At 38.1% G+C, this 72,089-nt stretch overlaps 5 protein-coding genes across 5 annotated transcripts in view; 2 read left to right on the top strand and 3 right to left on the bottom strand.

The window, feature by feature from the left end:
- The first annotated feature begins 12,540 nt into the window (after positions 1-12,540).
- Positions 12,541-13,445, top strand: LOC121327137 (claudin-23-like). The gene has a single exon (XM_041270951.1). It carries the CDS (start codon positions 12,648-12,650, stop codon positions 13,443-13,445), a length of 798 nt encoding a protein of 265 aa, XP_041126885.1. The 5' UTR covers positions 12,541-12,647.
- A 2,595-nt stretch (positions 13,446-16,040) lies between these two features.
- LOC121327142 (claudin-23-like) lies at positions 16,041-16,845 on the top strand. The gene has a single exon (XM_041270966.1). It carries the CDS (start codon positions 16,060-16,062, stop codon positions 16,843-16,845), a length of 786 nt encoding a protein of 261 aa, XP_041126900.1. The 5' UTR covers positions 16,041-16,059.
- Positions 16,846-20,695: 3,850 nt separating this feature from the next.
- Positions 20,696-23,212, bottom strand: LOC121328539 (zonadhesin-like). The gene is made up of 4 exons (XM_041273249.1): positions 23,136-23,212; positions 21,789-22,179; positions 21,059-21,161; positions 20,696-20,779 (listed from the first exon to the last, which is right to left on the bottom strand). Exons 2-4 carry the CDS (start codon positions 22,052-22,054, stop codon positions 20,753-20,755), a joined length of 396 nt encoding a protein of 131 aa, XP_041129183.1. The 5' UTR covers positions 22,055-22,179; positions 23,136-23,212; the 3' UTR covers positions 20,696-20,752.
- A 1,949-nt stretch (positions 23,213-25,161) lies between these two features.
- Positions 25,162-58,704, bottom strand: LOC121327143 (low-density lipoprotein receptor-related protein 2-like). The gene is made up of 32 exons (XM_041270982.1): positions 58,701-58,704; positions 58,339-58,452; positions 56,917-57,147; positions 56,422-56,535; positions 55,836-55,958; positions 55,190-55,315; positions 54,477-54,668; positions 53,708-53,852; positions 53,079-53,247; positions 52,274-52,499; positions 50,249-50,473; positions 49,551-49,859; positions 48,668-48,883; positions 48,068-48,273; positions 47,502-47,717; positions 47,023-47,128; positions 45,994-46,212; positions 45,700-45,861; positions 40,295-40,510; positions 38,380-38,606; positions 37,482-37,611; positions 36,701-36,885; positions 35,664-35,847; positions 34,598-34,813; positions 32,889-33,072; positions 31,167-31,368; positions 30,055-30,219; positions 29,385-29,585; positions 28,094-28,640; positions 27,574-27,696; positions 26,302-26,538; positions 25,162-25,355 (listed from the first exon to the last, which is right to left on the bottom strand). Exons 1-32 carry the CDS (start codon positions 58,702-58,704, stop codon positions 25,162-25,164), a joined length of 6,114 nt encoding a protein of 2,037 aa, XP_041126916.1.
- A 4,658-nt stretch (positions 58,705-63,362) lies between these two features.
- The window catches only part of LOC121328545 (coiled-coil domain-containing protein 17-like), a 14,232-nt gene continuing 5,505 nt past the window's right edge, over positions 63,363-72,089 (bottom strand). Inside the window, exons 6-13 of the mRNA XM_041273260.1 lie at positions 71,245-71,387; positions 70,502-70,642; positions 69,124-69,305; positions 68,605-68,690; positions 66,493-66,708; positions 65,328-65,550; positions 64,787-64,897; positions 63,363-64,159 (exon numbers count right to left, since the gene is read on the bottom strand). Of these exons, the coding sequence (XP_041129194.1) occupies positions 64,007-64,159; positions 64,787-64,897; positions 65,328-65,550; positions 66,493-66,708; positions 68,605-68,690; positions 69,124-69,305; positions 70,502-70,642; positions 71,245-71,387 (1,255 nt within the window). The 3' untranslated portion in view covers positions 63,363-64,006. The remainder of the gene's footprint in view (positions 64,160-64,786; positions 64,898-65,327; positions 65,551-66,492; positions 66,709-68,604; positions 68,691-69,123; positions 69,306-70,501; positions 70,643-71,244; positions 71,388-72,089) is intronic.

Consider the following 72,089-nt stretch of genomic DNA (forward strand, 5'->3'; position numbering starts at 1 on the left):
TTTATTTTTTGATATTTGATACTAATGCCAGATCTGAAATAGAACCAGGTAGAAACAATGAGGTAAATGGGGAAGTGTGCCTAAGGGCCTAGTGTAACTAAAGAAGTTAGAAAGAATTCAGAACATGATGGAAAGTATACAAAGTCCAGTTGATTCCTTCGAGTTTTGGTAAATTACTGTGTGGGTTTTCGAAATAGCACCTTTGAAAAATAGTGCTCACAATGTCAATGTGCCCCATTTCATTCAAAATGCTGTTTAATGCTGCCATTTCCAAGTGAAATAAATAACTTGACCTTGACCTCGCTCTGTATGGGGACCAGGCTTCACTGGTAGTGCATGTGCTCAAAGAATAACCATTCTGCAGTCTTAAAAAGATAAAGGATGTCCAAGTAGAGTGTATTTTAATGTTTGGGAATTAGAGATCTACCAGGGAGCAGAGAGTTTAGAAAACTAATTCACAGACTGTTGGTTCCCCATTGTATAACCAGCAAGATAAATGTGAGAATGTTGTTAATAGGAATGCATTTCTTGAAACCAAATACTCCCAAGTTGTCAATCCTCCTAATCTCATTCAAAGCCACCTTAGGTGAAACTGATATGGACACTGGCTAAAATAAATATTAATAATAAAACCAATAAAAGGAAAGAGAAGCACTAAACTCCATGGGGAAAAAAAGACAAGAAATGGTGGGCTACTGGCAAACTTTCTCATTTTCAGGCATAGAAAATATCCTGTCAGGGTTATTATAACATGACCGGGACATATGTTAAATAAGATAAACCCACACTGCTGTGCCATCAACGATGCTTAAGAGATTTAAAACTGTCTGTTGATTCCCTGGCCTAGGCTGGTTCAACATAGAAGCAAGCCTAAAACTATGGGGCTAGTTCAGCTTCTTTGTAAACAAAGACACAGTTTATATTTTAATGTTAACATCAAGGGTCCTTTTTTGAAGGAAGGAATATAGCATTATAAAATGAGTAAGGCACAACTCTACCTATTTTCACACTGGTAGAATTATTGCATTACTTTGCTAAATTAGGGGAGCATGTTTTTTTAATACAAACTTACTGGTACAAACTAACAACAAAACAACAAAAAGTAGCACAGTAATATACATTACAATCACTAAATGTACATCCCATTGCAGAATTAGGAAATGGTTCATTATTGGCAAATAATCAACAACATTTCACTTGATTCATTTTTTTATTTTATTTCAGACATTCACAGTACCTTAGTACCTTTAAAATGAAAACATGTTCTCTGTCTAAATTGTATCCTGTGGTCATAAACATTTTCTGCAAGCTGTAAGTCTAGCCCATGCATCTTATCTGTCAATCCTGTTCAGTTGTGGTTTAACTCATGTGGTTTAACGCACACACACGTCACAAGCCTTTAGACTATTCTCACCTCCAGTGTAAATTCACTGAGGCAGTGCTTTTTAAAAGTGGCAAAAGGGGCAGAAATCTTTTCTCTCTGAAAATTAAGTGACAACCAAAGAAAACATGTAGATGTTTCAAAATTAAGAATTAAGTTCTGTGCTCACTTTGTGTTCTAAGTGATACGTAGGAAGCAGTAAATACTTTTTTGTGAATAACAAATATTTTTTGTGATACAGTGCTTTTTGATAAATAATAATAATAGTGTTTAATCTGCAAGAGATTTGTTTTCTCACCTGGTTATAATAAATCAATGACAATCTGTCACAGATAAAACAAATGTGTAACTGTTTAAACTACTGTCAACAAAAAAACAATGCTTGACAAACATCTGAAGGTTGAGGACTACTTTTGATTTCCTAACTAAGAAACTGCTAAATCATTGAACACAACCCAGCTAAGTGCCTTATAGGTGTATCTTAAAAACAATGATTATCTGAAATGAAAAATGATTTACAAGTACTATTTATATTCATGCAGCAAATGGTTGCACTGTTGCATAGCAATAATCCTCGATGAACAAGCATCTGAGCGTGTGCATGAATCTACTATCTTCATCTCTTGGTCCAAGCTTGACCGGCACCTCGACTAATTCTTAGACAGCCAGGGCCAACACTGCTGTATCAGAATGTACTGCCTTTTGCCCTGTTTTGAATTGGATCCCAGATCCCAGATGTCACAAGCAGGCCAGTAAGCTACTACCCACCACTATTCACTATACTTGCAAACTCTGCATTGGTGGGATGAAGAGGTAAGGTGTAACATCCGTTTACAAATTGAAAAACTGTGTTAATGGGACAGCTTAGTCACCAGGCAAGACTTGGTATGCATGTCAGGTAGATCACCCTCATTGAATCTAATGTTTTTGAACTTTGATATGTCCATGACTGAGTTGATTTAGTATCGTCACCTGTTTGCTTTCACATACAAAACATTATTTGCATTGCTTTCATCATGGCATGTTTAACTATGCATTTGTTGGTGCGCTGAATTAGTTAATTCATTTATGGGTTCACTCACTGAATGCCCAAAACTAGTTGACCCAAAAGTAAATGGTTGTCATGACCAAACAAGTATTGGGAAATCACCACCAAAAGACAACCTCACAAAAAGAAGTAATTTACAAACCGCTAACCAAGATCATGCAGCAGTCTCTTGACACAGGGGTGGTACCGACAGACTGGAAAATTGCAAACGTAATACCGATCCACAAAAAGGGAAACAAAACTGAACCAGGTAACTACAGACCAGTAAGCCTGACTTCTATTATATGCAAACTTATGGAAACTATAATAAGATCCAAAATGGAAAATTACCTATATGGTAACAGGGTACTGGGAGACAGTCAACATGGTTTTAGGAAAGGGAGATCGTGCCTAACTAACTTGCTTGATTTTTTTGAGGATGCAACATCGATAATGGATAATTGCAAAGCATATGACATGGTTTATTTAGATTTCCAGAAAGCTTTTGACAAAGTCCCGCACAAAAGATTAATTCTCAAACTGAACGCAGTTGGGATTCAAGGAAACACATGTACATGGATTAGGGAGTGGTTTACATGTAGAAAACAGAAAGTACTGATTAGAGGAAAAACCTCAGAATGGAGTGTGGTAACCAGCGGTGTACCACAGGGATCAATATTAGGTCCTCTGCTATTCCTAATCTACATTAATGATTTAGATTCTGTTATAGTAAGCAAACTTGTTAAATTTGCAGACGACACAAAAGTAGGAGGAGTGGCAAACACTGTTGCAGCAGCAAAGGTCATTCAAAATGATCTAGACAAGATTCAGAACTGGGCAGACACATGGCAAATGACATTTAATAGAGAAAAGTGTAAGGTACTGCACGCAGGAAATAAAAATGTACATTATAAATATCATATGGGAGATATTGAAATTGGAGAAGGAATCTATGAAAAAGACCTAGGAGTTTTTGTTGACTCAGAAATGTCTTCATCTAGGCAATGTGGGGAAGCTATAAAAAAGGCTAACAAGATGCTCGGATACATTGTGAAAAGTGTTGAATTTAAATCAAGGGAAGTAATGTTAAAACTGTACAATGCACTTGTAAGACCTCATCTTGAATATTGTGTGCAGTTCTGGTCACCTCGCTATAAAAAAGATATTGCTGCTCTAGAAAGAGTGCAAAGAAGAGCGACCAGAATTATTCCGGGCTTAAAAGGCATGTCATATGCAGACAGGCTAAAAGAATTGAATCTGTTCAGTCTTGAACAAAGAAGACTACGTTGCGACCTAATTCAAGCATTCAAAATTCTAAAAGGTATTGACAGTGTCGACCCAAGGGACTTTTTCAGCCTGAAAAAAGAAACAAGGACCAGGGGTCACAAATGGAGTTTAGAAAAAGGGGCATTCAGAACAGAAAATAGGAGACACTTTTTTACACAGAGAATTGTGAGGGTCTGGAATCAACTCCCCAGTAATGTTGTTGAAGCTGACACCCTGGGATCCTTCAAGAAGCTGCTTGATGAGATTTTGGGATCAATAAGCTACTAACAACCAAACGAGCAAGATGGGCCGAATGGCCTCCTCTCGTTTGTAAACTTTCTTATGTTCTTATGTTCTTATGTTCTTAAAAGGGATATTTCTGTGGTGCTTGTTTTTGAATGTTGAATTTCAGAAACGTAGCATCACAAATGCAGGATTAATCAGTTGTACTTTCCAACCCATCTTTGGCTTTTGCCTTGTCAGAGGACTCTTCACACTCATGCAGAAAGCCGTATAGAAGCTCTTATAGGTTCTTTAAGTATCTTCCGGCTTCCCTTTTAGCAACTTGCATACGTTATTTTGATGACCTTGCTTTCTTAAACAATGGCACAACTTCCCTCAGGAAGAATGCTTTCAAGTCAGCACTAATGAGCACTTCCAGTTGGCACCATCCTGTATGTGCATGTCCTTTGCTAGAAATCAGACTCAAGGTAGCAGTGCAAAGTGTCAGTGCACAGTACAGCACCTGACATGTTCAACATTTGCATGGCTTACTGTAATCAAACCAGCTCAAAGCATCCTGCCTTGCCTAGAGATTACAAAGCAAATACTCTCTATAAAGCTTTCAATGCTACTTTAAAAAAAGCATAATATTGAATCTTGGCGGCACGGTGTCGTGGTGGTTAGCGCTGCTGCCTCACAGCCCCAGGGTCCAGGGTTTGATTCCGTCCCAGGGGTCTGTCTGTGCGGAGTTTGCATGTTCTCCCCATATCTGCATGGGTTTTCTCTGGGTACTCCGGTTTACTCCCACAGTCCAAAGACATGCTGTTGAGGTTGATTGGTCATTCTAAATTGCTATTTGTGTGTGTTGTGCCCTGCAATGGACTGGCGTCCCGTTCAGGGTGTAGTCCTGCCTTGTCAAGTCAGGTTAGGCTCTGGCTCACCGCGACCCTGTAAAGGATTAAGTGGTTAATGATAATGGATAATATTGAATCTATAAGTGAACTGATAATGGACATAAAATATGTGCCTCTTAGCAAGGGACAGTGGAAATAACTGAGATCTCAATCATGATGTTGTTTGAAAGTAAACCTTCTAGCTTCTTACTGATCACAATGCACAGGTGTTTGTTCTGCTTTGTTGGACCATAAAAGGAGGCACTTGTGGTACTTCAACTGAACCTGTCTTTTGCAACAACAAAAAAGCATGCACACACACACACACACACACACACACACACACACACACTACAGCAAAAGCCTGCTTCGGCTGATCAAAATAATGCATAAAACAATCTATTCAGGTTGACAATTCTGCACTAATGATGCAAGAGACCACCACAAAGATGACAACACCATTCTGTACTGTGGATGAAAAGACGCTGGTACGATGTTCGTAAGTTGGCTCACGGCACTGAAACTGACCTCCCTATTTCATCAGAGCTTGAAGGTCAAGAACAGCATTCCAGGAATGTGATTTTTCACTCTTCTTTTCAGTAGCAATTTTAATAAATAACTGATTATATTTGTTTGATGTGTGCGACAGAAGCTTTTAAGGAAGAACAATTATATAGCTAGGTTATTTTTGGGCATATCCATCTTCTACATTAAGCTAAGATATTAAGGCTGGCATTCGTAAGAAACAGTTCATATATTTCCATATTCCTACCCCTCCTACATGCTTTCTGAGTTCACGACACCGGCTGGTTGAATGCAACCTGTTCAATCATAAACATTAATTGGCTTCTGACTCCTCTGACAAAGTTCAGCATTTTGATTTGTTTATCTGTGCCATGTACATCAGGTTTAGAGGTGATGGGAACAGGTTTATGAATATGCATGTGTAGCAGGGCAGAGGGCCCTGCATGTAATTACAGGGGACAGGGCAAAGCCCTGCTTGTAAATAAATGTACTGTTTATGTTTATTTAAACAGGTGAATTTATGGGTGTACTGAATGATTGAAAAAGTATTGTCTGGGGTTAAAAACATGGGTGAATGTATTATAATTTAAATGTATTATTGTACAGTTAAATGTGGTCTGGCAGAGGAAATTGTTAGCAGCTCGACTCTGCTAGACATCTTGTGAAAATGCGGCAACTGGCGATTATTGATAAAAACTCTCGTGTTGAATGTGACCGTCTCCAGATTTATTAATTTATTGGTAATCCGAAAATGGTCACATGTCTAAAAACCCGCAGCTTGGGCTGGTCGGGGTGGGGTGTGTTGGAAAGAGGAACGAGAGACACAGGACAAATTGAAAGAAAAAGAAAGAAATTGCTACTCGTGCAGGGCAGACCAGCACGGTATTTGTTTGGTATTGTATGCGAAATTCTGTTTTTGTTCAAACCTTTTGTTTTGCTCTGTGAGCAGTGTTTTTGTCTATACTATTTACGAATAAAACAGTGCACCAGCACTTTCAACCTGCAAGCACCTGTGTGTTTCTCTATCAACTTCCTGGTCTGGGAACATCACGACAGCTGTCCTGCCAAAGCATGACAAGCCCATACAATCACAACATCGGATTTACAGACCCTGAAGAGGTGAGAGGTACAGGGGGCATACCTCCAACCATATGAATATTTATGTTTGTGCTCAAAATGTGCAAAAGACATGGTCACTGAGAACACTTTACAACCTGCTGTCCATCTAAACGCTGTTGTGTTGCTTAGCATGTAGAGTTATCGTTTAAGGTTTTATTACTGGTTTTATTCCAAATTTACCTGAACCCCATCTTTTTTCACTGTAACTATCAAATGTATTATAACAAAATTAGAACATAAGTCATTCATCTGTGATAATAATGGTTCTCCAATATTATAACAGAATTAAACCTTTGCATAAACAAGTTCAATATCTGTAAATCACTGCATTCGTATCAGAACCCTGCTGAGGCCTGAACTCACAGTGCTGGAGCCTACAGGTCTTCCAGAATGAAGGTACTTGGAACCACATTGTACTGGTACTGTTACCCGTTTATGTAATTGCTGCACCTGAGAGCATTAGTCTGAAATAAGAGAAATGGGTGTGCCATCCTGCTTTAACAAAGCCATGCGCTAGGAAAATGACATAATACCTTGCTTCCATCTACTACTGGGGCAGGGTTATATAGCAGCAGACCAAGATCAAACTGTTTTGAATTGGGACTCTTATTTTGGAGGTAGGTGAAGGTACTTGCAAATGGTAATTATATAAAAAGCTACATTTTAGCTAACTGACCATGGTTTAACTGGTTGCAGACTGAAGCCAACAGCAATTACAAATAGGTACTTAAGTGGGAATATAGATTAAATACTTTCTTCTAAAAAGGGACAAAGGGCATTGCACCACTCTGACACCTGAAAACATGGAGGAAATGGCTGCTTTCAATCAATCATGAAACACAACTGTATTGCCTTTCTGTCTCCAGAGACACTCATTATAAATTTTGACAAAAGGGCAGAAATGATATTCCGAGGTGGGTTAAACATGATATTAAGCTCTTCTTTTATCTCCAGTGAGAAATACAATGATGGACGCAGCCAGAGCCTTTGAAGAAAGGTGACATGTGTGGCTCTCTTTGGTGTCGGGTGTTAGTAAATAAAACATGAAGTGGATGCAAAGGCCAGCTGCAGAGATAAAAAGCTCCCCTCTAGTTCATTATCGAAGTGGCTCCCCTCAACAGGCAGCCCTTTGCAGAGCTCTAGAGATTAAAAACATTAACCACACAAACCTTCCCCATCTGGATTTTTATAAAATATGGGTCATTATATAGTTAAAGACCATAATTATAATGCCCTGTGGTGACACCCAGCAGTCATGCAGAATGTTAGGCAGTATGCGACCAGAAACAACCTATAGAAAAAAAGGAATTAGTCATACAGCATAAAGATGTATGTGGGCACTGACAATGAAAAAGAAGACCAAGTTATCATTAGGTAATTCAACATAAGTGCTAATCAGGGTTGTGAAACCATCTGCTATTGTTATAGTAAATCTCTTTGGTTACAAAGAAAAGAAGGGACATAGAAAAACTATTGTCTTTCCTTTAGTGTGCCCGTGTTTAAACAGTTACTTCCTTGTAATTCTGTAAAGTCATAATCAATTCTATTAAATTACTGAATTGAATATGATTTTATCAAACGAATAAAATGAAATCAAAAAAGCAAAATGACTGAACTCATTTAACCCTCTTGTAAATAACAACATATGTAAGAAATAAAACAAATCCAGTTGCATTTTGGTTACATAAACATTGTTTAACACTCTTCTTAATCCCAAAGTGCCCTGCCACAATCCCCCTGAAGCACATGTTCAATGCACCTTGGAGGGGGACTACCAGGGGCACTTCAGCATTACAAAGCAACAGCCTTTGGTCTTCCATTTGTCATGTACTGATTTGTATATTTCCTAGTATAAATACATTGGTATCTTACTGCAGAAGACACAACAAGAATGTTACTATTGGCATGTTCCAAACATCCTTTCTAGGCAATGGACAGATTTTATTTTGAAAGATGACATGTGGATATTGAACAGATAGATACCAGAATTGGACATAATAGAAAAGCTTGCCATGATAGAATGAACATGACGAATCTGTATTATAACATTGCTGTGGAAATATGTGACTTAATCACAGTCTCTATTAATCCGGGAACCACAAATACAGGTTTACTGCACATAGAATAAAATTCTAAGGCAAACCCAATGGTGGTTGTACAACCAAGCATTCCTTGTTGCAGTATACGATAACAACGCTGACAATGGGTCAGAACACTCAGTTTTGAAAATAAACGGCAGCCGTAATTTACATAACTGCATTTAGAGAGACCTACCTGATAAGACACACAAGTGCAGCCAGCTGTTTTTTTCTATCATCTTCATGTTGTTGTTTTTTTTATAATTATTAATTATTTTGCAAAATTAGCAGTAGCTCGCAGTACTTTCTCTGTACACCAGACTAACTAAAAAAAAAACAAAAAAAAAAACATACAATTTTACCAAAGCACTGCGTATATGATTATAACTCCACTTTTTGTTTGTAGTCAAAAGTTATTCGGCTTGTTTGCTTTGTTTCATCCATTTGTTTAATGTTAAGAACATTTTTATTTAATTGTAATGAATGCTAGTTGCCTTTTTTATAGGGCAATATAGCAACATTGTAAATAAGGAACTCTATTTAAAGGTTGTTTTATACAGTGTACATGAGTTTGATGATAATATTGTTTTTTATTAACAGAAATTGTACAGATTTGCCCTGGAGATAAAGCTTAGCAAAAGAGGTCATGCTATGTCAATTGCAACTCTCCTCCATAAACAAACATACTAATACATAAAAAAATAAACACAAATAAAAAAAAAAATACACAGTGTATAATATTGGTGTTCTCTTTGGAAATTGTCTAAACATGTCTATTCTATGCTTTCCTTGTGAGATTTAGATCCTAAAAATCAGTACCCTAAACCAATATTTATTTGCACAATACTTTATTAATATACACTCATTTATTAATATAAACTCACATGAACTTAAGTTAACAAAGCTGGTTCTAGGGGAAGGTTTATTCTTACACTGTTTTTTATCCTTAAGAGTCGCCAGAAACAGATACACCTTACACATTTTGGTTAATAAAGGTAGTTATTAAGGATGTGGTGTTATTTTGGATTCTAATTTTAATTAACAGGGTGTCTCAGTCTTTCCATTTTCCTAGAATTTTTTTATTTTTTATTGTGTGAAGCCATCTGGTGGTGAAATGTTGTAATTGCTGCACTATTGATTTATCAAGAGATTTTCTGTTTCCTAAAATATAATTTAATATTCATAACTCCCATAACTACAGCCATACAGGCACTCTATTTTTTCTTCAGTTTGTATATATGTGTACACTTGTTGGGGTACACATTATATATATATATATATATATATATACACACACACACATACATATACACACACACACACACACACACACACACACACACACACACACACACACACACTACCCATCAAAAGTACACTTGCTGGAAACTAGATTTTTTTTCATAATTGACAATGTTTTACGTCGTATACGTTTCTGTAAATACTTGAAAACAAAAACACATGTTACAATATACAAAACAAAACATAAGGTGTATGTTCAAGAAAATTGAAAATTGTCTCTAAATCTTGGATTCCTCAAAATAGCCACCCTTTGCCTTAATAACAGCCTCACAAACACGAGGCATGCGGTTAACACGTTTCAGCAGGAAATCACCCGACATGTCTTCCCAGCTCTTCTGCAGCAATTCCCAGAGATGTAGGGCACTTGTGGGTAGCTTTGCTTTGACTCTTCTGTCCAGTTCGTCCCATACAAGTTCTATGGGATTGAGGTCTGTAGACTGGGCAGGCCAGGTCATTAGATTGGGTTGTCCTTCACTTTCCTTCTTCACCAGATAGTTCTTGCACAACTTTGAGGTGTGTTTTGGGTTATTATCTTGCAGAAGAATGAAGACAAGCGTTGCGTTGACAACAGAACTGGCAGAAGGCACAGGTGTCATTGTCCATCAAATCAACAGTACGAAGTTCACTCTTGAAATCAGGACTTAATGGACGTGTTGCTGTACGAATGCCTTTGTTAAGAAAGGGGAACAAGACTAAAAGGCTAAAATATGCACAAGAACACAGAAATTGGACTATTGAACAATGGTCAAAGGTGCTTTGGACTGTTGATGGATGGCCAACGACACCTGTGCCTTTTGCCAGTTCTGTTGTCAATGCAATGCTTGACTTCTTTCTATTCCTTAAGGATATTATCTTCAAGTATTGCTCATCCTTGTTAGACAGCTTTTGGGGTCTTCCAGCCCTGGGTTTGTCAATTACAGATGCTGTTTCTCTGTACTTGTTGAATGCTTTGGATACCACACCTTGAAAATCAAGTGATGCAAGCTATTTCACTCAATATTTTTCCTTCTTTATGCAAGTCAAGTTTGTTATAACAATAGAAAACACTAGTGGAGGCTTTGAATACATTGTTGTTGCTCATAAAGCATGAGTAGAAAAATGCAACATGCCTAAGACTTTTGCACAGCAGTGTATAAGTGTATATAAGAGGCCACTGTGCATTAATAACATAATATATAGTACACCCAGATATTGAAGTGATCCAGCCATCTGGATTTCTTTGCATCAGATAGTTTGTATCACATGGCTTGTATCAGATTGAAGTGATGTCACATTAAGACACCACTTAACTATTCCTATTTAGCTACCATATATACAATATAATTTTTTTTATTTCATTAATTCCAGATAATGTCAAACCACCCAGCCATACTCTGTCCTACACCCTGGTGAATGTATCTGTTTATAATGTTAGCCCCATGTTAGTAAGTCCATTTACAACTGCAGGTTTGATTCATCATTTTAAAATAGATGTTTAAAAAGGTGTGTGGGACAGATTTACTAAGATACTGTACAGTGCTACGATTTCACTACTTTAAAATTAAACAAACAAAACAATTTAAGCCCCATCAGCATTTGTTTTACCTAGTGGCTTCAATATCACACAAGAGTCATGGGAAACAAATGAAGCACCATTCAAAATGTTTTGCTCCAAAGTTGAAATTGCATGTACTAATGAAAGAGAAACACTTGCCAATGGGCCTGTGACAGGCTGGCGAGTGGAAAGAGGCCCAGAGACAGACTGCAGTTCAAAAAAATAACTATTTTATTATAAATAAACACAAAAATGAAAGGGCACAAGGGCCAAAACAAAGCAATTTAAACACAAAGAAAGACAAAAAGCAAAACTTACAAAAAAATAACAATTTCCAGGCTGGGCAATGCCTTCACTGGATTCAAACTTTCCAAACACCCCCCCTGCCGCTATCCCTGCAGGTGGTTTTTAAAGTCACAAATTCAAAACAAACAGCAATCAAACCACTGTGATAAACGTACAGCTCCTGGCACGACATGCTGCATATCACTGCATAGCTCTGCATAGCTGCACACACAATCAGGACAGTGACTCCACAGTAAATGTCATTTGAAGTTAGGTCAAGCTGACACGTTTTGGTATGTTGGAAATAAACCTATTGCAAAGTAAGTGTAATGAATCTCCACCTAGCGGCTGATGAGTTAATAATAGTGCGTCCTTACCTCTCGACCACAGAACTTACTCTTCGGTTGAATGGTGAAACTTGCCTTTGAACCGCATTGTTTGGGGTCCAGCCCTTGCCTTTCGATTCAATTCAATGGGCCGAAAAGCCAATTCATCATATAAGTATAGCCGATAAACTAGAAAATCAGCATTACAAAGCGACAGTATCTGGCTCAGTATCGTTTCAAAGAGACGTACTATAATTACGCTACATATCATTGCTTGCATGACATTCCCTTCTTAAATTTTAGTTTTGAGCAGGAAAATAAAAATAAAAATGCACAAAAACATACAAAACAAAGCAAACACTTTGAAGCTCTTAATCTCAGATCAAGCCACTAATATATATATATATATATATATATATATATATATATATATATATATATATATATATATATATATATATATATATAATAACAAGTAGGCCTACATTGTGGGACCGGCGAATGTATGTGACAACTGGTTATTCCAGAATAAGAGAACCAGTACCAGTGGAGCCAGACCCCACCTCAAAAGTGCCTGTCAGGTTATTTTACCAGTTTGACCAGAAGACGTTGATGCATAGCTCAGACAAATAGTTAAACTTGTGCAAATTCATTTAAATCTGAAAAGCACGGCGCGATTGCATACCACCATGCGTACGCCAGCAGTCATGATTATCGGGATCGTTCTGGCCTCCTGCGGGTTGGTATTGGATCTCGTCTCTACTGTAGCCCCGAAGTGGAGGGAGGTGAGGAACATTCTGGGTGCAGCACAAGATGAGGTGCTACAACAGGGAATCTGGGATATCTGTCAAGCGTTTGATGCTTCCCGTACTCTCAGATGTGGCCAAACAGATGAAAACTACTTTAAGGAACAAGTCGTTACCTCAGCCAAGGGTCTAATGATTGCCTCTTTAATCGTAACCATGGCAGGGATTGTGGTAGCGTCCCTAGGGATCAGGTGTTGGGAAGAAACGCCGAACCTGTTGGTGGCTGGATTGGGAGGGATCTTGATCATCATTTCAGGTATCTTGTGTATTATTCCAGTCGCTTGGTACACAAGCCTTCTGAACTCAATAAAAGCGTCGGGCTCTGATATTCGTGTGGGGTACTGCATAGTCCTGGGATATATCGGCAGCTGTTTCATGTTCGTCGGTGGCGGAGCCTTGACTGTCTGTTTGTTCCAGCTGTGTCTCCGTAAAAAAGAGATGCCACCTAACAGCTACTTAAACAAACATTATAATTACCCAACTTCACCCAGGTCCTTCATAAATACCGTTGATGTGCATGATTTTATCAGGCACCAGCAGCCTGCTCACTTCCCATCAGCTAGTGCGCCCAGAATATCGACCGATGTTTGCGATTTTACTGGGCGACACGCACAGGTTGCAACCCAACAAACAATTGCTACCGACTTCAGCACAAATCAACTATTTTATGCAGATTTCTAAACTACAAAAAAGTCACTGTGCGATTGAAAAGGGATTTTTTTTTTCGGTTTTTGAAAAAGATTAATATTTCTTTGTGAAATTAAAAAAAAAAAACAACAACAACAAAAACAACCCTAGATATTTCTGTTAATCGAAATGGTTTACAACAGAGAATGGACCCAAGATGTATTATACCGTCTGAAGAAAGCACAAGATAGTTTCGTGTAAGGGTAACAAGAGTTGAACAACTACATGATCCTAATTAAAAAAGAAAGAAAGAAAGACAAACGCTACTCATGTCAAAGTCTTTGATAAAGTCAACCAATAATTAATAAAATGGTTATGTTAGGGGTTTATAAAATTAGGTGAACACTGTCACGGTGCTGTGAACAAAATCGACCAACTGCTTAAACCAAAAGTGCTAGTGGGAGGCACCTAATAAGCCAAATAATGAGATGGCGACTGGCTGGTTTGGAGGGTGTGGTTATGATTATATGTCAGTGAATATATGCAATATGTAATAAACACGTGTAAGCTTTATTTTTTGTTTCATAGCATTCATTTCTAGGTAAGAAGTGGTAGCTCATCTGTTGTTTTCCATGTGAAGCAATATAAGAGCGAAGACAGTCTTAACCTATTTGACAAGTTTTACAACTGTGCTTCGCCCTATTTGGAACTGTGGTATTAGAACTAACACAAACTCATTTCAGCACTGTTTTCTGAAATGTACAACGCACCAGTTATTAGGAATAATAAACAGACATATTTAAAAATTAATTTTAAACTGTGGTGTCCCACAGTCATGATTCTTTGGTGCCAATTGTTTTTTAACCTTCTAAGAAGTCTGTGACTGCTAATTTCCTAGTTCCCAGGGTAGTTTCACACACAGGCTCATAAAGCCCAGCTACAAGCTGCAGGAGCAGGAAACTATGCTGTATAAAAAATGAAAAGGACCGTTTTCCAAATCGGGTTAAAAAGAACAATTAAGTATTTTCAGTTGCGTTTTCCTATTTAGTGTTAGCACTTGTAACATTATTGCAGATGGTCTCATTTTTCTTTATATGTGGGTTATGTTTGTTTTTATACCTGAATTTAGTATTTGCACATATTTCAAACACAGCTAACTAAAAGTTGCTGTTGCTGCCTCACCTAACCCCCATCTGTCAATTTCTGTTCAATGCTGTCACGCCAGACAGAACACAGGGCACAGCACAGGGAGTGAATAGGTAACAGCAAGCAATAGAAGACTTTGTTTTATGTGTAATGCTATTAATGAAACATCTGTATATCCCAAACAAAATTATTACAAAAAAAAACCAAGATATGCAATTGATTATTATTCAGAATAGGTGTTCATTTCAGAAAAGTGTGGTACAGTTAATCTAGTAGGCCTGCCATGATTCAACTAGTGGTAATCCTGTGTGTTTCCTTTCTTTTTTAAACAAAGGACAATAGCCCTAGATCAAACCAAGAGATTTCTGATACCCAGTTTTGGGTGTCAATCTGCTTACATTCTTTCCTCTTGATAGAAGTGAAACTTTACACGTTCACAGCACTCGTCAAATCAGCCCTGCTGGATGCCAGACGTGTTTCTTACAAAGTACAAATTTTTACGAGGGGAGCGGGGGGGGGGGGCGGGGGGGGCGGGGGGGGGGGGGGGGGGGGGGGGGGGGTCCCATCAAACCAATGAACTGGTTTCCAATGGTTTGGAAGTTCAGTAAACATCTGGCCTTTGTTGAATTACCAGTATCATTTTTATAAACTAGCATTTCCGCTAGAGGCAATTGTTTTTACATTGTTCTTTTGTATTTTCATGAATACAAATATTTTCTTCTGTGCAGTCATTCATTTTGTTGGGGTGTTTTTAAAGTTCTGGTGGCCCTCTGGTTTGAATTGGTTTCTAATTTGACCGAGTGGTTGGTGATTATCATATATAAAACTGTGCCTGCACTTGTTACCTGTAAAACAACTACTCTCAAAATACCACAAAAAGTGCTTTCAATACAGTAAAGTATGGGACTGTAGTTACTTTTTAGTTCTGTTAAGTTGCATTTGGACTAAATTCGTTGTAGTTATTTTCCCAATTAAATACAGTACATTAAGCTTCCTAATAGGAAAAGAAAGTAAAGAAAAAAAACAGTTTATAGTAAATAGTTTGTTGGCCTGTTCTACTAACCATGTTTCTACTAGCAAGTCAATGCGTCCTGGGCAAATATCAGGAACATGGAGACTTAAAACATAAAAGCTACACCTGGCAATCCCTACCTAGATTCCAGATAGTCTGATATTCTGGTATACAAGTATCAGGTAAAAGTTCAATATTTTATGGAAATTCACATCGAGGAAACATAAAACAAACACATATAAAAGTTTTTCACTGGCACTTTCCATATCCTATTTCTTTTTATTCTCCCACATCTCATAATAAAAGGCAGGGCCATTGTTGCTGGCAGCGTAATGCGACACCTGTTACTGCAGCTACAGAATACCAACCCACAGAAAGATCTCACAAAACTAGTGCAGCCTAGGTACCACCCACTGCCAGTTTCAGCAGAACGCAGCACTACAGAGAGCGCAGTCAAACTTACAAACTAATCAGGCTCATACTGAGTCGACTGGAAGAGCACACACCACCATGCGTACCCCAGCGGTCATGATTATCGGGATTGTTCTGGCCCCTTGCGGGTTGGTATTCGATCTCGTTTCTACTCTGGCCCCGAACTGGAGGGAGGTGAGGAACATTAAGGGCAGGGCACAAGATGAGGTGCTCCAGCAGGGAATCTGGGATATCTGTCAAGCGTTTGATACTTCCCGTACTCTCAAATGTGGACAAAAAGATGAAAACTACTTTAAGGAACAAGTCGTTACCTCAGCCAAGGGTCTAATGATTGCCTCGTTAATCGCAACCATGGCAGGGATTGTGGTAGCGTCCCTAGGGATCCGGTGTTGGGAAGAAACGCCGAACCTGTTGGTGGCTGGATTGGGAGGGATCTTGATCTTCATTTCAGGTATCTTGTGTATTATTCCAGTCGCTTGGTACACCAACCTTCTGAACTCAATCAAAGCGTCGGGCTCGGATATTCGTGTGGGGTACTGCATCGTCCTGGGATATATCGGCAGCTGTTTCATGGTCATTGGTGGCGGGGCCTTGATTATGTGTTTGTTCCAGTTGTGCTTTAAAAAAAAGGGGCAACTGACCAACAGCCACTCCAACAAATACTACCACAATAACCCAAGTTCATCCAGGTCCATTATAAAGACAGTTGATGGGCGTGAGTTTACCATGCCCCAGCAACCTACATCCTTGAGTAGACCGATTGAGGTCGACGATTTTACTGTTCCCCTGGGAAAGCCTGCACCCAAAAAAACATTTAACATCACCGACTTCACCACGAATGAACCGTGCGATTCAGATTTTTAACCTAACTCATTTTCATGTGGAATTTTTTTTTTTTTTTCTATGAAGGTACATGTATGTTCAGAGAAATGATTCGCTGTAACACTGAACTAACAAGCGCCTTCGGTTCAACCAACTAATGGAGGAGAGTAGACTGTTTCTTTTTTTGTAGAAAATCTTCCTAATTGATGTAAAGTGTACCTTGATTTGTACAAATGCACTTTCTTTTATAACACAATCAAAAGAGCCCTCTGAAACAGTGGATCCGTGTTGCGAATTTGTAACCATGCAGACACTATGGTTCTTGGACTGAAAAGCGATAGATAGATAGATAATATGACGTTCAAACTAAGGATTTTAGTACTACCTGCATTTACTGAAAAGTGGATCTATTAGTAGAAACACTGTGCACACGTACACAGAGGATTATTATAATCCAGCACTACTGCTCTCATGTTTTGAACACTCTACAGAATAGATTTTGACCACGTATGGGTTAGAAATGGCACACATTTACTTATATTTTGTTTTTAATCTTTAAAACACCAATTCCTTTACAATGGAAATTATAAAATACCTTATTTCAGAACGATTTGATTTTCAAAGAGCTATAACATGCATAAACTAAAATAAATTATACATTTTCAAATTGCATGTTATTTACAGAACAATGTGTGATATGATTAACACATAATATAATTCTTTAACCCAAAAAATCCAAGACAATCGGAACCTCTGCTTGGGCAGACACATGTGAAAGTTCTGTTTTACAGTGACCCGACTTGTCTTCGTTTCATGATTTAGCTGGGGGTTTTTGATATCAGGATTTAAATACTTTTATATTTTGAACACTTTTTAGAGAATTAGCATTTTGTTGTCCTCTGGTACACCTTAGATAAGTTAGTGTACTTGCATTATTCCCAATTACAATAAATCATACATTGAGGTAAAACTAATTTTTGCCATTATCTTAAAGCATCAGCTGGAAGATGTGTCTCTTTTGGAGTAAGTTGGCATTTTTTGTGAAGGAATGTTCATTATTGTTGTTTTTCTTATTCCTGTAAGTAAACGTGACGCTGTCTTTATTAGTATAATTTTAAAGCTGGGTTCTTTGACTGTAGGGCGAGATGTCAAAGACACTAGATTCCTTGGATAAGGAAGACAACAGCACCAGCATTAGAAACAATTAAAGGGGAACAGAGCAATAAAACAGAGAATCACTTGCTGACTGCACCCATGCTGCTGAAATATGAAAATGCTTCCCTACTTAAAAATGAAAAGGTTACTGCAAAACATGAACTGTAAAATACATTTGGCCTACAGTGAATATGTAAAAATGTGTTCGTTAAATGTTTGATCTTATTTTTATGTGCTGAAATATGAACTGAGAGGTGATCGAGACATATAATAAATGAGCAGTACATTTTGTACATAAGATTCATCAGGGAAGCAAAAATTGATAGTTTACGCAGTTCTTATCCTTTCTTTGATCATTGAATCACCACAAACATGGACACATTTAAATATTTATAGAAAATGTGTTGTATAAAGGTTCCAGCTTACCTATGGACGTTATTATAGGGCCCCTATGATACAGGGTGCCTGACCGGCATATCAATGACTAGTAAGGCGACATTGCAACCAACCATCCTAATATATTCTCCATTCTAAACAGTCACCCATATAGTAAAAAATTACTTTGAAGCCTGTAGCCTGGTGAGCAAGTCTGAGGGCGGACTAGAGGCTGGCAGGGGGAGTGTGTAGCTTGAACAGGGGTAGGGGTCAGGGCTGGTAGGTGACACAATCAAACATGAAGACATAAGCCCGATCCCAGTTCCTGTAAGGCTCTTTTGTACAGCGGTATCGGCGCTATGCTTCTGAGCAAAACGACCCGGGTTCACGTCCCACTTTAAACCCACCCCACCTAATTTGTGGCAACAAATTCCTACATTTGTAATGGAGAACTGTACACACCTGCAGGATTTAAAACAAGATTACAATTTAATACAAAGCCTTGTTCTTACTCTCGAGATTTAAAGTTATATTAGTTTGATAGGGAGTATTTATACCGTTGTGGAATTTAAAACAAAAGTGCAAATTGTGGCAAAATCTAAAAAATAAAATGCCTGAACCCCCCCCCCCCCCCCCCCCCCAGAATATATATAACAAAGAAATATGCATTTTTGCATATTTAAATATATGCAAATTTAAAAAATATATTTCCTGTCATCTGCTTTCTTAAAAACATTAACTATTTAATAAATGAAATGTTTTATGTGTTGCATCAAGTCCATGTTAACAAATACTGGCTGCATTGGTGGAGCTTGTAAAATGCCGAGTATAGACAGATAATCAACTACGTGAACAAAGGGGGGAAAAAAAAAAAAGGATCAGATGACACCCAAGCCCCTTGCTGCTGCTGCATGGAATTGCAAGAGGATGCCTAGTTAATGACAATAAAGCGTTGAAGAAAAAGGAAACTCGTATGCTGTACTGTCTCTGCGGTTGCCCAATCATATTAGCTAGGTGGGACATAAACTGTCGGTTTCAAGTGCAGGTACTATTTGTAAGTTTAACCAATAGGAGAGTCACATATCTGCCAAGTTTTACGTAGTTATCCAATCATAAGCAAGCAGAGGCCGTTCACGGTATTTGCATGAAAATTGAACAGCTGTCCAATCATTCGGGAGTAGAGGCGGGGTATTAATATGCTGGGTAAGCACTGAATTTCTCTGACTGTTAGAGAGCAATAATACATTTCAGTATGTAGAATTTAAGTCACTCTGTTTCAGACAATGGAAACACTGTAGTCGATTTAGGTACGAATCCACTTTCTCTCAATAATTGTACTGCAGATGAGCGATCTTTAAAACACAGTAGTGTTGACAAATGTCAAATTGAAACAAAGCGAGACGCTATCTACACTTAGTTTATTCACGGTTATATGTATAAACATGATATTTAAAAAAATATTCGCATTGCGTATTATATAAATTTAAAGAATAAGCGCAGCACGCACAATTACTACGATAGATAGAAATGTCACGGGAAGGCAGTGTGTAAGATCCTATGCAATAGTCAGCCTGCCCACAAACAGCCAAGAAAGATCTATTTATGCCCCTGCCAAAATTACTTTGAAGTCTGCTGATATAGGACTACATGCATAAATGTGGTAAGGGTATTGTAAACCATTTCTGAAGCATACTTTACATAGTTAACCATATATAGCTGTATGGAGTATGCTTATTTTTACATGGTTTACACTACATGTGTAGGTTTACAGAAGTTTGGAAGGGTATGGTGAACTATATACTACACTAAAGTTGAACAAATCTTTCCATAAACGATTATAGAATGTGTAAATGTTTAAACACTCTAAACATTATTTCAGCTTCTGTAGTTCTGTCAGGCTGTATCGTAGGGGGAGGTCCAGTGGTTAAAGAAAAGGGCTTGTAACCAGGAAGTCTCCAGTTCAAATTCCAGATCAGTCACTGTGACAAGTCACTTAGCCTCCTTGTGCTCCATCTTTAATTAGATGTTGCGACTCTGCAGCTGATGCATTGTTGACACACCCTAGTCCATTGCCTTGAATAAAAGGCATTGCTAAAATAAACCATCATCAGCTATAAAAACAGGGGTGCAAGACTGAAACCAGACCAGACTTAAGGTCCTCTTAAATAAAAATAACATGCTCTGGATTGACCAAGATGACAAGATTTTAAAAAGGCAAGATTTTTTTTTTTAGGTCCGTTACAAGAAACACATTGTGACAGCCTCAGTATTTATAACAAAAGTTAATCTTTCCAAGTACAACAGAGGCCTCTTGTCATTCTGGGGATATTCTTTTTATTAAAAAAAATTCACAAAGTTCATATCTTAATTCAAACTTTATTAGTCACACACACAAATATAGACAATGATTGAAAGGCTCCTACATTTCTAATGGACTCATCAGTTCCTGGCAAAAAAAAGAAAAAAAAGTCAACATATTTCCTTTAACTTTGAATGTTACAAAACACCAATATAAAATGCATTGGAAGCCCCAATATCTATGTACTATACATAACTTAAGGAGTAATTCTCTATTGAATGTCAGAACAAATGGTTATAAAAATAAAGCAAAACCCTGTTAGAAACTGATTTAGAAGAGTGACATTCTTTCCCCACCGCAGCTGTAAATTCAAAATTGGAATCTGAAGTGCCCCCCACTAATTAAACACCAATAAGACAAAAGTACCGCATCAGCATCATAGGTTTCATTGGCAAACGTCTGACTGGAAGCCTGGTCTGGTGATTCTATGGTCTTCATGTCTCTCTCCGCTGCAACTGCTTGTGCATTCCTGATAAATAACACTCAGTTACTGGTTGCCCAATTACAATTAATTTTTCTAACAACTGATACCTCTAGTGAACACGTACAGTTTGACAGTGGTACTAAAAGTTCAGCCAGTTCAAATTGAGTTATGGATATTCATGGATTTAATAGACCAAACTAATTCTTGTTTTAGAAAGCCAGAAAATGTAAAGATCTTGGGATCTTTGAAAAATACTAGGATTGAGCCCAAAAGCCTACCATCATCTACTGAGAAGCAGAGAAGTGTCAAGTCTGAGCAACACCCTTGCCATGCAAGGATAATTAAACAGTGTCAGGAATTAACCAGAGATCTTATTTGTCAGTTTCCGTTTGTGCTATTAGTCCTCATTACACCACATTTGGTAATTTAATCTAGTATTCCAATGCATTTATTACACATTTAATTAGCCACAATTCTATTAAGCCAATTATTTATTTTATTTTTTTTTTAAAGGAAAATTGGAATAAAGGAAAATTGGAATAAAGGAAAATTGACAGATCCAATAAAAAAAGTAATGTATTTTGCATTGTGGGACTGAAAGGTCAAGGAAGTTTTTAAAACCAGCCAGATCCTCAAACATTAAATTATATCAGTAAAGGAGTTATTAGGTACCTTTTTGCCAACTTGGTCCTCCTCTTCATAACGGCATATATCACACCTGCTACAAAAAGTGTCACCAAGACAAGAACGACACTCAGTGTCAAGGGAACGGCAATTGACTCTAACACTTTTCTATCGCAGAACTCTCCTGTGTAACCCAGCTTGCAGTCACATGACACTTTGTTGTTAATCACCACACAGTCACCATTCAGGTGACATATTTCTTTGTTACAAGGCTGGGATTCCAGATTTCGAACCAAAACCTCATCTGTAGTCATGATGCTCTGGTATGAGGCAAAGGTGGTAGGAATGGTTTCAGCACCGTCAGCCAGCAGAGATGAAGGGCTCTGTGGAACAGCTGTAGATGCGAGTTCAGATTTCACCGTTACTTCAGTTAAATGACCTGTGTGAGCAGAAGTTAAAGTTAAACTCTTGCAACAGACCGCCATTAATGTAAACTATGCACGGAGAAGCAGGTGGTACATGCAGTGTACCGTACTGCTGTTGTAGATGAGCTGTTAATATTAATGGTCATTTTTAAAGTAGAACAGTATGTGTACTGACAGGATCAAGCGCTTCCACTTCAAAAAGATTTCACCTTTAAAATAAATACAAATCTGCCATAGGCACAGGACATGGTTTATTTTTTAAACCCATAAGCAAAATTAAAGTGCTTATAAAACAGTATCTGTGTAAGCTCCTGTATATGATCTTCGATGTGCCATGCTGTAGTCTTGTGAATGTGCAGTTCTTGATTTTTCACTGTACAATGAGCAAAGTGTTTTGCAAGCTGCATTGAGCTGTGTATCAAAATAGGTAAAGCCTCAACAAAACACTGGTTTTGTTCTTATGAAAATAAACTGAAGGGATCTCCTATTCATATCCGTAGCTTGCAATGACATTCAGAGATCAGACATTTACAGACACTACCATTTCACCAGGACACTTCAAAAGGGAATGGAGTTAAGAGGATCTTAAAATCCTAAGTACCACTGAAATAAAACTTTAAAAAAACTTATGCAAATGGCAAAACTACAGAGCATTTTGTTCCCCTCTTAGATGTTACTTTAGAGACCCTTCATGTCTATGATCTCTCCCCACCCCCATCACTACAACAAAATGTATATCAATGTACCTATATTTTAAGATGAATACAACTTCAAAACATCAGGATGAACAGTTGAACAAGGTGTACAATCTAGTAAAGCTGGTTTCTGGATGAAATCAATTTAATCATGTACATTATCAAAAAGTCCTTCCAACACTGCTAGGCTTCAAGGTATACATTTGCATCTACACAGTACGCAAGTTATCACATTTATAATTATTGAACATGTATTGTGTAAATAGTTTACTTACTGCAGCCTGACAGATACACAAGGCTCTGCTCCCTGGATTGGTAGCCCTGCGACAGTCCAACCAGTAATCAGATTCTCGTGAGAACTAGAGCTCCTCCTTTGATTTACTTTAACAATGACTAAAACTGGGCAGGCCTTTTTGAAACTTGAAATTATGCCAGGAAACAGGATTTAAAAAAAAAAAAAAGTAGCAATAAGCTGAATTTTATTTTCACAATCAGAAGAGTATCATATCAGCTGTGCTGCTCAAACATCTCTGAATTGGGCTATTTAGGTCAGTGATATGCAATGTACAGTTAATGTATCTGATTGTTGAAGCTGGGAGCAGTGTTTATAAATTACAGCTAAAGTTGGTTTACTCTGACAGTTCAATTGGCAGTATTCTTGGCAACACCACAATACAGGAATAAATGATCACTACACTATTGGCAATAACCCTTCTTTGTTTACAACGCACTATGTAAGCTACCCTCAAATCAAACCAGTTTAGTCGGTCACACTGTCTGCACATTCATTCCAGTACACTCCATAACCTAACAATATTTTACAAAAAATTTTAGTTTACTATTGATCTTCTCCAAATAATTACTCCCCTCCTGTAACTATCTTTAAAGTCCCTGCCTCCATTGACTTACTGGGTTAAACAGTCTTTTGTTGCCTGAAGAACCACGATTATGCTTTTTATTTTAAAACATGCACATCTGAGAGAGAGTCAGCATCAATAGTCCCAGACTGCGAGACAGACCAAACAAAATCATGAGTGGTAGAAAAAATATTTTAAAAAGCACAGTAAATGAGCCAAAGAAACCGAGCTGGTCAAAGACTTGTTTATTGATTTTTTTGGCAACAGTAAGAACTGCACATTTTAGAATCAAAACTGAAAAGCCTTTGTACAACAACAAAAAAAATCTACACAAATACTGTAATTAGGACTCACTTTGGTCAGCTGTTACTAGTGAGAAAAGTGGCACTTTACTCTGTACTACCCTGTTAATCTGGCTTCACTGATGTGACTGCTATATGAAGGCAGCTCTCCAAAGATTCATTTGTAAGCCTGTTTTGGGCATCAATTTTGATGACATTCATGACAAAGGTTGGATTTACACGTGTACGTTGATTCAAACATTGAGCACAAGGAGGCACAATTTTAAAAGTTTGGATACTTCTGGTGTCCAGAATGTTCTGATTAGTGTTTTTAAATTCTTCTGCATGTCAGAAGTTTGCAGAGACTAGTTCCAGCTGCAGTGCACCCTTGTTTAATATGGGGAGGACCTCACAGGCGTGAGATGCAAAGTCACCCTCAGGTAGTATGGAGAAAGGATCACAAAGGCAATTACATCCTTCAGAATGGTATAATCTCAAATCAGGCACTTAAGTTGTACCTTACCCGTTGAAGGAAGCTTCTAATGATGGGCCTGATTATATGATCAGACTCTAGCGCTGATCAGTAGCCGCAGAGTTGAGTGAAATGCAAAAGCTTCCCAAAGCCCAAATTCAAGAAATCTATCCAGCTTCTTCCAAAAAGCTTTCAGCTTCTCAACAAGGTCGCCGATTGTCCCCCCTGCCTTGCAGCTGCACAGTAAAAGGTATCCAGGTGGCCAAATGTCAAAGAAACACTACTTTGGATATTAACTTCATTATTTTCTAGAAGGGACAGATACTCAGCTGCCTTCTTGAGGGCACCACGCTGAAGGAACTCAACCTAAGCCGTGAGCTCACAGAAGTGTGCTTTGTATCACACAGCACTTGATACAGTGCTGGGCCTTCATTTTTGTTACTACTTCTACCAGTTGTGCCACAAGACCCATGCTTGCCCAGCACTGAAGGTGCCCCATCCATTACCAGAAAGCAAATCTTGCTCAGCGAGTCTGTGTTCCTCAAAAACTGCACCGATCAAATCTCCACTGGCATACATTTCTAGAGATCAAACCCAATAGTTCCTTAGCTTTACTATGTCCTTGTCGAGTCAACAGCCAGTGACACAAACTCAGTACCTCTCAGACAGTTCAATAAAATGGAGTACTTCATTATCCAATGTCTGTACACTGCACAATAGTCGTATCTGACAGGGGAACTTGCTTGTCAGTGTTCATGACTCTTGCGTTCACCTTCTTATCAACTACCACTTCCTCAAACAGCCGGCAAACTCCGACTGTTCCGGAAGTCAAAGGGCTGCTTCTTTCGCACCAGAATCCAGGCCACACTGAGACGTTGTCATAGCCTTGTGTTGCAGAACTTGAATCTTACCTAAGATTATCTTCCATAATCTTAAAATGTAAAAATCAGGAGAATCTACCTTGGGTCGCATGGAGTTTGAGTTCAAAGGATTATTTGTCACTGAAAGTTGTGTGCTTTGTTTAAAAGTGGTGTCTCAGGTTATATTCTTTGATAAACACTAGCTCCATAACAGGCACATTGGCTACATCAGTTAAATGAACAAATACTCATGAATCCATACTTCCTTAAAAGCTCAGTTTTCAGTGTCAATGTTATGTTTTGTACCAGTGAGACTAGAGAGCCATTATGATGCAGCTAATTTCAACAGACCTCACTGCAGAGAAGCAAACCACGCAAAGAAGAGTGCCACTACTTCGCCTAGCTGGCAGGGATTAACCTACTGCACATGCCTGTCAAAAGATGGCTCTGATGCAGTTGTTTACTTTCCCTCTGTTCAATATCACACTATGTATTTAATTTAGAAATTTCATTTACACTGAAACGCATTGGATTAATGTGTTGATGCATATTTAGACTTGCAGAGCTATACTTTTTAAAAAAAAAAAAAAAAAAAAAAAAAGCACTTGATGCTTATTCAACAAAGCCATCGTGAATCGACATCAGGGATGGTGGCAAATTTACCTTAGCCCCACCTCAAGCAAAATTACTTCATCTACTGCTGTATAAGTGAAGCTTACATTGTGAGCTGGCTGTTCACTGGGGGGGGGGGGGGGGGGGGAGGCAAATATTGATGCACCACCATGTAATATTGCTGTGATTTCAGGCTGTATACAAAATTGGACAGCCAGGGTCTTTAAACTACATGTCTTTTCCATGTTTTCTCTTTACAAAAAGACATCACCACAAGTCAAGACTGCCTCAGTGAGTGATGCTATTTAGTTACATTGAAATCCACAGGTTGTTTTTACATGTCAGCACACTTTACTTACAATTCTCCTCATCAGATTCATCCAGACAGTCTGCCTGCCCATCGCAGAACCTCTCCCTCAGCAGACACTTTCGTCCATCTTTGCAGAGCCTGGTCATCTCTGGGCACCTCATATCCTTCCCACAGACTGTTGCATTAGTCGAGCTGTAGCCTATAGGACACTTGCAGGTCCTTCCTCCTGGGTAAGGCAGGCAGATGTGGCTGCACCCACCATTCTTTTCCACACAGTGGTTTGTCCCTAGAAAACAAAAACTGACTAAGACGGAATATGTACAGATATGGGTGGTCAGCAAAAGCAAGATAAAGGTCAGTAACTTTTCCTTGGTGGTAATTAATCAGGATTTATAATGCAGTTTTAATTCTGCAAATTTTAAACCACAAGTAGAATTCAGAGACTGATGGTAAATGCTAAAAAGCTAGAAAAAAAGATTGCCCCAGAGAATGAATACATCATTGTCTCTGTGGAGACAAACTCAGTGAATGCGTCTACAACATATCAAACTATCAGACTGAAGGAATAGAATGGAGCCTGGCATATCTAAATTTGGGTTACTAGAATATGCGACCAACCCTCGGCTTGAGGAAGGTTGAAGACAAGACTATGCAAGACTCAAATAAATGTACCTTGTTGACTAAACTTGCTGTACACTTTCAAATCTACAACATCCTCCTTCACTTCAAACCACAGATGTTTCGGTTGCTGGCCATCGCTGTACCACACCTTGGTTGTATCTGGTGGGGGGGGGGGGGGGGGGGAAATGTTACCATCCATTTTGGATGCCTTACCTATTACTCCATTTGCAGTACTGGTAATTTTGAACATTTCATATTTTACAATCCCATTATTAGTAACGGAGAGGGGAAGAAATTACATAAAACTTGAATTTCCTATGCCAATGCTAGCATCTCAACTAGAAACATTTGGATGTATACTGCAGATGTAGGTGAAGGCTAAGGGTTTCCAAACGTGAGGCCCACTTTTCATCTCCTTTTGGCACTAGTCCACAATAACACTCCATGTAAAAATATAACCTTATGATACTCAAATTATAAAGCCCATTTTTGACATTCTAGTTTCACTTTTAGAAACACAGAACCTCATTAGTAGTTTCATTTCGCAGATATATTAAGCCAACATATATCCTGTAGGGTCCACAGTTTTGGAACCATCTCTGCTATAGCACCTCTTCCAGTATTCACTACACTGGGCTTTGCAGTTTCAATCAGGGGAGATGTAAATAATGTATATACACTTTTTCCAACAATGCCTCACCATTGACTGTTGTCCAGAAGAGCATCTTTTCAATGTGTGTAAAAGCAGCAAGACGCTCCGGTCCTGTTTTGTACTCTTTGTAATTTAAACCATTAAGTGAAATGGAACCAATGACTCCAGCACCTGTCAACAAAGTAGGAAGTGTTTCTATTGAATAAAAATAATAAAAAAAAAAACTTAAGGCAAATTCTACAATGTGTAAAATTGGGAATAACACATTGAATATGAAATTAAAGCATTTTGGGAAAATATTTTAAAAAAATTTGCATGCAAGCTAAGAGGCTTTAAAACTACACTACTGACATAGCTAGAAGGTAAGCTATCAAGGAGGTAAAGGAAAGGTAACCATTGCCTATTAAGCTCAGCAATAATTAGGAAAAACAGCAAGCAGTCCACAAACCTGTTTGGGATTGCCCATACAGTTATGACTCATTATGACAAACTACTTAAATTAGTTACTAAGTGTTTAAAGCTCTTTATTCCTTTCTGTAGACAACATGAAAAGAAAAAGTTGGTATACCAATATCAGCCCAGTAAAGCATAGTGCCAGAGTTAGTAAACACCAGGCTAGTGGGCATCGTTGCCTTCTTCCACAGCAGCTTCCTATTCATTCCGTTCATGTAGGCACATTCTATCTGGGGTGCACCACGCCTACCCTCTTCCCGCATGTGTGAAAAGCACATGACTCCAGAGGGCGGGTGAACGGCAATGGAATTTGGCTGGTTGAGGTCTCTGTCGAAGAGGATGGCTGTGTAGGACTTGCTGGGTAAGGTCACATGAATGAGTTGCTGCCTGCTGCTCCAGTAGATGTTGTGGGTTATCCAGTCCACAGCCAGGGACGTCACCACATCGCCCTCCAGCTGGAGCACCTTCCCACGAAAGACCAGCTCCTGCTCCTTCAGCTTGAACTGTGCAATAAAGCCTCCCTCCGAGTCAGCAGCATAGACAGACTGGTCCTTGAGCACGTAATCCATAGCAGTTATCTGGTTGATGATGGGGACAGAGAGGGCTTTGTGTTCAGGCAATGTCTTCAGGCCAATAGTGGACTGGATGTTCTTGAGGTAAAGCTGAAAAGCACAAACCGTTTCATACAAAATGCTGGCACACCAAGTCAAAAATGTATAGTAAATGTTTCTAAATTGCAGCTCATGTTACATAGATCAGTGGTAGGACAAGAATTCACCCCCTGTCAATATACCATTACTCGATGCTTAGTCTCCAATTTCTTTATGAAAGTTGGCGATGAAAATCTGTGGCATATTCTGTTCTCCAGAATAACCTATTTAGTCATGGGTTACAACTATTCCTCATGAATCAAACGTGTACAGTCTTGGATACAGTAGCTACTAAAGGAAGGCCAGATCAGCTGTCTTGCCAGTTGACAAACCAACTTGCAACATCTGCCTAACATCTGTTTCTGCCAGGGACACCTTTGACAAACTACATATCTATGAACCCCTTTATATGGTAATTGCAGTGAGTCAGTTGTGTTGTGATTTCTTCTGTGATAAAGTGAAGACCTGGGTGGTAACTAAGGTTTTAAAATATTTTTCCTGCCTTCATTTTCTTTTCTTGCCTTTATAATTGGATGTCAAATGAATGAGAAACAAACTTTTCCATATTTTATTCGACCAAAAAACTCCCTAAAAACTACAGAGCCGCCAGGGATACTTGCTTGGATATTGAATGTGTGTCAGTATTGACCAGTATCAAATCACTCCTTAGCCCTATGATGACACCAACACAATTACTACATGGTATTGACAAACAGTCCTGGACAAAGATCTGAAGGGCCGAAGGAAGCTGGTTACCTGAGTGATGACAGAAGGTGAAACAAGGAACAGAAATGCAGTGTCTGCTGGTAGTACACAGGTTGTGCCATCATTAGCCAGCAGGAATCCAATGGGACACCTGCACATTCCACTCTGTTTTGGTCCCAACAGACATAGATGAGAACAGCCCAGATTTTGGCAGGGGTTAAAAGCTATTGGCTGAAGTGTCTCGTGTATAACCTAATCAAATAAAGAAGATCATCAGGAAACAGTAGTTAACCAAGACCTATATTTAGAGTAGGTACATTTGACACATGTACATTAGACAGGCACCTCTACATATCGTGGGGTGAATAATGCCCTAGTTTTATCAGTATTGGACAAGCACTTTTCCAGATGCACATACTGCATCACATTGGGTTGACATTTCCATTAAGTCAGTTTCGATTTACTTCCTTGCCTACCAGGGTTAAATACCCATTGACAGAAGCAGGTGCTGTTTGTCAGTCACAGCCCACCTCTACTTCACCAGTTGTAATAGTCTATCCACCACATCCCTAAGGGATGTCCTCAATGTACACAAGATATAGTACATTTGAACTTCAAATAAAAGCTAGCAGGAACACACCCCAAAACCAATTTATATCAGAACAATGACTGATTAAGTGAATGTGCAAGACTAGGCGCACCGACACCAGGAGGCACGCACCTTCAGTCCAAAGGGTTGACCAAGTTGTTTAATAAGGACAGTCCGATTCTTGCCAGTCTCTTTGTTGGCTTTTTGAATTGTTCTCATTTTGGTATCGGACCAGTAAATTGCATCTTCAAATACACTTAGAGAGAAAGGACTTGGAGTTTCTAGAAGCTGAAACAACTGTACATTTTTGGATAAGAAATAGAAAATAACCTTTTGAAAATGAAAGTTTAAAAATAATTTGCATAACACACAGATCTGACTATGCAAGGTAGAATCAACTGAGGTAGTAAGAATTTTTTTTTTTTTTTTTTTTTTTTTTTTTACTGGGAATAGATCCTTTCACCTTAATTGCACATAAAACCAATATCTTCTGAAGGTGAAGTCTGGTGTCATCCGATTTAATTAGTTCCATCGGATATGTAAAAATATTGTAGTTTAGACAAGCATACTATTTTGTTGTTGCTTTATTAAAAAAATTAACTGTCAGGCAGTGCCACAGGTTTTTGAGACTGGATACTGTATACCACTCAGTTTCCACTGTAACCTGAAGTAAACAGGTCAAACAATGTATACCGAGCATCAGAAGAAACTTAACATTTTCAGAAAAAAGTATATTATATATATATATATATATATATATATATATATATATATATATATATACACACATATACACACACACACACTGTTTTTGTGTTTCTTTTTAATCACTCAATCATTCATCCTTGACGATGACATGCTTGAGTGACTGAAGCCTATGCACTTAATTAGCGAGAGTTCATTGGACACTGGATATGGCGTGATTTCAGGTGTTGAATTGCAAGCTTGAATAAAAACAAAGAATCATAGCAAAAAACATATGCTTCATCTGTCAAGAAAGCAGCGTCTTCATGTAATCGGCATGTTGGAGGCTGAACTAGGGCAGCGTACTGTGGCTCTCAGCCAGCAATTTCAAAATTGGCAAGACAGTATAACCAGACACACTGTCAATAACAGGCCACGAACTAGGAGACCAAGAGTCACAACACCTGCCCAAGATCGGCAGATTATTTTGCAGCACCTTCATGATGTCAATTGTTAAAATTAGCACAATAAAAAATTGTTTATTTTGATGCTCATTATACCTTTATATCTGTGCCGTCTAAATTTGCTGATCCAATGCATCTGAATTTGTCATCTGCCCAGAAGATCCTCTCGCTCAGCAAATCAAGAGCTAGGTTAATAGGCCACCCGAGCCCCTTCGTAATGAGCGTTTTCCTGCTAGAGCCGTCCATCCCAGCTCTTTCTATCTGTGGCTCTCCTCCAATTTCAGACCAGTACATCAACCTGCACATTAAATAATATAACACTGTTAAAAGATGTGCTTGTTAACTAAAATTTCAAAAACAGGGAGTAGCGCATATAGATTTTTTTTTTTTTTTTTTTATATATATATATATATATATATATATATATATATATATATATATATATATATATATATATATATATATATATATATATATATATATTTATATATATATATGCACTATCAAATATAATATGATAATATCGTTATATATATATATATATATATATACATATTTACCGTTTAGTGTTTACCGTTGCCTTGCCTACTTTCATCAAGTGACAATTATTGTAAATTGTTCAAATACTGGTTTATTTCTGATACAACTGTGCTGATCTTTCACTGACATTCAGGAGCTGCTCCTCAGTTCTAGTTGCATGCCACAGATCTACAGTATGCAAATAGGCTAGATCAGCCAAAAACATTTAGGTTGTTAAACCAGCCCCATCTAGCGATCTGTCACTTCTAACTTCTGTTTAGCTGGAAATACACTGCTGTACACTAGGTGTGTTTTAATAAGACCCGTTACCGTTGGGCAGGCAACTAGAACTGAAGAGCAGTCACATGTGAAGAAGCGATTTACTCCAAGTTATAAAACCATTGATGGTTGCCATTCAAAAGAATCATTCGACGCCCATCTCTTCCTAGTACTCTGCTCAATCCTTTTGAATTGCAAATGTTGATGAGAAGCGTCTTCAGTGGTGTTATTATTAGAGTAGACTAAAAATTAGACTTCATACAAATTAAGACAGGTGATGCTACTAAACCCATTGAAGACCAGATTTAAAAATAAATGTTAGCACATTTTTGAAAGGAAACTACAGTATTTGGAAGAAAGCAAGCACTGCAAAGAAGCTGAACCACAGGAGACCCAGCTAGGGCAGAAGCAAAGATTGTGACTGGAGAAAATCAAAAGGACCACTTGATCACATGTGAAGTCCAGTAACACTGATCAATATACATGCAGACACCACTTCTAATAGTACAAAGATCCAGTTGTCATGTGTCTTTTTATAAAAGTAGTGAAATCCCCCCCCCACCCCCTAATTTTTTTTTTTCTCCTCAACGCAGCACCAGATGTTCCGAGGGCGTGTGCGCATCCTCCGATCTCTCAAGCCTAAAAGCCAGAATCACTTTTACACAGGAGCTATCCAGAACAGAGGTGAGAGGGAATCCCAGAGAACCCCCTGCCCCAATAGGGTTCGCAATCAGCAATCCCTGCCAGTTTCCCTATTCCCCCACCCTGGGAGTGTTACAGCCACTGCAACGCCCCCCTCCTCCTCTGCACAGCCAGGATGCAAGCAAGTGCCACTGAAAGACTCAAATTTTCAAAACAGTAAACTGAAAATTGTCTGTTATTCTAGTACTGCAGCACCAATAACATGATATGTAGCTATTAATCACATACGCTTATAGTAAAACAGAACCAAGAGTTGACTGTCCGAGCTGGCATCTCATCACGCTTTACCAACCAATACAGTGAGCAGTCTAAACTTACCCACTGAGAGGCTGGAGCACAAGAGAGCGGGGCTGCTCTAGATCCTCATCCAACACCACTGTATAATTGTGGGCCTCAGCTGAATTGGAAAACAGACTAACAGCCAAGATCTGTCCAGCAGCTCCATCAGTCCAGTACAGGTTCCTACCCACCCAGTCCACTGCTATACAATCAGACTTGATTCCTAGGAGGGAAAAATGTATTCATAGGTTTTAATGCATTTGTGAAACAGGCAGCATTAAGTGAAGCACAGCAATTTGGGATTCAGACTCCTGTAAGTGAGATGTGTTAAAGCTCTATAAGCCTGTCTCTCCTGCAATGGTTAAGATGCTTGCTTGGAAAGCACATGTTCTCTGGTTTATGCCCAGATTCCATCCTGTTGAATTGGTTTTATGACTCGTTTGAACCTTGGTTGGTGGTGCTGTGCGTCAAGGTAATGGGGAGGGGGCAGTATTGTGTGACGCTGGCTTTGCCAGGTCATAAATCAGTTTGTACCAAGCCTTCACCCTGTTACACATGTAGAAAATAACCATGCATTACTGTATGAAAAGAATGCTGGAAAGAAATGGGCACATTCACAACAGATATGCTTTATATTAGCAAATTATAAATCAGCAGTATTAAAGTAATTTGATTTGAGTTCTTGCATACTCCTTAAAGCAGTACAGTTCAGTGTTCTTACATTTTCAATACAATAGTTTACTTGAAATAAGCCAAACAGTTATGAACAAGTCAAGAACTTCATGTACCACAGTGAAACGGCTGTCAACCATCTCAGTCAATCTGTGCACCAAAGTTAATACACATTGTCAAAAGTGGTGTTAAATACTACAAGATAGTTTCCTTAAATTTAAAATCCGCATGCAAGAAACTACCATCCTAAAGCCCATCATACACAAGCAAACTTGTCTGTAGCCATTATGAAACGCTTGCTGGAGTAGACCCAATTTCTACTTTGAAAAGTTTTGAAGGAACTTTGTGCATTGAAACTCCGCTCTGTAATCAGTAATTCCTCCACTTCAGTGCTGTGATCAGGTGTTGCTTAAATATTTCTGGTAACATGGTTTCCTTACGTACAGTATGTTAGTCAGAGTAATTTTCCATGGCTAACCATCATTTCCTGGCTACAGCTGCCCACTGCAACAAAACAGGGCATTTCCACGGCTCGCTCAAGCAGCTGAGTACTGCTGTCTGGTCAGGTTTATATCTCCTACTCTATGCAGCCACAAAGGAAGCGAGTGTCAAGAAGAAAGCAATAGGGAAATAACTACCATTTGTGGCAGATTTTTTCATGTAGGTAAAGCACAAATGACACTTGTCTAAGCTTTGTGTTCACTGAAAGCAGATAAATTGAACAATGTTCATCCTGCTTCAGCAAACAACACAATTCTGAAGACATATTGCTTTTTTTAAATTCATGATAAACAAAACCTGTCTGGCTGTGCTATGCTTAACCAGATTATATTTGTAATGAGCCTATTGTTAAATATATTTGTTACAGACTTTCTTTGAAAAATACTATCCCACAATCCCTCTGACCTTTGATGCACAGCAATTCCTGAGGTTGGCCAGTTTTTGAAAAAGGCACTGAAACACTTTCAAACAGCTGGCCATGGGCAGCCAAAGCCTGTAGCACCAAGTAGTGGCAACGAGGCATAAATGTAGGAGGATCGTTTGTTTTAAAAAGTCAGCCCAAGAAAAAACCTTACCTTTTACTATTGTCCCCTTGTTTTTCTGGTCCAACGTTATCCATTTTATACTCTCAGCATCAAAACTTAACCAGAACACCTTTTTCTCCTTCCAATCATAGTCCACTGAAAAGATAATTTTCTTTCCAGTGAAAGTAAGAACATCCTCTTTGAAGCTTCTCAGTCCATAAAGCAGCAAGTCAAACTGGACAGATGCTAGCAAAAATGGCTCCTGGCCTGAAAAAAAAGACGTTGCTTTGTTTGTGTTCCAACATTTAGAATGAACTGTCATTAAAAATCAAAAAAGATAGTAGTTTACATCACAAAAGAAATACATAGTTTCATGAACACTGGATCTTTTAGATTCTAAAAAATATGAAAGGTTCTATAATGAACTGGTGGTGGTTTTAGGCAGTTTACCAGTAAAAATGCAAGTTTTTTTTATTTATTTTTTTAGCCACCAACAGATTTCTACTGAGCGAGCCAACTACTTTGTTCTTGCAATATGCATATGCCTCCATTGTCAGAATTGCAGTACGAATCAGTGGAGGTAAACTGGTATAAAAGGTGTTTGCCAAGAAATGCTTACTGAAATTTACTGATTCAATCCTCTATCTATAGAATCTAAGCAAATTAAAAGCTTCATTTTGTGTGAACTGGCAAGAAAGTTTACCCAAAAATACTTTGAATATTCTAGTCCTCCTATTTGTGCTAAGATGTTAAAGATTATTCCGTGCCAGAGTGGGATTTGCCCAAAACAGACATCTGAGGAAGTTGCCCCACCTGGTGGATAACTCTGTAGCGTACAGATACAATTGAGAAAAAAATCCTGATGTGGTAAAATGAAATAAACTTTGTAGGTTCTGTATTATCTTTGCGCCTTTACAACGTGGATGGCAGCACATTGAATATTTAAAATGTTAACATAGGAAAGTCACAGGAAAGGCAAACCAGAACTTAATTCACAAAAACCTTTGCAAACAGTGAACATTGTCTGCATAATTCAGGCAGTTGTCTTATATACAAAGTGACATTTAAATGAAGAGCTTCTAAAATGTACATTGATTTGTTAAAGGTTCCATACCACTTGCTTTACACCTGCGACCGTCTAGCTCCAGCAAGTATCCCGGGTGACAGCCACAGCTGAACGACCCATTCATGTTGCGACAGGTCTGGCTACAAAAACCATGGGGGAGCTCCTCACACTCATCAATATCCACACAGGACAGCCCATCACTGGCGAGTCTAAACCCCCTCAGACAACCACACTTCTGAAGAGTGAAAAAGAATCTGGTTTACTACAGCTTTAAAGACACTAAGTTAGGTGCAGATGCCAAGTCTGAGCAAATGAACCATTTAAACCATTTCATGACCCAATAACTGGAAATGAAGCATCAATACAATAAAGCTGGTAACAATCCACTGAGGAGGTTGGCTTTAGTCCCAATTCCAAGAAAATTAGTGTGGAACTAGGGCTACAGCAACCTCAACAGATCAAGATTTGACAAACCAGAATACAATCTTTAGTTATAAATGCCATCATACATGTTTTTAATCCTTCAAGATCACCCATGCTCTTATAGCCAGTGCAAAAACTGGTAGTTGCATTAGCTTTTCTCTTCTACTTTGATTACTTTAACTGCACAATATATTGCAGTATATGGAAATGATATTCAAAATTCAATTAAACTTATTCTACATTGTAATTTCAGTGCTTATTTCTAGTCAAACAGGTTGCAGTCTTGCAGAGCTCCGCACATACTAGTGTGAATAGAACTCTTCCAAGAATGTTTCTTCGAGGACCTTTCTTTGTACACCAGGAAATTTTATAAGAGGAAAAAAGAGTTAAAAAAACAACCAGTTGAATGCTAGGGAATAAAACAATATTCAAATGGATTTCTGCAAATATACCCTATGGTGGTTCCATTGGAAGATAAAGTTTTATCATTCTCATCAGATTACAAAAGGCTTGAATAGATAATCATGGTTAGGTGTATCAAGAGCTTCGCTTGACACGTTTCAAAGAGTTTCCAATAGGAAGACACCTTGTCAGGCGACATTTATTCATACTTACTGGTCCTTAGATGACTATTTTAAACACAAAAAGGTGGCGTTCATGCTTACTGGTCCATTAGGTGTCTTGTAGCAGGTCTGTGAGCATTTCTTTCCACAGCTAAGAGCGCTGCAGTCCCCACCTTCATCTGATCCATCCACACAGTTGTTTATCCCATTACAGACCATGCTTATGTTGAGGCATTCCACAGGAGAGCCACACTGAAACTGATGGCTTGGACACTTCACTGGGGCACCTGACCAGAACATAGGGCACATTCAATTTTATGGGGCACCACAGAATGCCACTGAAAAAAACAAGTATTTGTATCATGACAATGATTTACTAATTTATCTGCAACATATGGTATGCATTGTTAAATGCTTTGCCAACAATTTCTACACCTAATGAGAAACAAGGTATAGACTAGCAGTCAGTTTCTATTATGTTAAATAAATCATTCAACAGAGCACCATCGTGGTGATCAATGAGCTAAATTTGCATCTCAGGGATGGAAATAAGACTCCCATTGCATAGCAGTTTGATCAATTACTGGATTTACTATAAGTTTGACATGAGATGTTAATTACTGTGGCTAATCAAGCTCATTAAACTGAAATGAGTGAAACTCCTATGCATCTTGACAGAACCCAGGAAATGAGTAAATGCTTAGTTTGAGGACGAGAATCTGCAAGTAAACCAACCAAAAAAACATTTAAAATGAAGGGTGTTCTCAACTTGATGCAGAATAAGCTTTAGTTTGTTATAAAAGTCAACCTTGAATTATATACTGAAATTCCAGACCACTCACTAGCTATATAAGCTTTGAAAGGATCAAAAAACAAAACTCACATCCATTCTCATCACTCTCATCCGAGCAGTCCTGCTCTCCATCACAATGCCAGGAATTGGGAATGCATTGGGTTTTTGAGGAACAGGACCATTGCAACTCACTGCAGTTCACTTCAAAAAACTTGCAGTTCTAAAATAGATACAACACACATATTCACTTTCTTAAACCTGAACGGAGCCTCTCATCCAACAGCAAAACGTCTACCCAAGAATTGAAAATAATGAATACACACTGAAGTTTAAATTCAAACATTTCACCACTAGCTAAAACTACAGATTGACCATTTAAAGCAACCTTGCCATTAACATTGCTGTAATAGTACAAGAAAGGCTTATTAGCTGTCCACCAAATCATTTAGAAGTCTCTGCTCTTATTGTAACTGTCCTTGGCCTTGCAGCATTTTGAATATCTATTGTGTGTGAGATACACACATATACATATATATATTATATGATATATATATAATATGTATATATATATAGATATCTATATATACATATTGTTTGGTGTGTGTGTGCACATATTATATATACACGTATATATATACACATGTATATGGGCCCGTATATATACCACATACACACACTGTATATATCATCTATATATAATATATATATATAGGGCACATAGTATATATAATATAATATAATATAAATATCATAATTTATTATATAATAGTATATGTGTATAACCCTATATGTTTAATATATATACTTAAATATAGATATGTACACACACAAACTTTTCCTACCCCACAACTTCCAAGTGAAAAAAATTCCAGAAAAATAAAAAACTGAAACAGTTTGGTTGGATAAGTGTCCACCTCCCATGTAATAGCGATTAAATTAGCTCAGGTGTAACCAATAATCTAGAGAATTTCCAGTATGAAGTAGTCACCTTCTCATCAGAGCCATCCTTACAATCCAAGTCCCCGTCGCATAGCCACTCCTCTATAAAGCACTCCTTGCTCTCTGGACACCTCTTCCCCGACAGGCAGCGCGGAGGCTTAGAGCAATTCAGTTCGTCAGAGTGGTCTCTGCAGTCTGTGTCTCCATCGCATCGCAGGACAGAGGAAATGCACTGCCCGCTGCTGCACTGAAACTCTGAAGCACCACACTCTTCACCTAATAGAAAGAGTACTATTTCAGAGCAGGTATGTCATTTACGGCCTTGGAGCCTATTCAGTTTATCTAGTCTAAATATATATATATATATATATATATATATATATATATATATATATATATATATATATATATATATATATATATATATATATATATATATATATATATATATATATAAGATATATAATATATCGGCCAGCCCCCCCCACCCCCGGGGTGCATCAGTGGGGAGAGCATCCTAGGAAGAATCAGACAATTATCAGACTTCTATTTATATTGTCGACCCTTATGAAAGATTGCAATGAGGCAGGTTGGTTATGTAATGCATGTTGATATCTTAGAAACATTTAAAATGAAAAGAAAATAAGATTCAAAAATGTAAAAATTTCCCCAACACAAATTAAATCTGAAATGACCACAGGTAAATTTGACAGAGCTACATTTAAGACCAACTGCTTTCATTTGATATTCACTTAGTTAAAATATTGAGCTTAGAAATACAACCAAGATCAAAGGGGGGGGGGGGGGGGGGGGGGGGGGGGGGAATTCAATATTTTTGATATTCACTTGGTTAAATAATGAAGTTCCAAATAAAAAATTGAAGATGTTGTCTTCTGGAAACTTTCTGAACAGAAACTTTACTCGTCATCTAGGAAATAACTGGGGTTCACACAGACTGACCGCTTACATTCGAGTCCACAATTTCAAATACCAAGGTTAAAAATAAAAGGCTAAAAAACTAGTTTGTCATCTTGACTTTCACAACAGAAGACTGCTCGTGCATCCTAGGAAATAACTCCAGTGAACACAGCAGACACGTCCCGATCTGGCGATGCCCTTATATAATTGCTGTAGGATGTATTTCTCTTATACACAGAGTGGCGGCTAGTGGCCCAAATTTATAGGTGAAGGGTGGGGTCCAGGGGGCCAACCAAATGTCTTATCGTGGCAAATTGATTATTTTAGTCAGGAATGTCAGCCATCATGCCTTTCACTTGATAACGTGGCTAAAGCATTTAATCGTTTGGTTTTCACACATTAAATTATATAAAAACTGGAGATGTTGAAATATGACACATTAAAACAAAATTGAATGTACTCATTAAAGTGCATTTAAATTTAGCAAAGCCCGGCTTCAGCCCATTAAACAGATGATATGAACGGCATTGTTGTTGTGCCAGTGTCACATGGGGGGGGATGAAACATCACCAATAGAGAAGCGCAATTCATGAATAGTGACTGGGGGTTCAGCTAGCAAGCCAACACTTAACAGGCTGCCCCTATATATATATATATATATATATATATATATATATATATATATATATATATATATATATATATATATATATATATATATATATATATATATATATATATATATAGTTTATATATATAACACATATATACTTGTCTCTTAACAGAGAACGGTACCATGGCAACAGTTGTTCATGGAGGTCTCAGAGTGAAACTTTCAAACATGCTTTCCCTTGACTAAAGGCACGTGCACATGTGTGTGGTTTTGGACCCTGAAACCGAGCAGAGGGGAAAAAAAAAACAAAAAAAAAAAACTGCCTATTGCTAATTTGTAGTCAAACCATTTGACTATGGTATGCTTTGAATGACAAAACAATGAAACCGACAACAGTGAACAAGCAACATTGCCCTCACAGCTACAGACTTACTGCAGTTTCCTTCATCTAATCCATCAACACAGTCGTGTTCACCATCACATCGGAATTGTTCTGGAAAGCATCTGGTGTTATTGTCACAGCGGAAGAAACAGTTTTCTGTGGGTTTCCAGCATTTGGCCTCATCCGAGCCATCGAGACAATGTGATACACCATCACAAACCTGATTCTCTTTGATACACTTTTTGCCATGCAGACACTGAAAATGCCCTGCCCAAAACAAAAAATTATTTTTAGGCGACAAGACCTGGCAGTTCAGTTGCAATGCTACACTTAGACCACTAACATGGTACTTAACTGGAGGTCTGGTTCAACCCCAGCTAGGCATACACACACCAATATCACATGTAATAAAAAAAAAAAAAAAAAAAAAAAAAGACTGACTAAACAGCAAACCATGTATAATTTCACAATGCTTTTATCTTTCAAGTTGGAGAACTTACTGGGAGACTGACTCCCACAGAATCAGGTATATCCCTGTTGTCCTATTCTACTTCTCACCATTTGTTCCAGTAGCACCATACAGCCTCCGACTTGTTTGATAATTTAAAAAAAGCAATACGCATAAACATATGTTTACAAAAATAAAATCACAATTTAAAAAAAGTAGTCAACGAAACCACCTGCAGAGCCTTCTCTTGTGGGGAGTGGGTCTGAATTACCTGGATCATGACACCCCTTGGGGCAGTTGTGTTCATCAGAGCCATCCAGACAGTCATTCTCTCCATCACAAACCTGATCACTAGGAACACAATCACTCTTGTCCCGACAGAGCACAAATGCCCTGGGGCAAATCAGAGGTTCAGGTGTAGTTGGAGGTCTTTCAGCAACTGCAAAAAATTAAATATTTTTATATACAGTGCCTATAGAAAGTCTACACCCCCTTTCAAAATTCACCTTTTGTTGCCTTATAGCCCAGAATTAAAATGCATTAATATTGTTTTTTTTCTTCATTTATCTACACATCCTACCCCACAACTTCCAAGTGAAAAAATATATCCTAGAAATTTGTAGAAAATGAAAAACTGAAACCGTTTGGTTGGATAAGTGTCCACCCCCCTTGTAATAGCAATCCTAAATTAGCTCAGGTATAACCAAATCGCCTTAAAAAAAAAAAATCACACACCAAATGGCCTCTGCTTGTTAAATTATATTGATGATCAGGATAAATTCAGCAGTTCCTGTAGGTTCCCTCTGCTGGGTAGTGCATTTCAAAGCAAAGATCATGAGCACCAAAGCTCTTTCAAAATAACTCTGGGACAAAGTTGTTGAAAGGCACAGATCAGGGGATAGTCAAACTATCAAAAGGCCTTCAATATTCCTTGGAGCACGGTCAAGATGATTAAGTTGAAGGTGTATGGCACCAAGACCCTGCCTAGATCGGGCCGTCCTTCCAAACCTGGATGACCAAGCAAGGAGGAGATTGATCAGAGAGGCTACTAAAAGGCCAATGGCAACTGTGGAAGAGCTACAGGCTTTTATGGCCAAAACTGGTCAAAGCGTGCATGTGACAATATCCCAAACACTCCACCAATCTGGCCTGTATGGTAGGGTGGCAAGAAGGAAGCCATTACTCAAGAAAGCCCACCTTGAATCCTATCTGAAGTATGCAACAAAACTCAGATTCTGTAACCATGTGGCAAAAAGGTGGTCTGACAAAACAAAAATGGAACATTTTGCCTAAATGCAAAGCGCTATGTTTGGCGCAAACCCAACACAGCACATCATCCAAAGAACACCATCCCTACTGTGAAGCATGGTGGTGGCAGCATCATGTTATGGGGATGTTTCTCATTTGCAGGGACTGGAGCACTTATCAGGATAGAAGGGAAAATGAATGGAGCAAAGTACAGAGAAATCTGTGAGGAAAACCTGCTGCCCTCCACAAGAAAGTTGAAACTGGGACAGAAGTTCACCTTTCATCATGACAACCACCCAAAGCACACAGACAAAGCTACACTGGAGTGGTCAAGGAACAGAAAGGTAAAACTCCTTGAGTGGCCCAGTCAGAGCCACGACCTATATCCAATCAAATTTGTGGCATGACTTGAAGATTGCAGTCCATGAATGCTCCCCAAGGAACTTGACAGGGCTTGAACAGTTTTGTAAAGAATGGTCAAATATTGCCAAATCTAAATGTGCCAAGTTGGTAGAGACCTATCCGAAATAACTCACAGTTCCAACTGCTGCCAAAGGTGCTTCCGCTAAGTATCAACTCAGGGGGGGGGTGGAGACTTCTCCAGTTGTGATCTTTCACACCCCGCCCCGCCCTTGAGTGTGGAGTATGGTGTGTAGATAAGTGGAAAAAATGCTCATTTAAATGGATGAAACAGAGTCACTGACAACAAAATGTGAAAAAGTTCAAGGGGGTATAGACTTTCCAGAGGCACTGTATAGGAGTGTGAAACTTTCTGCTGTTGCTGGACTAGCTCCTAAAATAGATCTGCTGAACATGAAAACAAGTCCTTTGAAATCAAAACCAAGTAAAACATTTTTATTTATATATAGATATATACACTATATATTACACAATACACACACCTTTGGCTGTGTTAGTCATTTTTACTTCAGAACATGAAAGCAGAGGCCCAGTTATTACTTTAACTAGTCTATACCACAGGTTGTTCTTTAGCTTACTGGGTTCACAACAATGATAAACAACCATGTACTATTACCATCTGACTTATGCATTCTTTGAGAAGTCAAGGATTGGATGGGCACTGACTCCATCTTTGCATTGCATGGGCAATGGGCAGTCAGCTATGGTGTGCAAATGAACTAACTTCTGCATGATACAGCACTCTCCAAGAGTGACTGCTAGCCATCAATACCAACGGCCATCTGTACAAAGAGGGCAGTATTTATGGCACACACCGCTCATGCAACTACATATGATTTCAGAACAAACGTGTGTATTTATATCTCTGTACATTAAGGAAGAGAACTAGATTAGGCGATAGGCACTTTTGGTAGGCCACTGTTGGATATAAAAGTACAGCATTGGAAGTATGGCAGTGATAACTCCATCAATGTGACTCACCGCAGTTTGCTTCATCTGTTTTGTCATCACAGTCATCTTTACCATCACATACAACTCCGCCAGCAAAGCATTTGGTGTTATTGTCACAGTGGAAGTCACAGTCTTCTGCAGTTGGCTGCTGACAGTCTGCTTCATCTGAACCATCGACACACTGCGGCACTCCATCACAAACCAGCTCTGCTTCAATACACTTCTTGTCACTTAGACATTGAAATTGCCCTGACAAAACAGTAACTGAATGTAACTGATGTATTGAAAGCCCTATTCTGCATTTTTACCATGCTATATTCTCCATATCAGCATGGGTGAAGTCACCAGGTTTAAAACAAAAAAACATGCAAAGCACCTCTTAATTCCCTTCAACTGCAAAGTCCATTCAGAACTGTGACATCACAAATCAGACGCATACCTCAGCCACTTAACGGCATTCTCTTCACAAACCTTCTCCCTCTATCAAATTGACAAGGGACTAAATGAAGGCTAGTAATTACAAAATATCTTGATTAACTTGTGTATTAATAATAAAGTATATAAAGAATTATATGACCGATGTTTGTACGAGTCACAGTGACACACTGCACTGTGTGATTTTGGCTTTGAGCCTCAGTCCGTTCACTCCAAGCCAATATTCCTCCATAGATACTGTAATTGGCTGTCCTACAAACCTATAGTACTAAACTCAACCTGCCAGGTTGTTTTCTTTCAAATACTAAATACAAGTTGCATGTACAGTTCTATAATGAATATTTTAATGTATTACACAAATGTTTAACACTGTAGGTAATGCCTAGTAAGTGATGTGTTTAACTGCATTAAAAACAAACAGGATTCAAAGAAGCAGGTACATTCTACCTGTGGCAATTTTAATTTACAAGATACCAAACCCTGTTCAGCTGTGTTAGGTGAGCCTGGACATCAAGTTAGCCACCAGACCATTGCAGTATCTGCATACTTACAAGTGTACTGGTACTCTTGCATGATAGATATAAGGAGCCACCACACAAACACCTACTGACAATGTTACCTGGCTCATTACACACTCTGGCAACACAGTTCTTTTCATCCGAGCCATCGGGACAGTCCTCCTCTCCGTCACACAGGTGGCGATAGGAAACACATTCACTTCCATCCTGACAAGGCACAAACGTCCTGGGACAAACACGAGTAGCACCGACGGGTTGGGTTTCATTGGCTTTCAAAACCAGAAAGGGAAAACAGGGTTACAACCAAAAGCACTGGTTTCAGGCAGCCAGCTGACTTGGTGAAATAGACAATGGCAAGCTTTTGGTGTCAGTGTGAACAATGACTTGCAGCATTGCTATAGGATTGTTTGAGGAGCCAATACTAGATATCAGGCTATAGTCATTAAGTTAACAGTTATTCAATTAATGTTTTTCAAAGTCTGTTTTGATAAACAAAATAGTTTAATAGTTACTGTTTTAGACCAGGGGGCTTCTTTGAGTAGCTCACTATACTGCAAAATAATGCACAGAAAAATAAAAATGTCAGCTGGCAGTGTGACTCACCACAGTTTTTTTCATCCGTTTTGTCATCACAGTCTTCAAGACCATCACATAGAGCATGACTCTGAAAGCATTTGGTCTTATTGTCACAGTGGAAGGGACAGCTTTCAGTGGGCTTCCAGCAGTCCGCCTCATCTGAACCGTCAACACACTGTGGTACCCCATCACAAACCCACTTCGATTCAATGCACTTTCTGCCATCAAGACAACGAAAACTTCCTGACAAACCAATTAAAAAAAAAAAAAAAAAGTTGCACTGAGATGTTTGGGGCTTGGCAACAGGGCTAACCATCCCACAGTCAATACAATTCTAGAACTTGAATGTAGCCCTCTCATTATAACCATGCCAAAGGAGTACACCCCAGTGAGTGGTTTGCACTGTAGTAAAGATATGAAGCTTAAATTGTTCTAAAGATTTCAATGACTATGAATCAGGTGTAATGTGCTATGGCTAGAGCCAGGTACTTCACCTCGCTGCTCTACACATGCACCAGACATGTACACACAAGTTCAGAGTTCAAGCATTGTCATTTACCAGATCTCATTTTGAAATATCTTGCATTCATCAATTCCTACAACATAATGACTAGGCTTTGCTAAGCAGTGCAGAACTTGCTCCAAGGAAAAACAATCTATATTAAAAGAATACTCTAAACATTTATGGAGTGTAACTCACGAGGATGGCCGTAAACAATCCTTATTCGTGGAACTACAGTACTTCATAAACCTTCATGGAGCATCTTCTACAACTCTACCATTACAAGCCTATTTTAACTTGACATAACAGAATTCTTAAATCACTACCTCTTCTTGAAATTGTCACAAATGTAGGTTACCAGACTCATTGCATTCCCGGGGACAGTTGTCCTCATCTGAGCCATCCTTGCAGTCCTTCTCCCCGTCGCACTGGTGGTCATGAGCGACACAGTCACTCCCATCCTTACAAGGCACAAATGTCCGAGGACAAGCACTGGTAGGTCTTTTAAAAGCCTTTGAATCTAAGGAAATGTAAATGAACACCAAATGTGTACATACTGAGATGTTGGTTGATACTTCATTGTTAGCCCACCCCATTTAAAATCTGATTGTCTAACATTTTTAAACAGATACCTTATTTCAGTGTGACTCACCACAGTTTCTCTCATCAGTTTCATCTTCGCAGTCTTCTTTACCATCACATACAACTCCGCCAGCAAAGCATTTGGTGTTATTGTCACAGTGGAAGTCACAGTCTTCTGCAGTTGGCTGCTGACAGTCTGCTTCATCTGAACCATCGACACACTGCGGCACTCCATCACAAACCAGCTCTGCTTCAATGCACTTCTTGTCACTTAGACATTGAAATTGCCCTGACAAAACAATGGCAATGTAACTGATGTATTCAAAATTAGAGTACTTAGGATCTTTCAGCCTATCAAAGATGTTTAGACTTATGTATGCCACAACACATCCCTATTCATGACATCAACCATGCCATGTTTTCACCATGCTGAATTCTCTATATAAGCATGGTTGACATCACCTGCTTTGAAAAAAATCATATGCAAGGCACCTCACTGAATTCCATTCAAAATTGTGACATCACAATCTGACGCACGCCTCTTCAATCTTTTCACTTTTCAATCAAATTGACAAGGACTAAATGAATGTTGGTAATTAGAAAAAGAAACCTAGCTGGATTTGTGTAGTAACAGTATATACTAGAGTACTACAATGACTAAACATATGCATATAGCTTAAAAACTAACCATAGGTTTGAGCCACGGCCCATTCACTCTCATGCCGGTATTCCTCCATACAGTAATTCACCATCCTATAACATAGTACTAAACTCAACTTGACAGGTATTTCTTTAAAATCTAGCCCTTATTTTAGGACATACATTGCATGTACAGTTCTGGACTCTCTGAATGTTATAAAAATGTTTAACTGTGGCAATACTAATCAGTAAAGAGTAACTATTAAACATGCAGGACTAAAATGAGCAGGTAAATTTAATCTGTGGCTATTTTAATTTACAAGATATCCACCCCTGTTAGTTGAGCCCGGACACTCAAGTTAGCCACTAGATCAATGCAGTATATGCATACTTAAGTGTACTGGTTCTCGGCATGCTATACATAGGAGCCACAGCATGTCTAACACCTATTGACAGTTACCTGGCTCATTACACACACTGGCAACACAGTTCTTTTCATCAGAGCCATCAGGACAGTCCTCCTCTCCGTCACACAGGTGGCGATAGGAAACACATTCACTTCCATCCTGACAAGGCACAAACGTCCTGGGACAAACACGAGTAGTACCGACAGGTTGGGTTTCATTGGCTTTCAAAACCAAAAGGGAAAACAGGGTTACAACCAAAAGCATTGGTTTCAGGCAGCCAGCTGACTGTGAAATGGACAATGGCAAGCGCTTGTTCACACCGACCACAATGATTGTTATATTGATTGCTTTAGGATTGTTTGGAGCCAATGCCAGATACCAGGCCATATTCATGAAGCTTTAATTCAGTTATTCAAATACTTTATCAACTTAGTTTAATATAACTAGTTCTAGACCAAAGGGCTTCTTTGAGTAGCTCACTACATTAGCAAAAAAGCACAGAATGGTCAGCTGACGCAGTCTGTGACCTCACCACAGTTTTCTTCATCCGTTTTGTCATTGCAATCTTCATGATGATCACATCGAGCATGGTTAGGAATGCATTTGGTCTTATTGTCACAGTGGAAGGGACAGCTTTCGGTTGGCTTCCGGCAGTCCGCCTCATCCGAACCGTCAGCACACTGTGGTACTCCATCACAAACCCACTTCGATTCAATGCACTTTCTTCCATCAAGACACCAAAAACTTTCTGAAGTCAATTACAAAAAAAGTTGCATTGAACTTATGGGGCTTGGCAACAGGGCAAACCATCCCCCAGTCAATACATTCTACAACTTTGAATGTAGCCCTCTCATTACAACCCTACCAAGGGACTAAACATGGGTATAATGCAGTGAGTGGTTTGCGCTGTAGAAAAAAACAAAACAAAAAAAGACAATAAAGCAGGGATTTACATTTTCCTAAATGAGTGAGTTGAATGGTCGTGAATGAGGAGTAACATTGCTCTAGTTACAGCCAGGTACTTCCTCACTGCTCTACATGTGCACCAGACACAAAAACACAAGTGCCATGACATGCAACAGAATTCTTAATCGCTACCTGTTTCTGAAAGTCATATACACGTAGGTTACCAGACTCATTGCATTCCCGGGGACAGTTGTCCTCATCTGAGCCATCCTTGCAGTCCTTCTCCCCGTCGCACTGGTGGTCATGAGCAACACAGTCACTCCCATCCTTACATGGCACAAATGTCCGAGGACAAACACGAGCAGGAGTGTTGGCAGGTCTTTTAAAAGCTTTTGAATCTAATGAGACAGAATAAAATGTGTACATTATGTGCATTTATCTGACTATTCCCCCATTTAAAATCAGATTACTTTATATTTCTAAACATAACTTAAGACAATTGAAACACTTGTAGGCTATGGTTACAGCTAAAAGCGATTGTATAGCAATTTCACATTTACAGGGAAGACAATGTACACATTTGTACATTTTTATATACAACGTTAATGTGTTTAAGATATGATTTAGGCGTATTTGATTATAGGCATTTGAAGGTGCCAAGGGTTATTACAAAAGCGATAGAATTGTCGAGTTTGTCCCAAGGGTATTGGGCTCATCCTCAATACAGATAGTGACGGAGGATCACTTAGCTGCCAGAGAGTTTGTCACTGTTCCATATTCTGCTGTACTAACCTTTTTGTACATCGCCTGTCACAGTCATCACCCTCACAATACCACTCTTCTCCAGTTCCACTGTTGTGAGAGTTCTCATCTCCCTTCTGTCCCACAGAGTGAGTGTGCCATCCTGCAAGGACAGCAGGAACGGCTCGTGTGCCGCAACAGTTGATCCTTTCAGGGTTTTCTTTGGAAAGTACATTTTGTCCTTTAACACACTCATGATACGCAAACCTGCAGAAAAACAAAAAAAAACACACTGTTAGAATAGATGGGTTACCTACAAATAAATGAAATACAGCAAATTAACCAAAAACTGCTTTGCATGTAATAAAGCTGGAATGTAACATCTATTGTCATGCCCAACAATTATCATGGTATTCTAATATAAGTATATTAAATGTGAGATTTAAAACCTATGCCTAAAAATTATGAATTATACAATTACTATTTTGAAGAAATAGGTATGCATTAACAAGACAAAATGTAGGTTTTTTTATTTGCAGATTTGCATAAAATAAGCCATATGATCATTGTGGGGTTCAAAACAATGGAATATGAACCAGTGGTTTTGTTCAGCACACATCTTGGGCTACCTAATGTTAATTTAGTATATATTTGGTGCTAACCAGGATCTATGAAGCCAGTTCTGCTACTCTATAAATTACTTTAAAATAGGAATGTTACAAATGACAATCCGATATAGTGCAAGAATGAACACACAATAGCAACCTCTGTGGTCGACCTGTGCTGGAAAGAGCCCATATAAATATTATGGTTTTAACTTACTATTTTTGATCAAATATCTCAGTTAAACTACTGTACATTATGCAGAAACATGCAAGGAATAGGTGGATGCAGATGAATTTCCTACATTATGCACACAGGAAGTGAATCTCACCAGACTGATCGCCATTCCAGATGAAGCTGTTGGATTTTATATCCATTACTACTTGACCAATTTCAGATTCTGATGCATCCAATATTTCTTCAACGTTTCCACCAGCCAGACTCATCCTAATAACTTGGCCCTTTTCCAGCCAGTACAAACGACCCCTTGGCCAATCGACATACAGGTCAGTGATGACTTCCCCTGCGTGGTACAGCTTCTTTGTTTCATTTCTGCTGCCATCTTGGGCTCCAACATCATGCCCATCACATGACAACCAATACAGGTTTCCAGTTTCCATGTCAACTCTGATAGAGCAAACTGAAAACACAAAATGCACTTCATCTCAGAGGATTCTACCTTTTTTGGGGAATAGGTTCCCAGACTATGCTTAAATAAAACAAGCGGCTCCCACTTCCTTGAAAAATTAAAACTAGCAACATCTATCCTCTGGGCCTCTCAAGCAGAGTGAACATTTTGTGGTGGTTTTGAATTTTGAAACTATGTACACTGGAGGCTAGTGACCACCAAACTTGAAGCATGATATCTTGTGAATTCTGCTATGATACAATACCTCCAGACTAGTGTCATTTCTTTAGGACATTTAGCTGTTCAATTCAATAAACACCAAGTGTCAATTAATACGGTAGTTCAACTTATACAGAGGTAGAAAGAAATGCTATATATACCCCCCCACGAAAAACATTTACCTGGAACTGATGTTGGGATGAGTTCAGATTCATCTTCCTTGGCTCTTGCCCGTTTTACCTGTCCACTTCCATTTGTCCAGTAGATCCAGTTTCTCTTCCAGTCAAAGTCGAATGATGTGATGTTTTCAAGGAAGGTCAGAATTGATGTTTTCTCCTTGACAGCACCCATTTCCCCAAACTCCAATTGATACAAACTTTTTGCTGTTGCGTACATGACTTTTAGGTCTGTGGATAATGCAAATCTTAATTTTAAAAAGTGGTACTACTGGGTTATTGGATTTTGCAGGGTGTTGAGTAGGGCACAGTTTGTCTAAATTATATATTTAAAACAGACTGCCCTTTGAGTCACATGAGAATTACTGTCCCCAAGGGAGGGCAATACTGACTGACAGGGATTATATTGCTTGAAGCCAAAGGCTGAGGGCAGTATTGCCTTCTTGAGGAATAATCATTTTCTGATATGGCAAAAGTGACAGTATTTGCATTAAATGAAACCTTTACCAATGTGACTAAAAGAAACAAAACAAAAAGTGAGGCAGGCAAGAAGCAAAAATGACATTCAAGACATGATTGGGCAGTAAATATTGAAAAATGGTGGTAAAAAAAGTTAAAGAAATAAATCAATTTGATCTGAAACATTTCAATTTATTCATTTTTGTTGTCGTCACGTTAATTCATTCAGCGGGAGGTGCGCCGGCTGCAGAGACTGGGGCATGATGATTGGGAGGGAAAGGAACATTGATAATGCCGGGGCACCATCTCTGCACAGATTAAAAGGAGAGTACAGCTGCTGTTTTCTCTATGAGCGAGCCTGCCAAGAACATTCTGGAGATTGGTTTAGGAGAGAGTGCGATGTACCAGTAATCGCATGCAATAGACAGCTTTTTCAGGCAATATAGATTTTTAGACTGCCATATGACCTTTGACCAATGAAACACTAATAACCTGAATTTGACAGGATTGAGACCACCATGACAAAGCTGTGACCACTGATTTAACTGGACAAAAGCAAAAGACTTACTCTCGCATTTTCCAGAGGGCAGAAGAAATGTCTTATCGGGACATGCACAAACATAGCCAAATTGCTGGTCTGGTGTCGGCAGGCAGACGTGGCTGCAGTTTGCTTGAGCACAAGGAGAGTAACCTTTGTGGGGGGCGGGGGGAGAGAAAAGTTTATCAGGCAGAAATTACACAAACTAGAGAAGCATCACTACCTTTAATCCCAGGTGTCCCTAGATGACTTTCACAAAACTCAAATTATGCCGATTGTCTACATCTCTTCTGTACTATGATCAACTTGGCTTTAACATTGGTTACATGGAAAACAAAAGATTTGGAGATGTCCTTTTGAATAGTCGTGGATCAAAAAAGGTTCTTGCTGGTACTCGTCCTTCTAAACAGGTTATTAAAAACAACCAAGTGCACCTGTCACAATATTACACTTGTTAGAGCCATGCAACATGGTTGAAGTACAAATCCTTCTCAAAAAACATCAAAGCATCTTCAGTTTTACTCTGATTTTATGATTGGGTCGGAGACAGTGATCAAATGACAATTGATGTTAGATCTCCCTCCCAACCTGAGGGTACTAGATAAAGGGAGCAGAGTACCCTGAACTAAAAGGCATGACACTATTCCCGTGGGTAGGTGGAAGTCAGCCAGCTAGAAAAGGGACTTTCATTAACACGATCTGGAGTACAAGCCACCATTAACCCAGACATTACTTTTCACCCCAGCATTTCACGAGTACTGTAATCACTGTTGTGTTTGTTTCACTCACTGTTGTGTTTGTTTCGTGTTTAGTGTGTATAAAACCTAGACTTGGTTGCGGATCAAACCCGGGGATTAGAGTTACAAGTGATGCACGCCACTATCACTCCAGCATTTACTTACAGGTGTTTGCCTTAGGGCTCTGGACATTGTTATCATCATCAATAAACACCCCTACACCTGAAAGTAATCCTGTGTGTTTGTACCTGCATCTACTTGCCACTTTGCCATAGGGTCTATCTCCAAGTAGCTTACCTTTAGGCTGCTGTAGTTCATGGAAAACCGATATGATGGAGCCTGAAGCCTCAACAAGGGCAATCCTATCTTTAAGGCGGCTGCGGGATGCTTGCCAGAGCTGCTTTTCATCAGACCAGTAGAACCAGTCCTCAAACAACGCAAAGCCCACAGTCCTCTGTCCTTTTTGGAACACATGCAGGAAGGAGTAGCGTCCCGTGCCATCGACTTTCACTGTTTCTACAGACTAAACAGCAGAAACCAAAACATTACCCAAGACCGGAGATGCTTAACGTACATAAAATGGACACTGGTTATCTATGCCAATGGCTGCTATCAAGCAGCAAATTCCAAGTTATCCAGTACCACAGACCGCATTTACTGTGATGTTTTGACAGCACCACACTTTAGGGCAAAGGCAACATTTCTATATACAAATAGAAAAAATGGAATTGCTCAATATACTTGTTCCTAGTTGCTATGAAGTTGTTTTTTGCTAGTTTTATAACATTACATCTGTGTTATTCCTCTTAGAAATCATCATGTAATTAAATAGTAAATGTAGTTTTACAACTTCAGGATTGTCTTAGCCAAAACAGGTACAAGCACAGCCTGCGCACCTTGGATAGTAATCTTGTATAAACCTTAAAGTAACACATTAACTCTACAAATTCACTTGTGTATCTAAACTGTTCCTGACACAGTGCCTTAAAATCAGCAAATCGTTTTATCTTCCATTCATTTTGTAGTTTTAGTTTGTAATCTTCACACCCACCTTTCATAGAAAACTGACAAACCCAATACACTGGTAAAAAGAGCGTTTTACCTTCTTGTATTTACTCATCCAATACAGCCTTTCTACTGTGTAATCCAGTGTCAAGCCGCTTGCTTCCTGTGCTGTGATGACTGCTATTACTCTCCTCATAGAGCCATCCATTTGAGCTGCCTCAATACTGGCTTGCCCATTTCCTCCTTTGTTAATCCAAAACATGGTACTGGAATTAAAACAAAAAAATACTAAATGCACTCCTTTCATTAAAACATTCCATTTTAATCTTTTCCTGGAGCAGCAGCCCAGTGCTGGTGAAGAGTGAGGTCCGTTGTAACACCATCACTGAAGACCGAATTTACTCATAGTATTTAGATATTGAAAGTGTCTTAAATGTTGGGTTAAATCCTCTTTTGCCCAGGGAACTCGGGACAACATTGAGCAATGAAACATTGTAGATTGTCTACTGTGATGAGCCAGCTCACCAACTGAACCTCAGGGACCAGTTTGGTACAGCACAGCTTTCTCAGAAAACACAGATGTTGACCAAACAGCTTGTATCATTTCAACCTATCTAACCCTCTAGTCATTTTCCTTTTTGCTCTTGAGTGTATTGGACTCATCTAACAATGCATCATAATAGTCGAGACAAACTTTGAAACCTTTTAGCAGGCAGCAGAACTAACTCCTTCGGATCTATGTTCTTCCCCAGGACTGTCACATATCCACTACCATCCGCAGCACCAACGTATATGGCCTTTCTCTTGTGGTTAGTCCAGTATAGCTGTCCTGTAAGCCAGTCTACTGCAAGACTGCGAACCCCATCTGCACCTGCAACAAACATCCATCACAGCGATATTAAGTTTCAACAAGTACAATTCAGATGTATGGTTTGTATTTGTTTATATTGGGGCTTGCAAAATTTAATTAATCCCACTGATAGGAGTCTGGTGGACTACTGATAGAAGTATCTGCTGGGTGTGGTGTTTTCCCCACATGGAACGTCATTGATATTGAACTTTCTAGGCTTGTGGACACCCTTGGCACCTTTACTGGGGACCACCATGAATGAACCCACATAAATGTGAAATTTAGTTCCCCTTACAATCGCACTGTTAATACATGCATTGTAAATTGAGAATGTATGACTGTTGATGTCCAAGTTATATTAGAAACAACCTAACAGCAGCACTCCTGTAAATAAACGAATCCCTCAGGCTGGGAGGAGTGCTTTGTGAAGCGTCAGTCATTATGGACTTGTGAGAATATTCCAGTATGTTTTGCAGACCCCACCACAGGCCCCTGGTCCTTCATTTGGGAACCATTGTTGTGTAAACAATCGAATACACTGTACAGTACATATAAAACTCCAGAGAAACTGGACAGTATGTACACATTCTCATATTTAGTTATTTTTATATAGGAGAGAGTCTCACACACCTGGGTACAGTTTACTTGAGTTGTATCCTCTCACATATACATTGATGATTTCTTGGTCATCAACCCAGTAAAATGCATTGCGTGACAGATCATATGCAATGGCCCCTGGTGAACCACTTGTTGCCACAAGAATCTCAAACTTTCCCGTCCGAATGTTCAGAAGACCCAGGTTTTCTTCTTGTGCTGTTAAAATTAGTGTGGCATTTTCTGTGAAAAGACGAAACAAGCATTTCAACCACCACATTTGGCCAAATCTAGAACTTGATTAAAATGTTGGACAGAATCAAGGGTTTTAAAAAATTACTGATCTTAATTCACAGACTGCAGTTAAACTACATTGCAAAAGCAAGCCATCTATTCAGAAATCAATCATTTAAAGCCACAATGTTGCATTTCTAAATAAAAGGAAATGTTGCTCAAAAGAAAGAGTTCACTTTTAGGAGCATAAAAAGTGATTAAAATACAGTAACAAGTACTTGATTGTATTATATACAGAGCCATGCAGGTACTGATCCGTGAAAGAATATACCTAAATAGTCCCCATATTAAACAGCGTTTAAACGACATCATTGCTGTTCTGACAAGCTTAACAAACTAACAAGTACTTTATTCAAAGCAATGTCAGAAGGAACAGTCAGTGAAAACCCTTAAATCTATATTGTAGTTGAGAAATGTTAGCACATTCAGATCAAGATACTACTTTACAAAAGGGATAAACAATGGGTTACCTTCAGCCATACAGAGGGTTCCTTCATGAAGCAGATAGCCCTTCACACAGCTGCAGACAAACGAACCAACTGTATTGTTGCAAAGCTGGGTGCATGGATCATATGGCAAAGAGCACTCATCAACATCTTTAAAAAAACAAAACAAAAACAATCGTAAGAAAAGCTGGGAATGAAAATAACCTTGTTCCTGAATAACTCACCATTAGCACTATGTCGATCCTATATTTGCCCATGATGGCAGTCAGAGCTTTTTTGTGCTATATATTCTGTTGGAATACACTATCAAACAGTTACGGGATATTCAGAGGTATGCAGATTAAACAATGTATACAGGCACTCGGACAATCCTTTCCAGCACGTATAATTGGTAAGTCTGTTATTGTTGGTGTTTATTATGAACCTGAGTGATCTACAGAGGGATGGCTATTAGGCAGGTATAGATGGTACCCCCAATAAAACAGACTGCAATGTTGAATATTTGCATCTCAAGTTTCAATACTCCATTGCCTCATCAGGGAAAAAGCCAATACCAAAAATACCACACTTGTTATAAAAAGACTAACGCAGAGGGAACAGGGCTAAAAATGAACTCTGCTTTAATTAGGTTCCATAAAGCAGGTTAAACAGGTAAATGAATGGAACATACCCTCACATGCTCTGTTGTCTCCTGGTTTCAGCATCCAGCCCTCAGCACATCCACACCGAGCCCCCCATGGAGCGTCTTCACAACTCTGATTGCAACCACCGTTATTATCAGTGCAATAATAACCTACACAAAGAGCACACAGTTTTGTAAAAGCAAAGTGTCAGGAAGACTAATCTTTGCGACTGCAGAAAATCTGTTCCCCGATATCAGCACATTAGAATGACAGAATCCCTACTTTGAAGATTCTGATTTCACATGAAGAATAACAGATTTAACACATGGAGTTTAAGTATTACAGATGGATCCTATTGCAGCTCATAGAAGTGATAACCAATGTGTGTGTTTTGTTTATTTTTTACTAGCAAGGCATTCTATTATAGTAAAATACAATGCAGTTGCTGTAGCATCAGTATGGATTGATTTTGTGTGCAAGCTTGCTGTTTCTCAAGCACCCCCTTGTAACGTTTTAATTGGCCTCATTACATCTTTTATAATTGACGCATTTTCAATTTACTGCATCTCTTGCAAATCTACACAAACTTTTATATAGCGTAGTTCAAAATCCTACAAAATATGCAGTGATTACCACAGGTAGCTGGCTCATCCCTTCCATCTGTGCAGTCTGCCTCTCCATCACACACCTTGACTGCTGACACACATTTCCCATCAGAGCACTTAAGGCCTTGCTCATTGCACTTCCCTGGAAAAAAATAATTCAATTTAACGATTACACAGCAAATGAGTAGATACCAAAATGTAGACTTTTTTCATTGTTTGTTTACAGAGTCTGCAATTTTCCTGAATGTGAAAACCTATGACAAAACAACTTTCTTTCCTTAGTTTAGGTTTGTTTGCACATTTTGGGTGTCTTCACGGGCAGTATGATCTGGTTACAGTCTATTTCTCTATATATAATAGGGTTTGCATCAGCACATTCCTTTCTTGAAAAGACCCTGGCTAAACCAAGTGCTGTTTTGCTTTAACAGTAGGGGCTTACTATGCCCTTTTAAAAGCACTGAACCGCAGCATAATTGGTTGAATCAATTAGACTAATGAGGTATAAAACATCAGGAAAGCATACCACAGCTTTCTTCATCAGAACTGTCAGTGCAGTCGTCAACACCATTGCATCGAAGATCCTGACCGATGCAAATTTGGTTCTGGCACTTCCACTCCCCCTTGAGACAGGTCTGGTTTTCAAGACAGTTTACTTCATCAGAGCCATCGTCACAATCAGGGTTATTGTCACAAACAAGCAAACTGTCCACACAGCGGGAGTGATCTCTGCAGTCGAATTCCCCTTTCTTGCAGGCTGAGACAAGAAAAAAAGGTAGTTTAGCACGGAAAAATTTACAATGTGTCCCATTCATCTGAGAATAGTTTTTACGCAATTCATACTGTAATAGAGTGGCAACAAGTCCAGGTTTTACAGAGTCCAGGAATTGAGAGTCCAGGAATCGACAGAGAACCACCACCCCCAAACTTGTAAATTGCATACAATTAGTATACCAGTATAACAACAAATACCATTTTGCTTTTCAGATTTTACCATTTGTTTTAAAGTTTTGGGTCTAGTAAATCTATCCATGTGATGTAACCGGCTCCAATAGTCTACATGCATAACTAATTAACAAGACATTCACAATACATTCCAACTATTCCCAATACATCAGAACTCTCCATACTGGCCAGTGAGAATTGTACAGTGAAAACAATCCTAGTCTGTGCAAAGGATGGCAATTCTAAACACTTAACATGGCAGGCGGGGGGAGATAGAGTATTCATTCAATTAGCAACAGCAGAAAGAGTTAATTACAACTAAGTAAATTCATATTGTTCCACATGGGCTTGCTTCCCCCCCCCCCCCCCCCGACATTCTTGCTGTACTACAAGTTATAGCCTCCTATGGAAAGCAATTGTTGCTGCACAAGAGAGCCGGGATATGTCTCTGTATAAGATTACCTCACCTACCAGTCCTGCTGCTGCCTTCCCCGGTGCACGCTACAATTTATAATTTGGTATCCTCCTCAAGCACCAGCAAGAGACATCCCCATCTTTTTTTTTTTTAAATAGGAAGTGCATATATATGTTTTGTAAAGGGCCACCATCTTAACGACTGAATACAAGCAATTAACCAGAGAACCTGTCGCAGGTAGGAAAAAATCCTGTTATAAATATCTAGTCTCTCCATTGTCTGCTTCAGTCCAATCATACCAGTACTGGGTCCAAATACGTAAACCGTAGTTTCCAGATCAGAACTTATTTCCAAACAATAACTGTTGACTAATGCTGACAACGTTGTATTCGTTAAATCAGCATGTTGACTTTAAACGAACTCGCCATCATCATAAGATAAATACTCTCAGACTTTTAGAAACATGCAACGCACTCATAAGCTGCTTGAAACAGGCAAATACAAGCTGTACAACCTGTACAGAAAATTAGCTCTATGATCTGTCAATTGTGTCCTCCCCCTACAAAAATTATATATTAGCATACATACCACAGTCCAATTCATCCGAGCCATCCATGCAGTCGCTATGTCCATCACAGTGCCAGAAGCTGGCAATACATTTTGCATCATCACATAACCACTGAGCACCATCGCACAGCCCACCTGGTAAAAACAATGACACATTTGTTCATTATACGCATTTAAAAAACAATTAAAAAAAAAAAAAACAGAAATGAAGTTTCTTAATCAACAGTAAAAATGATGTTGTCGATACATGCAGTAATACATGATTAACAACACGCGACTTTTAGAATAACACTGAAAACAGGATAACTCACCTGATGAATAATGTCCCATAAATTCTGGGAAACTCCAGAACATAAGAATGCATTGTAAAACTAACCACTGACCCATCTCTGCGTTTGAACTTCATGAGTTTGATTAAACAGCATGCGCCTCTAGACAACGCTTTTATAATTTTGTAAATTGTATAATTAGCAATTAATCTAGTTGCACTAGCCGGCGGTTCAATTTTGCACAAAGCAACATTGAAGAAAATCAATTTCCAACAATGGGAAGTAAAGGTTTTAACCAAATAAAATTCCAATATATTAGGAATAAATTCTAATTAAAATCCAGCTATTTTCTGACGTCTGAGGCAGATTCTCAACATTAATTAATTGTACTTGTTTATTTGTTTATTATTTATTTATTTTATTTACTAAAGATCATCATAATTGCAGCCTTGGAATGATTTTTCGTTTTTTTTTTCTGTACTGTAGATGAATTGCTAAAAATATACTTAAAAAACCAAACTATACAGTACAGTGCGTTGTGAGAGTTTCCACCTGGTTTTTTCGAGCAGGCTGTGCTCACAATTACCTATCAATCACATCAGACTCCACAGGTGTTAGTGTATACTGTAAATCCAGGCTCAAGGTGGGTACAGCATCTTATTGCTGAGTTTGTCACAGGTATGTATTTATTTCACACATTCATTAACATTTTTTGGATTTTAAATATAAGAGGGAATTCCATGCAAACATGTTTTTTTTTCACAGGAACTGTGTGTGGGCTTGGAGGGTCACCATTGATTTATTTATGTAGGCAATGCATATTGCTGAAAACATTTAATAGTGACAGGATTAACTAAAGGGAAGAGCTAATACAACCAATTATAAAATAAGTATTAATAACATTTAAAAACAAACCCCCAAAAACAACTTTCTGTCATTTCAACACAATTAACAGTTTTCCACCAAGGTCTACAAGTTGTGAGAGCTGGGGATATGTCAGCTTCATAATATTTTGCTGTGCTATAGTGGTCTGTAAGAAAAGTACCATAAATTACCCCACACCTTATCTTTCTATCATACAGGATAGTCAATTTATTTTTATTTTGACTTGGGTAAAGCCTATCAATCATGCTACAACCCTGTAGTAACTGTTCAACATCTCCAAAATGCTAATGCATGAACTGTGCATGCCCTAACACAAATACATAGAACTTTTTATTATGATTACCAATATTTGTAGTTGACATTGCAGAAACACATGTCTTGGAGAGTACAATGTAGAACAAATGTCCAACCCAGTCATTCTGCATTTGCAACAAATTCATAGTATTTCAGGTACCACTTCACATAGTGAACAAATTTCCTTTATTGAATCTTCTGCATGAATGAGAAGAAAGGATGATTTCCTTTCAGGGTTAACAAGCGATAAGTGAGCAAGAAATATTTGTTGGATGGTTGGATAGTAGTACGTATCTGTCAAATTTCCTTGCCCATTTAACTCAGAAATATGTGTTTCTGTGTTAGACACTGTTAAGACTGGTATCACATTTCGAAGAGGAGACAGTTTGGTGATGCCAACATATTTAACACATTTGATTGGTGTGAATTGTTTATCATTCTCAGAAAAGTGATGTATTGATACTTAATAAGATTATATTTACATATTTTTTAGATCTGGCTATTAGACCACGATATTCAAGAAACTCTCTAGCACCACAAACAAATGCAGTTTATTATTTATTGAATTTGTTTTGGCAGTCCACAGTATATAAGCTACTTACAGTATGACATTGGGTGAGGGGTACAATATTGTTTGATTAATTCCTTCTTGTATCATGCAGTATTATTACATTTTACAGGATGTAAATACACTTGTGGTTATGGTGGCCCTTCAAGTAAATGGAGCCTTCAAAGAAGAACCACACTGACTTGTCAGTGTTTAATGCTATAGAAAGACTGTTATGAAAAACCCCAGACAAGTTATTCATTAGCAGAAAAAAATCTGGTTGAAGGATCATTATGAAAAATGAGGACAGATGCTGTAATGACAGCCTGCAGGCCAAAAGTCTCATCCAGGACCTGATGCTACCAATCAAGGACACCTTACTCCTGTTGTCCTTTCAAATTCTTGACACCACCACTTTCCAGATGGAAAACAGATTCCAGGACATTGACCAACTAGAATTCATGGAACTTTTTAATCAAGAAAAGTACTTAGAATATAACCACAGCATTCCGGTAGAGAAACTGAATGGTTTCTTGTCACAGTATCCATTCTTTCAGCACGAGAGACTGCTAACTTAAAAAGAGACATTTCTACAGTATTTAGTACTTTCTTGGATATTATTATATAAAGGATTAAATAACTTTAATCTTATATGTGTGTGTGTGTGTGTGTGTATATAATTTACATTAGAACTTAAGTTCGGATTTGTCCGACAGTGTTAATGTAGTATTTGTTTTCTGCATATTTTAAAAATATTTTCAAATGATATTTGACTTTGTGCAATTAATATTTTAACATTTAAGAACAAAAATTGAGCATTTATTATATATAATATATATATATATATATCATATATATATATATATATATATATATATATATATATATATATATATATATAATATATGTAGCTCAAATAAATCAATTTTTGTTACAAATAAAATATCAAATACAGCTATATTTGTCCCAGGTCAGCACTGCACACCCCAGAAGGTCTGTGAGAAAACTAATAATGAAAGTCCAAATGACTGATTACAAGTGTTATTTTGAGATAGATGGGCTCTGTTATATTTAATTGATTTAACAGAGGATTCGCTATAAAAAGGTAGTTCTTCCATACAGATGGTCTTCCTTCTGAAAGAAAGAAAATTATGGATGGTCCTCAAATAGACATATATTTTCTTTCATCAGGCAAGGCAACATGATCATACCTCCATTCTATAATGCAAACATTGGTGATTATAATAACCTCTCAAGGAACCTAATAAATATAAACGCAGTGTAGTTGACAGTGTTGTCATGTTGTCACCTGGTCTTGGAAAGAGTTGACTGGTGCCTGGCCTCCTGGGGTGGCAAAATGGTCCTGAAGGACCATTCCACTTGGTTTTATAGAACATTAAATAATTAAATATATTTGGGCCTCGCTGGGTTAATTTATTAAATAAAAATATAACATGGTAGGAATACAGAGTTGGACTGGAAGAGGCAACTTTGTCCATCCCTGGTTTAATCTGCTGCTACATTGATCTCATTATTTCAGCACCCATAACTTTATAAATGCAATGACAGATGCAGTGGTAAGTCAGGTAGACAAACATGTCTAATGCCTTCATTGCGGACCAATTTAGGTACCAAATTCTGTCAGCTGCTTTTTCAGTTAATTGATGATGTAGTGGAATATTGTAAATGTGTGATTATTTGCTTGAATAAATTAATCATTGCAGCTCAAACTGGGATGACCAAGTGGACAACTCAGAAGCAGAAACTACCCTTGCACATTTTAGGCACATGCAAATTGCTGCACAGGCCTCTGTTGTGTACTTTACAGCCACCCGATAACGGTTGTTATGAAAACAAACCCCTGCCTGTGTGGTTGCTAAAGCAGCACAAAAGCTTCTACCAAAAGCTTCTATACAGCATAGATCTAGTGGACCGTGAGCTGAATATATTATATTGTTACTGGTTTAAAAAAAAAAAATATATATATATATATATATTTTGTTAGAATGGGAATGTGATCATTTTTAGAATGCAGTTTAGTCACTTGGTAACAGTCCCTTTTAAGTTCAGTTTTCATCTGCTTTGATTCACCAGAATTACAGGTGGGTTACGATTCCCCACAACCAAACAAATATTTCAATCAACATTGAAAACTCAGGAAAAACAATTAAGCATTGTGCAAATATTTAAGTGACTTACAAACCTTTTTTTGTTAATTTCAGTTTTTACATTCTGGCTGGTTCATTTACTCCTGTAGATGGCAAGGTCACTGCCGTTGGAAATATGTACAGCAAAGACTATGATATCAGTTTAGAATTAAAAAAAAAAAAACATCTTCATAATAATTTACTCTGATAAAGCTGGTAAACAAGTGATTCTTAGGATATTAATGACTAAAACACAATTGGCATTTACATGGAGGTGTTTTTTATCCAGTGTTGGTGCATGCTGCTAATATTAAAAGCAAAAACATAAGGTAATAGAAAGGAAGCATATAGGGTAACACATTACAAACAAGTACTGTGAAAAATGAATGAATGCATATTCGCTGGGTGTGAGGCTTTGTTGCTTGTTTCACCCTGGCGCATCCCCTTGCTTACCTAACCCTTTCAATACTGTAATTATAGGTCTAGGAAAGACTCAAGACTAGACCACTCCATTAATAAATTACAGCTGATTAGCAAACTAAACATATTCAATATATATCTCACTTTTTCTTTGGTTATTCTAGGTTGCTTTCAGATTACTTTTGCAGTGCTCAGTTAATATATTGGTATTGTGAAATAGGTAATTGTCTGCTCTTCAAATACTGTACATTCCAATTCCATTGAATCTATGTGCCCCTTAAGATATTTTGCAGACTTGCTATAAGAAGAAAAATAAATAATGTTTTTAGAATAAAATAGTACATTCAAATTAGAAATGTATATGTTAAGAAATATAAAAAAACATGTTATAATGCACAATTTTAATTTAAAAAAATATTATACTTTACTCTTAATATCTTCACCACCACATAAAACTAAAATGTTTACACATTCATTTACAAATGGAAAAAAATAACCATTTATTTTCTTTTGTTAAAACAGTCAAACAGAATCCCAGCCACAATTGCAATGCTTTGGTAACCACTGGCACAGAGAATTTTCCATCAAAGAAAAGGTTCTAGTAAACGTCATACTAAACAGATTATCGAAGAGCTTCTGAAGTTCAAACCCAAGTGAAATTAAGATGATATTATATATTTGAAAACATAGTTGATAAAGATACAACAGAAAGGAGAGAATCAGGGTTGTAATTAAGAAATAAATTAAATCAACTGCATGTAATCCTTTACTAGTCACTGGTCCCCACAGAATTTATTTTACATTAGTTCAGAATATCAAAATATTTCAAATACAACTACTGCATCCGGGTACATTTTCTGTACAGTAGGTCACAGGGTCTGGCTGATTTACAAAACTTGGTATGTACATTAAGTAAACTCACACTCTTTATTAATTTCAAAAGTATATGTTGTCTATGTAAATTTGCAAAAAGGCTCTATTATCAGAGATTCACTCAACATAATTTACCAAGCTTTGAAAAGACAGGATGACAAGTACTGATTACAACTTCGCATAGGATACGAAGTGACACACGTCCTATTCCAAAGAAAGAATGGAATCTAGAATAATCCATCTTCCAATGGCAGTCACTCAAATTCTTCAAAGAGCACTGCAGAAGGAGGGGGGGGATCCACAGTCTCCAAGTAAGAGGGGCACATCATCTGAGAGTTTGGGAAACGATATGGGGAAGGATATGATGGACGTGGAGCATCTGCAGCAAATAAACTCCTTGCTGGTGCCTAAAGTCAAAGACACAGTTTGATTTCATTACCAGTATATCGAAAGTACCCGAGTTATTCAAATGGAAATAGAAATTGGAGGATGCACTGTAGCAGTGGGCAGATAAAAAATGCTGCTGCTCTTGAATTCCATATTAATCTAGTTGGTGTTTTCCCTCAGGGGTGACTTATAGATGCGCCAATTAGCATTACTATACACAATAAAATACTGTGAAATGATGAGGTTTGATTAAATGTACACATTTTAGAGGAACTGTACTAAGATCTATCACTTTTAAATTGTTAAAATAGACCCCAGAATGTGGTTGTGCACACATTACAGTTATTTCTCAAAATGATCCAGGCATCATCAGTGTGAAAGTAACTGGATGCCTGGAACATAACCAGATATTCCATCAGAACAAGAAGTGTTTGGTCCTGTCACACACACACACAGTCCAGTAATTCCCTTCCATGAGTCACTGTCTACCTCCAGGTGATTTTAACTTACACATAAAGATCAGCTACATACATTCAAGAATGTAGGCTCCCTAATTTTTGTGGACTTACTATACAGGATGTACTCATTTGTATTTTAATCAACCTCCAATCAAAACCATTTGCATTTAAACAGAAATTTCTTCTTACCAGAGGGGGGTATTTATATAGACCGGCGTTGTTGTGAGTGATTGGGGAAAAACTCTGTACATCTGCATCTCTTGCATTAACAATCCGCAGATACAGCTCAGCGTTTTCCAGCTATATGGAACACAAATCCAAAAAAAACTTTAATGATCACTGATCTTTATGGGTTGCATAGGTAGGGGGCAAAAAAGGGCCAAGGCTCAAGTGAAAATTATAGTAATTAAAAATAGGTACATGTTTGAAAACAGAATCCCACAAAAATAATTCTTTATTTTGGTTATGCAGTTATGGAGTGGTCATCTATCTTGGCTTAAAAGGAGACATACATTTTCTAAAAATAATATCAACATTGTGGAAATACTGCCAAATACTGTAACTAATTACAGACAAAAATATCCAACAGTCTTATTAATGGATCTGAGAGAGTTTTCTTTTTCAGGCCTGCTCACAGAACAATGTCCTAACCATAGCAATATACTGTATGTTGTATGTACAGGTGTCTCCAACATGCGCACCCTTAGTAGAGGATAGCAATGTACTGTACCTGAGGCACCGCGTTCATCTCCCCAGTAGTCAGGCGTGGGTTTACAGGAAGAATGCGAATGGGGACTTTCCATCTCCCACTGATCACACGGTTGTGCGAGTCAAAAATGTCAATCTTGACCCATCCCCTGGAGATCAGCCGGTTCACCTCCTGCCCATACGGGTCGTATCCACCTGAAGCTTGCAGTTCCAGCACTAGGGCTATGCTAGGAGACGGGCGTACTCTGTGGGCCAAATGACAAGAATTAAATAGGAATGCGATATGCTATATGGGTGGGTTTAGCAGGATGGAACCATGCAAACTGTACAATAACTGCAAACAATGTTTATATATATATATATATATATATATATATATATATATATATATATATATATATATATATATATATATATATTAATGCCAACTTAATATTGGAGAGTTTCTTGCTTGATAACCTCAATTAGGCTACTTGCTCTCTATGCATCTTGGTATCCTTGAATAGATCATCTTTTTAAAAATGTGCAAAAGATTTTGCAGTGCAGTGAATATATATATATATATATATATATATATATATATATATATATATATATATATATATATATATATATAGGGTATAGCAAAGGGTCTGACAAAAAATAGGCAATAAAATCCTTGCCCAGTCTCGGGTGTGCATTCAATTCTCATATCACACACTACCCCATGCAATATTCTATATATTAGAGGCAATACAAATGCAAAACAAACACACACACACACACACATATATATATATATATATATATATATATATATATATATATATGTGTGTGTGTGTGTGTGTGTTTGTTTTGCATTTGTATTGCCTCTAATATATAGAATATTGCATGGGGTAGTGTGTGATATGAGAATTGAATGCACACCCGAGACTGGGCAAGGATTTTATTGCCTATTTTTTGTCAGACCCTTTGCTATATATATATATATTTCACTGCACTGCAAAATCTTTTGCACATTTTTAAAAAGATGATCTATTCAAGGATACCAAGATGCATAGAGAGCAAGTAGCCTAATTGAGGTTATCAAGCAAGAAACTCTCCAATATTAAGTTGGCATTAAATGGTTTACGAGATATTAGCAGCTGAAGTAGCAGTGGCAGTGTATTCATATAACTCGTCTCACTAGGATGCCTCATTATATTTACCTTGGTACAGCCTGTTTGGTTGCCAGAGTTGCCAGGTTTGCCCTCTTGCTCTCAGAGAAGTAAGGTGATAAACTGCCAGCCTCGCAGTAGACAGGGGGGAGTGAGGAGGGGGTTCCCATTTCCTCTGGCCCACTGTATAACCCCACAACCAGCCGGCAAACCCGGTAGCAAGGGTCCAAGCCCAGGAGGAAATCGTAGAAAACTACAAACCCAGCTCTGGAAGAAATCACAGACCTGATGGTTACTCTGTGTATTTGGATATCAATGTTGGTTTTGTGACACATTTTTTACATTCACTACGTCCAGGATATCAGCCTGGACAGCAGGGGATGCTAAAGCCTGATGAGGCAAACTAACCCCGTGGGACACACATTTCGGACAATTCCATCACATTTGTTCTCCAACAGTCATTACTGCTTCAATAAAGTCACCAGCATATTTTACCATAGGGACTGAACAAGTCTGTGTAAGGTTGGGCAAGTATAAATATATATCAATTCCTATACCCATATCAATACTTATGTTGCACAACTTCTTAAATTTATATAATTAACATTAATTTTGGATTTACAGGCCAATGGCTGGTTTCTCAGACCCTGATTAGCACTAATCATGGACTACCTAATGTTAATTTAGTCCACAGTTAGTGCTAATCTAAGTCTAAAGGTTTTAAGTGGCAAGTTGTTCTTTTAAGGCAGGCTCTTACACAAGTCAGTCTTGCAATGCATCCTAGTTACCGAACACTTCATCAACAACAGCAATTGAGCATTTAAAACAACAACAAAAAGACACAATATCATGTATTTAATAAAGTTTGTTTTGAAGTGCTAAGCATTTTTTAAAAATTATTTATTTCTTTTAAAACAAAAACACGTGCTTTCAACAAAATGCCACAAACACAAATATAAACCACAAAACACATGATATTGTAAAGTTAACATATACAAAATCTAGTCAACACAACTTAATATGAAGTTGCATCGTGCATAGAAAAATCAGCTTTAGTCTTTGTCCAAAAAAAAAAAAAACCCAAAAAACAGTGGACAAAGAACTAAAAAAAGATAGATAAGCTTCATCCCTCAAAAAAATAAATAAAACAAGCTAATAAGCAGGCTACTGTAAAGAATGCAATAATCAAATACAGTGCTGGAAACGCATGTGTTATACACACTAGATGCTCATTCTAAGATAGGAAATTGAGTACATACAACTAAAAAAAAAAAAGAACCTGTAGGAATAAATCAATAGTTTAGAAGCGTTACATCCCTTCTACATCTATCCCAGCTCCCCTGCAACTCTAAGCATGCTATTCTCCAAGTAAACAGGAGCTGTGTGAAGCAGACTGCACACTAAATGAAAAGCATGCCTTTTTTGCTCACTGAAGACAAAAAAAATAATAATAATAAATTCATATATTTTCAATATAGTACTTTATCAGTTAATAAGCAGGATATTGTAAATATTTGTTATGAAATACATGCTGGGAACTAATCTATTATAAACAGTTTCATAAAAACGACCTCTGGCTAAATAAATACTTAGAGATTCATCAATAATTTTAGAAGTTATACACCGTTTCTACGCCTCCCTCAACTCTCTTGCAACACTCAACAATCTATTTTAGAATTAGAATTAAGAATTAGCTGAGATTGTGGTGTATGAAACATATATATATTTTTAGTAACCCTTGGAAGATGGAAAGGGGTCAAACCCCAACCCCAAAATTGCACTTCCTGAGTCAGACAAGGATGTTCTTGATATCAAAATAACGGTAAGTGCTTAAAGTTGAATCACATGTACGGATATCCCTGCAACTTTAAAGAGTTATGAGATATGCTCATTTTAGCCAAGCTGGGATGTATTTGCACCCCATACCGCTGATGAAGGGTTAAAAGGTGTCAGTACTATACATTTGTCTGGTTACTTGATGTTGTACTCTATTTATTTACAACAGATGCATTGACAAAACTAACAAGATATCAATTGGAGGAGTCTCACTACTAAACATGTAGTTAAAAAAAACAACTTGCAGTCGAATGATAATAGAGTATATATCATTTGAAGCCACACATCTTTTATGTTTATATGTATGAAATTATAGAGTAGACTTACATTGGGTCGTACGGGGCAGGTCCTAAACCGTCAGTGCATTCTAAGAAATGCTTTGCCAGAGTTGGGGTCTGTGCTCTCATGTCCTCCTAAATAAAAGACACACTTTGCTATGTTATAAAGATACATACATACATCCACCTATCCATCTATCTAACTATATCTATCTATATCTTCTATTACATGTCTTGAGGGTTATCACACACTCAGTACTCCAGTTGTGAGATGTACACCACCATTTTCATTTGTGACACAGTAGCCATTGCTACTATACTGAAGCCGATTGTAAATGGATTCACAGTGAGGGTGTGCAAACAATCTCAAGACTGTTCCTAAAATCTCTTCCATTAATGGGACAACAAAGAAAATCAGTAAGTGATAAACCTTTTAAGTATTTTATTTCATAGGAAGTGATAAAAATGACTTATGCATTTTTTGTAATAATAATAATAATAATAATAATAATAATAATAATAATAATAACAATAATAATGTTAGAAAATGCCTCCAGTAATTCTGTACCAGTGGTGGAAGTGGGGAGAGTGCGTTCTGGTCGAGTGGGACTTGCGTTTTAGATGTTTTCACCCGACGCCCGAGGCGATGGATCTCTATTTCCTGCTTCAGAAGGTCTATATCTGTCTTCATGGTCTTCATTTTCTGGTCACGGTTTGCCGTTACAGACTGTGGGAAGCGGCTGGGTCTACCTGTAAAACACGAAGATGGGTTATACAAATCAAATGGTGCACTGCTACTAGTCACGCCATGTATTTCACATTAAGAATCAGCCTGAATCTTATTCGAGAGCACTGGGCACTGCTTGGTCACCTGAGATTAAGTAAACATCGTCTAGTTAGAACTGAAGTTGGTGCTAGTGATTTTAAGCCCCAAATGGACTTTAAAATAAAAGTACACATTGTTGGAATTTGAAATGTAGCTTTTAAAGCACAAATAGGGGGGAGAATGAAAATAACAGTAAGGCACACAAAGAATTGCAACCACTAATGATTACGCCTGTGTTTTCTTACCCATCGCTATGTAATATGTAGTTCCCTGTGAAAATTTAGCACTTAAAAACAATACAGCAAAAGTTCTCTTTACTGATGCACTACCTGTAACATTTAGAAACCTAACAGCTGGTTTAGTCTGCTTCTGGTATATGATTAAACACATTGCATAGAGCTGCATGATTTCTTTAAAACATCTTCAATGAAAAATACACCAGCTGCTATAGCTCGCTCTGTCCAGTACAAGAAGGGGGTATTTCACATGTCTCTTCTTATTTTTAAGTTTATTTATTTTTTTTTGATAATTCAATAATGGTGAATATAGAATATTTTTCAATAGCACTGCCTGAATACTGAGCAAATTTGAATGTGACAACGCTATTTTTTCTGCTTTAATAAATATTATGTTTAATCGTGAAATATCTATTTTTAGACTGTGATGTGCTCGTAAATGCTTGTACAGTGACAAAAAACACTCACAGCTAATGATGTGTAGATTTCTATGGTCAGCAACTGATTAATTCAAAAACAGGAAAAGTGCTTGAAAACGATATCACTAGTTCAAAAACTATATCACTTCGGATGAAACTTAAAACCTAGGTGATATTGTAAGTGACTCTGCAGCAGCAGTTGTTGATGCATAGTTCACCCCCTAGTCTCTATAAGTCTCATTTGCTAAATGACAAATTAATAATAATAATAATAATAATAATAATAATAATAATAATAATAATTACTGTATAAAAATAGATAACAAATGGTGTTCTGGTTGTACTGATACACACATAACTGCAAACATTTGATATTACACAGAAATACTCATAACTTACTCACTGTTTTTGAAATGTACATGATCAGTCGATAAATCAAAATCATTTCAATATCTAAAAACTTACTGTTGTATGAAGTTTGGGAAAACATGGGGTCTTTCCTCTTTTTCATTTGAAATGTTATAATCTCATCTTCTAGACGTCGATTTTCTATTTCCAATGCAAAGAGTTCTCTGTTTAGGCTATGCCTGATGGAATCATGTCCACCTGGAAGCATAAAGTGGTAGAAAATGTATTATTTACTGGTAAAGTGAAAGCACTATATTATGCTCTTATTACACATAAGCACTGCTTTGTAAAGTCACACACAGCTCCCCTATATGCCAGTTACTTTGTTCTAATCCAGGTTGAGTAGACTGTGGACAGTCAAGGTGATTAGGCCCATTACCAAGAAGTCTGGTAAAGTACAAGAGTTTAGTTTAGTTCATCTTCACATGTGTTGAACTGTAAACTGGAAATTAAGTTTAGTTCAGTTAGACAGGATAGGTTTTTGGCGCAGAATCTCCCTGTGTATAAGGAGTAGCACAGAGACGAACTACTGTACACCTTTTGTTTGTTAACTGTGTTTTTGTTCAATGTTTTATTTCTAATGCAACATCACCACAAGTAATACCATTGTTGCCAGCTCAGTGGTGGCGTATGGTATTGCACCGGGTATTTCGTTTAGTTTGTAAACAGAAGAAATAGAACCTCTAGTCTCACCCCTATTACATCATTCAAAAAGTAGTCATTTTGCATTGTTTTTGTAATGTGGCTTTTTCCAAATTTCTGTTTTGATAAAACCAAAGCAGCACAATGTATTTATTTACGTTTACTCTTCTCCTTGTGATGGTGGGTTCGAGGCTGCTTCTCTCTCTGCTCGACCTGCAGAGCCTCATGGAGCAGGTCCTGGAGTTGGGCCAGGATCATGTGGTCATTTCCGCCATTCTGAAGATAGGAGAGTCGCAGAGCACTGTGGGAGGGCAAACATGTTGAACAACAATAAATTAATCTGCTGTCTTTTAAATTTGACAAATCTTATACTCCATGCACCACCATTACCATATGTCTTGCATTCTGGGTATTTCAAACTTTTCACTTTCTTTCTTCTGTGATCCCCTTTATTACTTGTTCTTCCAGGGATTATTCAACTGCTTCAGAAATCCTTTACTAATCCTTTATGGTACGCTATTTTGAATGGTCGAAGTTAGAGTTTGAGTTTTTTTTTTTATGTAGTGTCCTGTTAATTAACCAACCAGTAACTGCCCTATTGACAGACCTGATAAAAAGCCAGGCATTCAATGCTCTTTCCAAAGATGGACTACATATCCTGCCTGAACCTGAACCTGTATTGCAGTGGTGGTGGAATATGAGAGTACTACTGAGTGCTGAATGTTCTCAGAAAGCAAAGGCTGGGAACAAAGAATTAACAGTGGTCCCTGAATAGCATGCAATTACTATGGAGAAGAGCCCACTTCAGGGAGTACTGGCATTCAGTTTCATGGATACCTTTGACAATGGAAAAGATCAAGAAGGAACTTGAGGTGCCTGTTCATAGAACTCAATGGGAAACTGGTGCTATTTCAGCAATTGGTTTTACATTACATTAAATCATGTATTTGATAGTACATGGGTTTTGTTAAACACATTCCTTGTTGAAATTAATGCAGAGTTG

The sequence above is a fragment of the Polyodon spathula genome, chromosome 2 (genome assembly GCF_017654505.1).
Source record: "Polyodon spathula isolate WHYD16114869_AA chromosome 2, ASM1765450v1, whole genome shotgun sequence".
NCBI classification, from domain to species: Eukaryota; Metazoa; Chordata; class Actinopteri; order Acipenseriformes; family Polyodontidae; genus Polyodon; species Polyodon spathula.

Coding starts and splice junctions, on each gene's coding strand:
- LOC121327137 (XM_041270951.1), top strand. CDS start 12,648: ATGCGTACGCCAGCAGTCATGATTATCGGGATCGTTCTGGCCTCCTGC.
- LOC121327142 (XM_041270966.1), top strand. CDS start 16,060: ATGCGTACCCCAGCGGTCATGATTATCGGGATTGTTCTGGCCCCTTGC.
- LOC121328539 (XM_041273249.1), bottom strand. CDS start 22,054: ATGACTACAGATGAGGTTTTGGTTCGAAATCTGGAATCCCAGCCTTGT. Junction 21,162..21,788: donor AGGACCAAGTTGGCAAAAAG/GTACCTAATAAC, acceptor GTTATTTATCAG/GAATGCACAAGCAGTTGCAG. Junction 20,780..21,058: donor AAACCTATGATGCTGATGCG/GTACTTTTGTCT, acceptor TTTTTTTGCCAG/GAACTGATGAGTCCATTAGA.
- LOC121327143 (XM_041270982.1), bottom strand. Junction 52,500..53,078: donor GGATGAGTAAATACAAGAAG/GTAAAACGCTCT, acceptor TCTGCTGTTTAG/TCTGTAGAAACAGTGAAAGT. Junction 45,862..45,993: donor AACTGATGAGAGAAACTGTG/GTGAGTCACACT, acceptor ACATTTCCTTAG/ATTCAAAGGCTTTTAAAAGA.